The 72089-nt window shown below is 34.7% G+C and overlaps 3 protein-coding genes, 2 long non-coding RNA genes and 1 other non-coding gene across 13 annotated transcripts in view; 3 read left to right on the top strand and 3 right to left on the bottom strand.

The window, feature by feature from the left end:
- Positions 1-3036, bottom strand: part of LOC127250987 (uncharacterized) — a 5372-nt gene extending 2336 nt beyond the window's left edge. For 2 of the 7 annotated variants that reach the window (XR_007838813.1, XR_007838815.1), the window contains exons 1-5: positions 2928-3036; positions 2777-2813; positions 1542-1595; positions 542-979; positions 352-419 (exon numbers count right to left, since the gene is read on the bottom strand). This is a non-coding gene — a long non-coding RNA (uncharacterized LOC127250987). Of the gene's footprint in view, positions 1-351; positions 420-541; positions 980-1541; positions 1596-2776; positions 2814-2922 lie in introns of all 7 variants that reach the window. The other 5 variants (XR_007838818.1, XR_007838819.1, XR_007838814.1 and 2 more) reach the window with 5 other exon arrangements.
- Positions 3037-13904: 10868 nt separating this feature from the next.
- On the bottom strand, positions 13905-14011 carry LOC127251173 (small nucleolar RNA R71). The gene has a single exon (XR_007838846.1). It is a non-coding gene; the product is annotated as a small nucleolar RNA R71 (small nucleolar RNA).
- Positions 14012-21181: 7170 nt separating this feature from the next.
- On the top strand, positions 21182-21926 carry LOC127251045 (uncharacterized). Its single transcript, XR_007838829.1, has 3 exons — positions 21182-21314; positions 21479-21529; positions 21746-21926. It is a non-coding gene; the product is annotated as an uncharacterized LOC127251045 (long non-coding RNA).
- A 5236-nt stretch (positions 21927-27162) lies between these two features.
- Positions 27163-29225, top strand: LOC127250926 (uncharacterized). The gene is made up of 8 exons (XM_051274404.1): positions 27163-27169; positions 27228-27295; positions 27450-27731; positions 27805-27894; positions 27991-28402; positions 28548-28604; positions 28681-28763; positions 29102-29225. Exons 1-5 carry the CDS (start codon positions 27163-27165, stop codon positions 28399-28401), a joined length of 858 nt encoding a protein of 285 aa, XP_051130361.1. The 3' UTR covers position 28402; positions 28548-28604; positions 28681-28763; positions 29102-29225.
- A 25170-nt stretch (positions 29226-54395) lies between these two features.
- LOC127250925 (uncharacterized) lies at positions 54396-54803 on the top strand. The gene has a single exon (XM_051274403.1). It carries the CDS (start codon positions 54396-54398, stop codon positions 54801-54803), a length of 408 nt encoding a protein of 135 aa, XP_051130360.1.
- A 281-nt stretch (positions 54804-55084) lies between these two features.
- On the bottom strand, positions 55085-59502 carry LOC127251112 (1-(5-phosphoribosyl)-5-[(5-phosphoribosylamino)methylideneamino] imidazole-4-carboxamide isomerase, chloroplastic). Of its 2 annotated transcripts, none has more exons than XM_051274696.1 (9): positions 59184-59502; positions 58909-59048; positions 58756-58817; positions 57955-58162; positions 57001-57086; positions 56580-56681; positions 56200-56333; positions 55958-56006; positions 55085-55614 (listed from the first exon to the last, which is right to left on the bottom strand). In XM_051274696.1, exons 1-9 carry the CDS (start codon positions 59207-59209, stop codon positions 55438-55440), a joined length of 984 nt encoding a protein of 327 aa, XP_051130653.1. In that variant the 5' UTR covers positions 59210-59502; the 3' UTR covers positions 55085-55437. The 2 variants fall into 2 exon arrangements, with proteins under 2 accessions (XP_051130653.1, XP_051130654.1); XM_051274697.1 differs by having other exon boundaries at positions 59256-59500.
- Between the last annotated feature and the right edge of the window lie 12587 nt (positions 59503-72089).

The raw sequence follows: 72089 nt of genomic DNA, 5'->3' as shown, positions 1-72089 counted from the left end.
CCCTTTTTCTTCTTCCAATCCTTTATTTTCTCTGAGTTTCTTTCCATTTTCATTTACATCTACATGTTCATCTTATCGTCCTTCCCCACAAACAAACAAGTATGGTACTGTATGTTAATTGATTGAACAATTCTTTGGTTCTAATGTAAATGCATTTATATTAGGAATACTTATTTTCCACTATGACTTTTAAGTTTATCTACTGAGCTTGCTTGCTTGCTTACTAGTTACCTTGCTTTGTCTGTCTGTTAAAGACATATAACATATATTACAACAACAAGAAGAACAAGAAGTATCATAGCAATTAAAACAATCAACCACCAAGCAGGTAGGCAGATAGCATTTCCTCACCTCACCTCACCTTCTCCCTCTTCTCTTCTCTTTCAGATAACTCTGCGGTACCCTCCAAACGCCAAAATCTTCCAATAATAACAAGTAACATAAACATATTATAACCATCTATCTATCTCTCAAATTCCTACTCTTCTCTTCTATTCTCTTATCCTTAATTGTAAAATTCAAGACAAACCAAACAACTAACCTTAAGATTGGTGTCCCAACTTCTTGTGCACAACCCAATCAAGTCAGAAGTTAATCCCACACAACTCATCCGACCATCATGTGAACTTTGAAGAAATCCCAAATTGAAAACTGTGTGTTATTAAAAGTAAACCAAACCCGTCTCATCTCCTAATAATATATTTACATATAAACAAAAAACAAACAAACACACTCAAAGATAATAAAACAGTATGTCAAGAATGCCTATCTGTGTGTACTTGTGCTAACAGAGTGTCTCCATACATAGCAATCCCCATCTTTATATCCAGCAAAAAGAAGCCGGCCCGAGATGGAAAATGCAATTGAAGTTACATGAGACACCTCATCACTACCATTTGGTTGCTCATATACTTGAAGCTAGTTCCAGGTTTTGATATCAAACAGCCGGACACTTCCTTGATCCGAACCTGTCCCAAATCTATGTCCATCCAGAAAAAAACTTCACTGAATTAACATCTCCCCCGTGACCGTATACTGTTCTAAAAGAACCACCACTGGCAAAGTACCCAGTAAATAACAAAACACTCCAAAAAAATTAAAGCCCCACAAGTAGCAACAAGTGAAAACACTACTAGAAATAAAACACCAACAAAAATCCAAAAACTCCTAAAAATAAGGTAACACCTTTGGCTAGGAGATGTTGATGTGAAACCATGAGACTGAATAGGTATTCTCCCAACCTATTGCTTCTTAAACAACAAACTCAAAGCAAAAAACTAAATAACTGAAAACTGAGAATCCACTCATAGAGGAGATCAAAAAATTGATGAAATAAACCAACAAGTAAATCTTGTTTGAAACACGATTTCCTAGCAATAAAAAAGTGTAGAGTTAGTCTTTTCAACAGAAAAGTACCAAATCACCGAAACCGTAGTGAATCGATTCATGAATCATTCTTCACACACAAACTCATAAAGAACAAATCGGGCTTCGAGAACACCCATACCAATTCACATTTGGGAGTTAATCAAAATCATTACCTCATTGCCGGCGCCGGAGTACCGTTACCTCATTGTTGGCAATGTCAAAGTTTCCTAGAAAATGCTCTTAATTGATAAAAGAACAATTATTCATAGTTTGCAGTCTTTCCATACACATAAAATTAGATATAGTTCAGATCAGATGTCTCTTATATATGATCATATTTGTAAAACAAAGCCTACAATTTCGAATGGTTGAATAATAATATCAAGTGTGTACATGTGTTATGTCTAATATATACTCTCTTTTTCTTAAATAAATGTAAAAGAACAAGTAAAAGTTTGAAACAACAAGTCAATGTAATTACTATACACAAAAAATTATGCATCTGAATTGTGTTTCTTTAATTGGTGAAAACACATACGGACAAACAAAACACTCTCTTACATACAAACAAGTAAAGACCAAGCAGGGGTTGTATTGGTACTCTTAATTAATTCCCAAAAAAAAGGTTCAGTTAATTGTTGAAATCCATTGTTTACCCATATTCTTCTTTTTCTTTTTTTTTTAGTACGCTTGTATACACTGCAACTATATCATATTATTATTATTATTATTATTATTATTATTATTATTATTATTATTATTATTATTATTATTATTAATTTTTGTATATCTTGTAAAAATCAAAACCAAAATTATCAAGAAAAGCCAAACATAAATTTCTGAAATTTGATTAAATAAATAAACAAGCAACCAAAATCACTCTCTGTTTTATATTTTCACTTCCAGAGACTTAAATGGTATGACTTTATTATGAATCTTCACATCAATTTAATAGGCTACCTATTTCCCCAATTGAGCATCTCTCAAGTAAAAGCCAATGATCCAACCATTCTCACACTATATGCCATACTTACCCAAATTTAGAATAACCTATGTAAATAGAAATATTGCAAAGATTTTCTTAATCTCATAGTATGGTCTATTGTTCTTGTATAAGACTAATTAATGAAATCGCCAAGAAGAATAATTTTAATAATAGCCTGTAACTAAAGTTTAGAATAAAAAATTATATATAAATTGCAAATCAGGGGGCAGCCCATGTAGATTTCAAATATGAACACTCGTACTAATCAGATATAGTTCAAATCGCCCTAAGCAGTTTTGAAATCTGAGGGTTTCACAAGATATCGTGAAGGTACATTGTTTACCCAATAAGAAATTGTGAAATTTGGCTCAATAGTTTGCCCCACACAAAAACCTTAACAATGAGGAAACAATCGTATCATACCCGAGGCTACTCCCCAAGGTGGATGCTCCGTATCAACCTGAGGAAAAAATTGAATATTAATACTATCCAAATCGATTTTCCCTTTCAAACGAAGAGACAAAAAACTGTGGATCGACACCGAATCATACTAGTAAAAACTTACAAACCTTACCTGGACGCCAGCGCGGTAGATACTTGATCCCACCAGTTTCACGGCGATGGTTGCGTCGGCGCAAGGAGAAAGAGAATACGATTGATCGATTGAGGGGGAATGATGTGCCCTAAATTTCTCTAAGTGTGGGAACTTATACCTGTTGTTAAAAACACACGTCCTCATTTTTTTTAAAGCGTGAAAGCATTTTAACCATTTTTTTCATTTTTTAATTATTCAATTTAAATTCACAAAAAATATTAAATGGCAATAATTACGAAAAGTATCGTAACTAATGTTATTTTGATCAAAGTTTACCATCTTCGTAATTGTTACAAACTATTTTGCGTAATTAGTGAACTTGAAACGTTGACTTGCGGTAAAAATATGTTGTCATGGATTTTAACGTAACTAAAACAACCATTTGTTACGATGCTATTGTTACAAACCCTGTAACCGTGGTGAATAGTCATTTTTTTGGTAGTGATTTCAACTAATAATTACTTAAAGCAATCAAGTAATTAATTACACGTCTGAAGATGAAGATTTGGTTCGGGTGAAGGGAAATCAGATTATCGACAAAGGATCGAGTCAAAAACATGATTAAGATTTTGCAAATAGAAGAATTGCAACAACAAAATTTTCCCAAGAACAAGAAAACATAATATGACCCCAAGTAAACGCCAATTAATCCAAGAAAACATCTAAAAATTCAACAAGCCTCTTATACTAATTTTGGAAATTTAAATATAAAGTAGAAACGTACATGAAGATGAAATCATATGCGAATCTTAGAAGATTAAAGGGATTGGTCTTCCAAGATCAGAGCGTCGGGCTCTTTTCTATCCTCAACGGGTGCGGAGTAGAAACTATAGAGAGAGTCAAATCTCTATACAGCGCTCTATCCCGGGAACCTAACTCTAGCCTATTTATAATATGGTAAACATAATTTTAATTACAATTATGCTCTTAATTAATATTATTAATTTGGCCTGTCTCAAAAATAATAATATTATATGTGGATAGCTACACTTTCATTCCATAACAATATAGTCCATCAATCAATAATTAATTATATTAATTAGATCGTTTAAATAATATGAATGAATAAAATATTGACTTTAACAATATATTCGATAAACATATTTGAATCCAAATTCAACAATTGGGTGATAGACAAGCCCAATATTCCTCGTACGCTTTCTAGGTGGCAACACCTCTTAAGAGTAACAGTGGATGGGTAAACAAGGTTTGCAGATAGGTAAGTATTTGTTGGGTTTGGCCCGTGATATGTTATGAGGCATTTGTATTATTTCCAAATCCAATTTCTCATTGTCTGGATCATGGCCCGGCCCATGAAGTCCACTACTTACGAAGATGAAATCTTAGTTTTTCGGGTTAAGGTAGTATAATGAAATCGATCTTGATGTTGGGGTCCTTTATATTTTATCCTTGCCACCTCATTATATATTTTTTCTATCCATTATGTTATTCACTTTGCAAAATTTGTCTCCCTGTACTCCCTACCCTTTTGATATTTTATGTGATTGATTCAGGCATTTATCGGTGAATGTTTGTCGTGTAATTCACAGAAGAGTATGGTTTAGTGATAGGTGTAAGTTTCTTGTGTATTTCATGGTGAGTTTTGAGTAAATTTATGGGTTTTCGATTGTAGTGGCTAGGGTTTCGATTTTACGTGAGCTTTGGATCTTAACTTGGTTGTTCTTGTTTATGTTGGTGCCGAGGTGAACCATCCACCATTCTTTTTTTTTTGTGAGGGTGTGCCACAGCTGGAGCTTCATATGTTTTGATGTTTTTGTGTTGTTTTCATTTTGCTCGATTAGGGTTTAGGGTTTAGAAGAAAAGAGACTAGTTGGACTATAAAATTTATACTTCTATGTGCATATATATATGTATATTGAACTAATACAACACATAACTAATTGATATAATATAGTATCAAAGTCGTTAAATATATCTTTTTATGTGGGAAAATTCTAAAAAATATCCTCTACATATATTCAATTACCATTTTTGTCCATTTTTTATCTTGTTGGAAAAATATATCCTAAACGTTTGCAAAAGTTGTCATTTTTATCCTCCGGCTGTGTCTGGAACAACTGTTGTGTGATCATGATGCGTGGCCGGATGACAGGAATGGGGAATTTTCAAACATGTTACATGTAGGGTATATTTTGTCAGTGAAATAAATAAATGACAAAATTTATAATTGGGTATAGGTGGAGAATATTTGTTGCAATTTTCTCTCTCTTATATTAAATTTGTATTATAATATATTTTGTCACGACATATATACATATTTGATAGTATTATGCATCTATTTATCTTTATATTTTTAATTATTACATATATATAATTAAGTATTCAAGAGTGGAACCATAGATGTTGTGTGAGGATACCGTGCGGACATAAATCAAGCCTAGAATTCCTATAATGCTTCCTACGTGGCGATGCCTCTTAAGAATAACAACTTAATAAGAAACAAAGTTTGCAGATGTGTAATTATTTGTTGGGCTCTGCCTGTGATTTGTTTTGAGGCATTTCTATTTTTTCCAAGCCAACTTACTCACCTTTGGGCAGATTATGGCCTAGCCTGTGTAGTCCATTACTTACCAAGGTTAAATCTTAGCAGTTCAAATTAAGTTTTTATTTTGAGCCATTGATCTTGATGTTAGGGGGCGTTATTGCCGCCACATTATGTATCTGTCAGTCCATTATGTTCTTCACTTTTTGAAACTCCTCTCCCTGTACTCCTTGTGCTTTTGATATTTTGCGCGAGTGATTCAGGCATTTCTCAGCGAGTGTTGGCCGTCGATTTCATAGGACAATAGTTTTTAGTAATAAGTGTGAGTTTCTTGTGTGTTTCATGATGAGTTTTGAGCTAATATGCGAGTTTGCGACTTAAGTGGCTAGCTTCAAGATTTCAGGAGATCTTAGGGGCTTTAATGTCTTGTCCTTATCCATGCTAGCTCCGATGTGAACTGATAGCTTGAAATCGCATGCGTTAAATGTTCATATTATATGCGATATTTGATTGATTTTGATTGGATTCTACCTAATTTATGTACGTATTGTTTATTTCTGACATGCAGGAGAGAAAAAGCAAATTTGGCCTAATTGAAAGAAAAAAGTAAAGAAAAATTTAGATTTGCACCCCCGAGTTAGTCATGTTCATGGGTTTGACTAACTCCTCTCTGGCAGGCATTTTTCACACGCTGCAAAATTTAAATAAAATAAACCTACTTCTGCAATAAAAATAACGTAGTATAGATGAAGTAGGGTCGTCTCCTCAAGGAATTAAAAAAGTTTTATTTTTTATTGTTTGATTTATAAATATAATAAAATGATGGATTTTGGAAGTAGGAGATAAAAATAAAATAACAAACTAAAAACACTACTACTAAAAGATAAATTCAATAAAAACAAGTTTCCAGTCTAGGAATAAAATTGACAATTTGGGTAGTGGATTTGTTCATCGATAAATATTCAATTATATTGGTTTCTAAATAAATTGGTTATAGTTATCGACACAAGCCTAATAACCAACTCTTTTTTAATTTCTTGACAGTCTAGGTATGCCCGTCATCTGCTTCCCTAGTTAGACTAGAACCCTAGTGACACCACAAAGAATTTACTAGCCTAACCGACTTGCAAACTAGAAGAGCCTAATTCAATTTAACAATTAACTATGTGAAATTGTTTAAAATTGATTCCGTGATTTCCTAATGGTGTCTGCCACTAGTTGCTACTTGAACCAAATTAAAACGGAATTACGGATGCCTAATTTAGTATAGCAATTAATCCTTAATCCAATTGAAATACCTAGCCACAATACCCAACCAAATAAAAGATTATAACTCAAAGAAATCAGAAACCACATAAATACTTAGGAACCAAAGAAATCTCATAAATCAAAATAAGTCTAATCTCCCAAATCCATACCAAGTTGTTTTCCACTCCTAGACTAGAAAAGTAAACTACTCTCTAACCATAGGAGGAAGAACAAAGAAAAAGGAAGCAAAGAGAAACATCGCCTGAGAATGATGTTGGTAGGGGAAGAACCTGAAATCTTCTTGGCAGAATCTTTCTCCTTCTCACCCTTGCACGGTTTCTCTCTGGGACTCTTCTACACGGTGCTCTCCTCGGCAAGTGGCATAAAGTGGCACCTCTCCCTTCTTTCTTTCCTTTATATTTGCCCTAATTTTGTAACAATTGAACCTTGGACCTTTTTGTTTTCTTTTCCCCCTAATTATATCAATTTTATTATTTTTCTCCTGCAAATTATAAATAAAAAATATATGCCCAAATCAAGTAGAATCTAATCAAAATCAACCAAATATCGCAAATAATATAAATATTTAACGCATCCGACTTATGGCTATCAAATCTCCTCACACCTAGATCATGCTTTCTCTCAAGCATAAATTCGAAACAAGCCAAAAGAAATCGTGAGCGACTCAACATGACAAGAAAATCTAACTCAACCAAATCAATCGGAAATTCAACATATCAAGCCAAGTCAACCTCACAGGATAAAGTATATGTGCACATGCTCTCTGAAAGAAATAAGTGTATATAATCAGCTAACACTCAAGTAGTGGGACAAAAGATTATCCCATAGGCTTGAATGAGAATCAAATCTTCCTTGCTTAAGATACTCGAATCTAACATCAAGAATCAAAGGGACCTTTTTATAAAGGTTGTAACGGGGCTGATGGTTAGGGGTAGGAAAAAGGATATGCGAAGGCTAAAATATGTTAAAAAAAAATACAATAAGAACACGATGCTAGCATGTGAAAAATAGTTCGCACAAACAAGGAAACCCTTACTTTATTCACTACCCAAACCTTAATAACATAATTATATGAATAATACTTTATCAAGATTTATTTTATTTTTATTTTTTTGGGGCCTTTTTTGTTTTTTTTTTGGCCTTTTTTTTTTTAAAAAAAATATATATACGTCTTTCACTACCCGTTCTCATTGAAGCAAACACTATGGATGCATTATTTATTTATATTCAAACTTCTTTTCTAACTGTTGCCGAACAAACAAGGTGCATCACAATGTGAACTTAAGGTAATTCTTTCTAACATAGGGTTCAAATTGGAGAAGACTTAATATCAAAAGAAGGGTATGCGGCTAAAAAACGGTTTAATATAGAAGAAAAATAGGCTAAAAAGTCTCAAATGGGCTAACTAGGGGAAATATATTGTGCTGGGGGATAAAGAAAGACTCAATGGGTTACTTAATGCCCTTATCATTTTCAAAATGCAAGACTCGATTGTTGCAAGTTCAACATACATAATCACTCAAGTTCTAGGCATCAAAAGTAGCACAAAATGAAAAATTTGTCCAAAAAATTTGCATTATTCTCTCCCCACACCTAAAGCAAACATTGTCCTCAATGTAAAACAAGTAAAATAAGAGAGGAACTTCGCTGGAGTCCGTAGAATTGGTGCGACTGCATGTTTTTGCTTTGGATTGCAAACTTCTTCAAGTTGATTGTGTGTCTCTTTTAGCCAACACCAAAATTGATAGCTCAATGAGGAAGAAGAAGAAAGACGACTATTTTTTTTGTTTTCAAAATTCTCCAAAAAGTTCCCTACAAAAAAAAAAAAAGAATCCAACTCAAGTAGGATATGTTTTAAAAAAATAAAACAAAAACTAAAGAAAATAAAAGAAATAAAGCTAAAAAACTTGGGTTGCCTCCCAAGAAGCGCCTCTCTTTAACGTCTTTGGCTAGACGCAGTTACCATATTAGCCATTAGGTGACACTCCCTCGGATCGTCTTACCCACTTCAGTTTTGTCTTTTATCTCCATGTTTAAAATGATGATTACTCAAAAAAAAAAAATTTATACAAGATTCACATCATCATTATTTAAGTGAGCAGGCTCCAACTCCAATTGATTCGAAGGGGGCTTCGATTTTATATCCAAAATAGATTTATCATGCAATCCCAAGACTTTCTGCATACCTTTGTCAATAACATTCACATTGCACAACACATTAGATTTTTCAAGGTATTTTATAGTATTCGGAAATATTAAATTGCACTTTCTCACCATCAAATTCAATTCCATAGAAAGTGTACCTTGTTCACATCACTTTTAGTTTGTGCAGTGCACATAAATGATCTACCTAGTAAAATCGGTGCAGGATTTGAAGAATAATCATCATGCATATCAAGTACATAAATCAACCGAAAATATTAATTTGTTAACTTGCACTGGGACAACTTCAATCATTTCTTCAGGGTAAGCATTTGTCCTATCGGCTAATTGTATAATAATTTCAGTTTCTTTTAAAGGCCCAATGTTCAAAGACTTATAAATAGACTTAGGCATCACATTAATTGCAGCTCCTAAATCTAACATTGTTCGTTTAATCTCCAACTTACCTATCTTACAAGGAACCGAGAACATACCTGGATCTCCACATTTAGGAGAAAGCTTACGTTGGAAAGTGGCAGATACGCTCTCGCCAGCAATAATGCATTCGTCTCCATGTAGTCTTTTCTTGTTTGCACAAAGATCCTTTAGAAATTTTGCATACTTCGGAACTTGCTTGATTGCATCCAATAAGGGTATGTTCAAGTCCACCTTTCGAAACATCTCCATCATCTCCTTATTTTTGTCATACTTCTTTGGTTTCGCCAACCTGCAAGGAAACGATGCAACATTAGTTTTAGTATTAGTAGGTATATCGAAAGTTACCTTGTTCGATGTTTCAGTGGCAGCTTGCTATATTTCTTTCTCAATGGTATCCTCATTCTTGTCCTTTAGAACTTCAGTTTTTGTACTTCTAAATCTTTGCCATTTTTTATAACAATCGAGCTCAGATTCCTCGGATAGGCGTCGGGTTGTGAAGGCAATCTGCCTTTTTTTCTTGACTTCATCTCGCACATCTCATTCGCTATTTGGCTCACTTGTTCTTCCAAGTTCCTTATGCTATTCCGAGTTTCCTGTTGAATTTGCAACATGCTAGACACCATAGTTTTCATAATATCCTCTAAGGAATTACTTGGAACCATTTGAGCAGGTTGTGGAGCGTGCTTAGGTGTTGGGAATCCTCTCGAATAATCTCCAAAGTTAGCTTGTTGATTCCTATACTTCAAATTGGGGTGATCCCTCTATCCTGGATTATAGGTGTTTGAGAAGGGGTTGTATGCTCTGGGGTGAATCCCGCAGCATTGACATCCACTCCATGAGTCATCATGGGACAGGCATCAAAAGGGTGTTCCGTGCTAGTGCATATTCCACATGCCTTAACTTGTGCATTCCCTATAGCCATCTGTCGAACAATTGAAGTTAGTTCGCTTAATTGTTGTTGTAGAGTACTTCCTCACTTGCCACTTTCACTGTCACTACGTCTCTTAGGCCGAACTGCTGCGAGTTCATAGCCATGTCATTCAGTAGATCCAACGCATCTCTAAGGGTCTTGTTCATCAAAGCTCCTCCACTTTCTGCATCTATGATCCTCCTATCGATGAAAGTAAAACCTTCATAGAAATATTTAATTACTGTTCAGGGATTTGATGTTGAGAACATTGCATAATTAAAAGATTAAATCGGTCCTAATACTCAAATAAAGACTCCTCTGTTCGTTGTTTGATCCCACATATTTCTTTCCTTATGTTCGCAGCTCGTGATGCAGGAAAGTACTTCTCAAGAAACTTCCTCTTCATGTCAATTCATGTGTTGACGTTTCCAACAGGTTGATTGAATAGTCAATCTTTTGGAGCATCTTTCAGTGAGAAGGGAAAAGCACGAAGCTTGATTTGATCTTCTGTTACTCCTTGTGGCTTCATACTTGTGCAAACGACATCAAATTCTTGAAGATGCTTATGCGGCTCTTCTCCTGGCAACCCATGAAAAGAAGGCAACAAATGTATTAGTTCTGATTTTAATTCAAAAGTACTGTTACCGTCTACCGTCGGGTATGCTATGCAGAGATGCTGCTGAGTCAAGTTAGGAGCTGCCAGCTCCCTTAGTGTCCTTTGATCCAACTTTAGCTCGATCTCATCAGAACTAAAACCGCTAGATGATTCTGAAGCTAAATCTTTTTGGCAACGCTCCTTAGTTTCTCTTCTCAATCGACGCGCAGTCTTCTCAATCTCGGGATCGGAACTCAAGATTCCTGTGCGATCAGATCTCGACATAAACCAGAAAAAATCAGTTTTTTTAGAAATAATATAAAATAAAAATATATAAATTGAACCAATTAGAATTCCCCAGCAACGGCCCCAAAATTTGACAGGCGTTTGTCACACGCTGCAAAATTTAAATAAAATAAACCTACTTCTGCAATAAAAATAATGTAGTATAGATGAAGTAGGGTCGTCTCCTCAGAGAATTAAAAAGGTTTTATTTTTTATTGTTTGATTTATAAATATAATAAAAGGAGGGATTTTGGAAGTAGGAAATAAAAATAAAATAACAAACTAAAAACTCTACGACTAAATGATAAATTCAATAAAAACAAGTTTTCAGTCTAGGAATAAAATTGACAACTTGGGTAGTGGATTTGATCATCGATAAATATTTAATTTTATTGGTTTCTGAATAAATTAGTTATAATTACTGACACGCGACCTAACCGCCTTGCGAACTAGAAGAGCCTAATTAAATTTAACAATTAACTATGCGAAATTTTTTAAAATTGATTCCGTGATTTCCTAATGGTGTCTGCCACTAGCTGCTATTTGAACCAAATTAAAACGCAATTACGGACCTAATTTAGTTTAGCAATTAATCCTTAATCCAATTGAAATACCTGGCCACAATACCCAACCAAATAAAAGATTATAACTCAAAGAAATCAGAAACCACATAAATACTTAGGAACAAAAGAAATCTCATAAGTCAAAACAAGTCTAATATCCCAAATCCATACCAAGTTGTTTTCCACTCCTAGACTAGAAAAGTAAACTACTCGCTAATCATAAGAGGAAGAACAAAGAAAAAGGAAGCAAAGAGAAACATCGCCTTAGAATGATGTTGGTAGGGGTAGAACTCGAAATCTTCTTGGCAGAATCTTTCTCCTTCTTGCCCTTGCACGATTTCTCTTTGGGACTCTTCTGCACGGTGCTCTCCTCGGCAAGTGGCATAAAGTGGCGCCTCTCCCTTCTTTCTTTCCTTTATATTTGCCCTAATTTTGTAACAATTGGGCCTTGGACCTTTTTGTTCTCTTTTCGCACTAATTATATCAATTTTATTATTGTTCTCCTGCAAATTATAAATAAATAATATATGCCCAAATTAGGTAGAATCTAATCAAAATCAACCAAATATCGCAAATAATATAAATATTTAACGCATGCGACTTATGGTTGTCACTCTCTATTGACATGAGAATTTAATTAAAGGCCCCAAAGTCCAGCTACAAAATAATTAGGGAAAAAATTAAATAAAAGTAGGGGTGGAGTCACATTCAAAGGAGAGGAGAATGGCCAGAAGCAGATACGTACAAAAGTAAGAGACTGTCAGATTCATAGATCACGCATGAGCAAATCGACAGAGAAGATTTCCTTTAGACTATGACTTTATATTTCTTCTTTTTTCTTTGCTATTTGATTATGGAGTAGATATTTTTCTGGTTTAAGGGATGATAATGTTTTGGTTCTGGTATTTTAGAGATTATAGACTTTCAAGTTCTTCCTGATTATCAATATTTTTCTAATCCTAAGAATAATTTTTGTGATTATTAGATTGATTGGATATTTCGGTACCGATATCTAAATTGGTCTGACAATCTAAAGTCAATTTAGGTAGGATATCCGTAATTATATTCGCACTTGAATGGGTGACAACCGGGTTGAATAGTTCCTTCTCGGGGGTTAGACAATCAAATCTAATTGCTCATCTTAGGTAGTACTTGTTTGAATTGGGTTTTTCTAGATTAGAATGAGATTAGGCAATATTTCCTATGGGCATACCTAGGTTTATTAGTTTAGTTAGAGATAGCTAACAGTCTTACCTTAATTACCTAAACTGTAACGAAAAATTTATTGTCAGAGCTTGTTGATAACTATAACCAATTTGTTTATAGTCTAATAACAATTAAATTTATTGAGTTGATGATAAAACACAAGTACTATAACTGCATCATCCCTTGAGTCAGGCATCCCCTTAATAGCTAGTTCTCCGTTAAATTCATTGCTTTGTTATTTTATCTTCATTAGCTAATAAAAGAAAATTTCCTCATTTATTTACAACATTAGAACACGAAAGAGTGAATCACACAATCTCTGTGGAGATGATCCCTTCCCCTTTATTACATTAGATTGTGATTACGGAGTAGGTGAAATATTCGATTGACCGTGCGACCGGTCAATTTTTGGCGCCAATGCCGGGGATTGGCGCTTTGTTTTACTCTTTTATGTTATTTATTTATTTTATTTTCATGTATCCTCATGTTTATGTCATGTTCTTCTCATATAGTTGAACTGATATTTAATCTTGAGATCGAGAAGGTTGAGCGAAAGCTGCAAAAGGAAGGCAAACAACGAAAAGCTACTAAAGTTGCAGAGCTGGACAATTCTTTAAACTACCTTAGAATCTCTAACTCTGGCGACTCTGAAAGTGACCAAGAACTTGTCATGGCTAAGGATACCCACACTCTAAGGGAGTTGGCTGCTCCCAACTTGATGCAGCAGCTCTTATGCATTAACTTTCCAACTTTTAATAACACTATTGTTTTTTAAATCAAATCTAACTCAATTCATTTACTCCCTTCTTTTTATGGACTTGCAAGCGAAGAACCTCACAAACACTTGGAATAGTTCAACGTAGTGTGCTCGAGCATGAAACCACCAAGTGTTACTGATGAACAGATCAAACTTAGAGCCTTCCCATTCTCACTCAAAGATGCTGCAAAGGATTGGCTTTACTATCTTCAACCTGGAAGCATCGACACATGGAATGACATAAAGAAGAAATTTTTGAAAACGTACTTTCTGGCTTCCAAAGCTGCTATTCTGAGGAATGACATATGTGGCATCAAGCAACAATCAGGTAAAACGCTCTATGAATATTGGGAGAGATTTAATAAGCTTATCATTAAATGTCCACAATATCAAATTCCTCAACAATTTATAATTTAATATTTCTATGATGGTTTGTGACTGATGGACAGGAACATCATCGACACTGTTAGTGGTGGAGCTCTAGTGAATAAGACACAAGCACAAGCCTAGGATCCTATTGCTTGGATGGCTGAGAACACGCAGCAATTTAGCTCGAGGGATGTTGGACAGACGAGCAGAAACAATAACGACCATTCTATCCAATTGATGCAGCAACAACTTTCTGAGTTGACTAGCTTTGTTCACAAGATGGTCGTGGAAAAATCTAACTCGAGTGTCCAGGTCAAGGTGTGTGGAATATGCACACATGCAGTCCATTCTATGGATGCATGCCCGACCCTCCAAGAAAGTTATGCAATGGATGTAAATGCTGTAAACTATGGTGTGAATGGACCTCCAGTGTACAACCCATATTCCAAAACCTACAATCCAGGCTGGTGAGATCATCCGAACCTACGGTATAGAAACGCACAGCAGAGTAATGCTCCTCAACCATTTGGAGCTATGCAGAAGATGCAACAACTTTGTTTCTATGAGAAACAACCGCTCCAAGCACCCACAAGAAACTCCAGTCCGTCTTTGGAAGACTTGGTGAAGTCTATGGCTACCACTAACTTGCAGCTTCAACTAGAGAAAAAAAAATCCAACAAGAGATGAGATCGACCATTGACAAATTACAAGGTCAAGTCAATCAAGTGTCAAAGGAGATAAGACAGCTACGTGAAAGAGGAAAGTGGCCCGCTCAACCTGAGCCAAATCTAGTAAATGTTAGTTTCATCACTATTCTCAGTGACACGATGATTGAATTTTCTTCCCGACTTAATCCAAAGAATACGAATGCTATAACACTCCGTAGTGGGAAGCAAGTGAATGGTCCAACTCCTATCTCAAAGGAGCACAGCGAATGGAAAATTGAAAATGAGATTGGAAAGGAAGTTGAGATCCACAAAAAGGTACATCCTAATTTGCTTTCTTCCTACTTAAAATAAATCGGCTCATTTCCCTGACAGGTTGAAAAAACCACAAAAAGCAAATAAACGAAAAGAGATGATGAAGATATTCAAGAAGGTGGAATTTAATATCCCACTCCTGGACGCTATCAACCAAATCCCCAAGTATGCAAAATTTTTGAAAGAACTGTGCACCAACAAGAGAAAATTACAAGGGGATGAGTACATTATAGAGGGTGAGAACGTTTCTGCTGTTTTCAAAAGAAATGTACCACCTAAAACAGGTGATTCAGGTATATTTTATATCCCTTGTAAGATTGAAAAAACTGAGATAACTAAGGCTATGCTAGATCTAGGAGCTGCTATTAATGTCATGCCCCGATGAATTTACGACTCTTTAAATCTAGGGCCTCTAAAAGAAACAGGAATTATTATTCAAATTGCTGATCGAACCAATGCTTATCCTGATGGTATGATAGAAGATGTACTAGTTCAAGTGAATGACTTAATATTTCCTATTGATTTTTATATTCTGGATATGCATGATGCACACTGCTTTAATCCACCGCCTCTTTTGTTAGCAGGACCTTTTTATGTGCACTGAAGGAGCAAGGATAGATGTTAAAAAAGGCACACTCAACTTGGAGTTTAATGAAGAAGAATATCATTTCAATATTTTTAATCCCATCAAATGTCCTGTTGAATCTGAATCGCTATATGTAATTAATGTTATTAATTATGTGGTGCAGGAAAGATATGAATTTGGTTATGATAATAAATGAAAAGTTGTGTTGACAAAGAAGTTAGAGAGAAGACCAACTGAAGAGATGACAATGAGTAAGAGAAAAAAAAATTCAAAAATTGGAGATGGATTCCCAATGGATCACCATTGCTGTCTACACAAAAGTGTCATAAGGAGAATCAAAATTTTAAGGCGAAGAGAAAGTATGTGGCCAATGGACATCGCTTCAAATTATACCGCGAGGGACCATCACTTGATCCTAGAAAGTCGGCACCTTTGGCCGATTTTTATGTTCAAAATAAAGTCGGCACCTTTGGCCGAAGTCTAGCTCAAAGAATATAAAGAAAAGCGTTTTCTGGGAGATAACCCAAACAATTTAATTACTTTATTTAATTTTAAACGTTTGTTTTTTTTTATTTTATTGTTTTAATGTTAATAATACTTTTGATGGTTTTGTTTGGTTTGGTGCAGGTCTTTTGGAAAATAATTACTGACTCTTGGCAAAGGCGCAATCGATTTTCTTAACCCAAAAAAAAAAAATATATCAGGCCAATAGGTGGCTTTTAGTCATGGTCATGACTAATTAGCACATCTCATTCTGTTTTTATTTTACCCAACCTTCACATTGCCTGCCTCCCCCCTTCCCCTATCTAATTTTAACCCTAAATCCCAAAAATAAATTTAAAACCTTATCTCTCTCCCTCTCTCTTTCTCTTTTCTTCTCCTCCCCGTCGCGACGTTCCTCCCCCCTTCTTCTTCTTTCCCAACTCATCGATTCTTCCTCCTTCTCCTTCCTTTCCCTCTTCTCCTTCCTTTCCCTCTTCTTCCTCTTCCATTCTTCCTCTGCCCAGACGAACCAGACCGCCTCTCCTCCTTCTCTTTTCGGCCCTGTGCCCAGCCGCAACAGACGCCAACCAGCACATCCTCTCTTACTCCTTCTTCTTCTTCTCCTCCGTGCAACCGTCCACCCACGCTGCTGCTCCGCCAAGTCCAACTCCAGACGAGCCGCCGCCAGGCCGAATCCGTTCTCCGATCTGCCTCAGCCTGCCATCTCTCGACCGCGCCGCTGCACAGCAGCCAAGAGATAATTGCAAAAAATATCCCACCCTTATACCCTACTATCACTTTTGTCCTGTATTTATCTCGCTGGCAAAATATATCGTACATGTTTACAAAAGTCGCTACTTATGTCCTTTGCCCGAGTGTGCGCGCCCTTACGTGTAATCACGCGTGGCGACGCACGGCCAAAGGATAGAAATAGCGACTTTTGCAAGGATTTTTTAAATAAATGTCCTAAGTCAAGACTTTTTTTAAAGAAGTAGCCTTAAAGTAGTTCTGAAAACTACTTAATTTTGACAAATTGAAGAGTTCCCAGAACTTCTTGATTGTAGATCTAAGGAGTTCTATCTAAGGAGTTCTGAGAACTCCTTTTTGTAGTACATTATTTAATATTTTCTAACAATATTTTAAGGAGTTCTCAGAACTCTTTAAATCTACAACGAAGGAGTTTTGAGAATTTTTTTTTAACTACGGGTGTGTTCGTTTGAGATTTTGAATTCTGAGTTGAGATTTGAATAGTAAAAAATTTGAATTGGAATAATTGTATGATGTGATATAAATATATATTGATATGATATCTTAAATGTAAATTTAATTTGTAGTATAATATAAAAAAATGTGTTTATTTGCTAGTTTTAGAGAAAAAAAATTGAATAAATAGTAGATTTGGAGTGTAATCTCATAACTGAACACACCATATACATATTAATTTATTTATTTTTTCGTACTTTTTAATAAAAATTTTCTTTTGTTCCCCATCTTTTTACCGGTGTAATTTAAGATAATTTTTTTTTTCTTTTTTTCTTAATCTAAAATATAATTATATTTGTTGCATATTTTATTGTTAGTTTTATAAAATATTGAAAAAATGTAATTATTTGGTTTATATATATAGTTTTTATTTTTAATACTATTTTCATCCACTTAATAAGTTGACATTTTTTTTTTGTATGTTTATATTTATATATTAATTATTATATTCAAAAGTAGTACAAATCAAGATAAAAAATAAAATAAAATATTTATTTTATAAAACAAATATAAATTTGTATAATACATTATACAAATATAAAAATATTTTCAATATTACGCACAATGACATAAAAAATAAATATAAATTTATTAAAGAGACGAATGGAGTAATTTTTATTTAAGTCATAATAAAAATTATTAGTAAAATTTTTATCTTACATTATTTCTACTTTCTAGTAATAGAAAAAATATGAAAGAGCTATAATTATATCTACACATATCATATTAGTATATATATGTAAAAGATATATGATCTGCAATATTATTACTATTATATTTTTATTTTATGTTCTTAAACTTTTGAATTTTTTCTAATTAGTTTAAAATTCTTTATATGTATGATATATTTATATTTATATTTTTTATGGTTAAAAATAATATGAGATAAAATATAATTTTGTAAAATTTTTTATTATAATTTACTTTTATAAAACTTATTAAAAAAGAGAAATAAAAATCAAATAATTATTAATATTATATTCATTAAAGAACACACAAAAAAATTTAAAACCAAAAAATTTATAAAATCTACATTAAAACTATCAATATTATCCAAAAATTTTTTAAAAAATCAAAATTGTTATAAATGTGTATGAAATATTTTTAATATTTTATAAATCTATCAATAAAATATCAACAAATATAAAATTATGTTTTAGATTAAAAAATAAAAATAAGAAAAGAAAAGAAATGTATCTTATATTACATTAGGAAGAAGATAATGCACAAAAGAAAAATTATACTAATTTCATCATGCTCTAAGGGTCCTATTTACTTTTTCGTGTATATTTGAATATTAATTATTATATCAAAACGTAGTACAAATTAAGAAAAAATTGTAAAAATACTTTAATTAATGTCTTCTAATACTAATAAAAAGACAATTGTACAGAAAAATTATACAAATATAAGGATATTTTTAATGTTAACTACAATAACGCAAAAAGTAAATATGACCTTAGAGGCAGACGAAGGAATTATTAAAAAATAAGAAAAAAAAATTAATATATATATATATAGAAGAAGTTCTCAGAACTCTTTCGTTGTAAATTTAAGGAGTTCTCAAAACTCCTTAGAATGTTTATATAAATTATTAAATGATTTGTTACAAAAAATGAGTTCTCATAACTCCTTAAATCTACAACCAAAGAGTTCTGAAAGCTCCTCAATTTGTCAAAATTAAGTAGTTTTGAGAACTACTTTAAGGTCTACTTTTTGAAAAAAACTCTTGACTTAGGACATTTATTTAAAAAACCCTTTTTGCAAGCATGTGGGATATATTTTGCCAGCGAGATAAATACATGACAAAAGTGATAATTGGGTATACATGTGGGATATTTTTTGCAATTTTCTCCAGCAGCCAGCCAGTCCGACGCCCAGCTCCCCCCTGCGACTCCAGGCCGCCGCAGATTCCACCTGACTGCCGCCGTGCGCGCTCGAGTCCAGCCAACGTCTCCCTCTTTCCCGATCGACCTGACCACCGTGAACCACCGCCCACTGCGCGACCAGCCCAGAGGCGAACTGGACCACCAGCCGCTTCCCAAGTGCCACTCCTCGACGCCAATTGCAGCCACAACAGCTTGAGATCGCCGCTGCGTAGTATCGCTAGTATCTCTTTGTCCCACTCTTTCTAACACTTTCTATTTTCAATTTTTGGGATAATATGTTGTGATGTGGGATCGCTTTTTTGGAATTGCCAATTTGTGAACTCTATGAACTTGCCTTGAATTTGATGTCGAGTTTTCTTTGCAGTGATAGTGACAATGGCATGTTAGTTCTGATTTGTTCGACAGTAGTTCAATTTTGGGATATGTTGCACTGGATTTGGGGTATTGACATTTTGGAATAGTAATTTAATATCAGTTATAAGTGCATTTTGTGAGAGGTGATTCAATGGTTTGCTAGTTGTTTGATTTGTTCCATTTTGGAATACTCTGCATTGGCTTAGTAGATGGGAATAAAATTGAACCAACTTTGTTGAGACCTAAGAATGAATCTCAATGACTTTGTGCCACACAAATTGCTTACTTGCTGATTATTTGTTTTATCGTAGTTTAATTGGAATCCAAGAAGGCTCCTTGATACTCACTGGTTGTGGATATAGGAAGTTGATTTGATTTGTTTTGTCAAGGTTAGGTAGGAATCCAAGCACTTCCTTTTTTTGGAGAATTTCTTTTTTTGGTTTGGTAGGATTGGCATGGTAGAATTACAAACTTGACATTCTTTGCTCCTTTTTGGGATACTTCATTGTGTTTGGTGAGTTTGTTTTTGCAGGATTCGTGAGAATTTCCAAGCCCTCTAAAGGTGATTAATGCACCACCAACTCACAAGGCATTGGCAAGGCAAGCAAAGAACACATGTTTGCAATCCCCTATGGACTTCAGGGAAGTTCATCTCTTATCTTACTTCACTTTATATTGAGGACAATACATACTTTAGGTGTGGGGAGAGTTATGCAAATTTTTGGGCAAAATTCTCATTTCGTGCTACTTTTTATGCCTAATTTGCTGCACTTTTGCATGTTTTTGCAATTAGTCTAAAGTGAATCAAATGTGATTTGTGTGATAGGTTTGTCTAGCATGACTAGTGACATTTTATTGGTGATATGTTGAGTCAAGTCGACATTTGAACCATGTGAGATTTGAGCCTATGTTCTAAAAGTTACATTAGAAAATAACTTGCATATATTCAAGCTTTTGAAAATTGTTTGTTGTGTGATTTGTAGTGCTCAATTAGATGACCTAGAACTTGAGTGATTATGCATATTGAACTTGCAATTATCGAGTCTTACGTTTTGAAAATGATAAGGGCGCTAGGTAATCTCATCAAGCCTTTCTTTATCACCCAACACAATGTATTCTCACTACAAAAATAAAGTAATTTAGCTACGGATATTAGCATGGGATCTCACATCCCTTGCCAATAGTGACGGTTTGCAATGAATTGTTGCGAGGGAATAATCTCTGGCAAACTTTCATCATGTTAGATATTGAAATGAAGTTGGTTAGCTAATTAGCACCTTAAAATCCTTTACTAATTTAATGATGATTATTGTAAAATATATATATATATTAGTAGGGAATTAAATCCCTAGCCAACTATTATTTTAAAAAAATAATAATAAATTTATTTAACTTAATAATTTTATTATTTAAACATATAAAAAAATTAATTTATAAAATATAATGCATAGTGTTATTTTTCTATATATATCAATTTTTATTTTTATTCATATTAATATTATATTTTTTTCATAAAATTATAATAATATAATATTGTCAATTAAAATTAATTTATTAGAAATAGTAATTTTCTTTTACCCTACCCAGCGCGGCCTCCATTTCTTCCTCTTTTCGTCCTCCGATCCTTCCCCGCTTCCAATTTTTCCTCTTCTCCTCCTCCTTCACTAGCGCCAACACAAGTTTTGCTTACCGACGTGTTTGTTGTGGCGAAATTATTCCAGCAGAGGAGATGTGCAGAAAGTGTTTCACATTTCTACCCATTGGAGTTTGCTTGGTAAGTTTTTCATCGCTCAAAATACTATTCACTGGACGTGGTCTTCTTCATCCTTTCTTCTCCTTGTCAATTGGCCTCTCTGCTACTTTTTCTCTTTAATAATGGATTGTATGATGTGGTTCTAATGGATTGTATGATGTGGTTCTGATGGTTGATGCTGTTAGGTGGTAGAGCTGACCTACCAAACGGCACAAATTGGTAGCTCTCTTTGTTAGGTATTGTACAATTTACTTTTCACTTAAGATTAATGTTCAATGGGTGTTTTGTGTGTAGACCTCCATCTTTCAATGCTTTCATTATAATATTGAGTGTTTGTGGGGAAGCTCACAAAAAATCCCATCTAAAAAACTACTTGCATTAGTTTAATGGATAGTGGAAGGTTGAGAAATGATTGAGGAGTCAAGGGGATAATACATATACCTTTGCTGCAGGTGTAGAAATTGAAGCGCTGGTGTGCTGCTGAATGCTAGTCTGATGCTCTTTTAGGGTTTGATCTATTGATTTTTGTGAAATTCAAAATTAATCTATGTAATTGATATTGCTGAATTTGGTGTTTCTCTGTACTCTCGGTTGGGAGTTGTACAATAAAAAGACAGACAGTTTCTAACATATTCTTGCTGCTTGGAAACTATGTAGTTGAATTTTAAATTTTCATTCTATTGACTTTGGTTTGTTAAACTAAGCTAACAAAATTTCTACTCATAATGGGCAATCATTGTGTGCATCATCATCAATCATTTTTATGCATTTTCATTCATTCATTCATTCATTCCCTTTCGCACTTGATTCCGTCTCGTTTTTCTATAGGATAATTTTTACGTTTCAATTCTTCTTACAGAGTAATAATTGGATGGTGATCTATACTTGAGTGTTTGCTGTAGGTTATAAAGGATGGAGAATATAGAAAGGGTATAGATAGAATTGCTGATCGGACTGCTGCATTGCCATTAGAGGTTGAGGCAGCTAAAGAAAGAGAAGATAAAGTTGTCATAAAGGAGATAATAAACAATCCAAAAGAGGAGCAAACTGTTACAAAGAGGACCGCCTTGAGAATAGGATCGGAAGGAAGCGAAGTAAATGCAATGCAGGTAGCCCTGTTTCCAATCAACAATTTTCGTTTAAGAACACATACTAGTTTTCTATTTATCATATCAATGTTCTCATTATTGTATCAATGAATTGGTCTAGGAAAGAATATGTCAATTAGTATAACATTTGCTCATTATTACTAGTCTTACATGTGTCTCTTTTCACGTGTTCTTTTTCTTTCTTGGCAACTCAATGTTCATTTGCTTGTTTTCATATAATTTGAACTTTGTATGTGTTGGGTTGTGAGTGCCTCCTTTATGAATGCAAGGAGACTTTTACCAAATTTTTATGATTTCCATTTTTTATGTATTTAATATTTTCCGGTATCCAATGTAATGGCAGATCTATTATATATTGGATTAACTTGTGATTTCCGATGAACTTCAAGAATCCAGAAAGGAAACTGTTGGACGCCTAATAGTTGCACAGGTATGATTTGCTCTAATAAAATCCATCTTGTGATTGATTAATAACCATTAAGAACAGAGAGTATGCTATCATTACTTTTTGGAAAATTTCATAGATATATGAAAGAAAGTATATACAAGAAATTATTGTTTTGAAAAAAAGCTTTATGTATTGTTTCTCAATGAAGTGATATGTAACTCAGAAGATAAAAAACATGTAAAATAAAGCAATTAATTTTTTGATATATATAATTAATTTATGCAGGTCTTATGTTAGAATATTGTTACCTTGAGTAGTACCGGAAGATCTTGGATGTACAACAGAATGCGTAATGGCATTCTGAATAGGGATTTTATGGCCGGGGTAAATGATTTTCTCAATTGCTGTGTTACTAGCCCAAAGGTATATAAGATTAACGGGAAGATAAAGTGTCCATGTAAGTGTTGTGCCAATGCCCCATTTCTTTCGGTGGAGGAGATTAAGCATCACCTATACACTAAGGGTTTCGTAAGATTGTACGAGCGATGGACATGTCATGGTGAAACACATGATGGGAGTGGTACCTCCCATGCATCGGAGGTCCGAGAAATTGAAGCACATATTGATCCTAGAATAGGTGATTACACACGAATGGTGATGGATGCTATAGGACCAGAGTTTGAGGTGCGTAGGGAGGAGGAGGTTCCTAACCCTGAAGATAAGAAACTATATGATCTCTTGAGCACAGCAGATAAGCAATTGTGGGAAGGTTGTACCAAAGCAACTTTACTATCAACAGTGGCTAGAATGCTTACTATTAAGGCGGATTTTAATCTACCTGAGAAATGGTTTGATGTGCAGTGTCAGTTGATGCATGACATCATGCCAAAGGATAATTGTTTCGTCAAGAACTTTTATGAAACCAAGAAATTGATTGAGGGTTTGGGTCTTCCAGTAGAAAAGATAGACTGTTGTCAGTTGGGCTGTATGTTGTATTGGAGAGAAGACGCCGAACTAAACAGTTGCAGGTTTTGCAATAAAGCTCGATACAAGGAAAAATATGGAAAAAGGTACCTGTTCGATATATGCTCTACTTTCCGCTCACACCAAGGTTAAAACACTTATATGTGTCCTCTCAGACAGCTTCATTCATGCGATGGCATGCGGACCATCGACATACCAATGAGGGTGATATGTGTCATCTGTGTGACTCAAAGGCATGGAAACATTTGGATGCAAGATATCCATCATTTGCATCGGAGGTTAGAAATGTGAGATTGGGTCTTTGCACTGATGGATTTCAGCCATTTGGACAATATGGAAAACAATACTCTTGTTGGCCAGTAGTTGTGACACCATACAATCTTCCGCCTAATATATGTTTAAAGGACGAGTATCTATTTTTATCGCTTATTGTACCGGGCGGTGCAAATCCAAAACAAAAAATTGATGTATACTTGCAACCTTTGATAGAAGAGTTGAAAATTTTGTGGAGCGTTAGGGTTGAAACATTTGATGCTTCCCATAAGGAGAATTTTATTATGAGAGCAGTCTTATTGTGGATTGTAGGTGATCTCCCCGCTTATTTGATGTTGTCTGGTTGGAGTACATCAGGAAAGACAGCATGCCCTATATGTCAGAATCAAACCGTGTCTTTTCATCTCCCTAGTGGCTGTAAGCAATCGTGGTTTGATACACATCGTAGATTTATACCGGCCAGTCATCCATATCTATCTGACAAGAAGAAATTTAAAAAGGGGATAATTGATTCACGACCTCCACCATGTAATAAATCTGGGGATGATCAAGTTCGGGAACTCGATCGATATGGCTTTTTAAAAGTAACAGAGATGAATGCTAATGAGACTAATAAAAGGCTATGCAAATTATGTGGGTGGCGTAAAAGAAGCATATTCTGGGACTTGCCATATTGGAAAGACTTGTTGATTTGACATAATCTAGATGTTATGCACATTGAGAAGAATGTGTTTGAAAATATATTCAATATTGTAATTGATGTGAAGGGTAAAACAAAAGACAATGCTAAAGCACGGGCAGACATGACAATTTTTTGTGATCGGAAGGAGCTTGAATTTGAGGCGGCCCGAAATTGCTATCCTCCTGTGGCATAAACCATAGACAAAGCGGGACAAAAATAATTATTACATTGGGTTGAAAAGTTAACAATGCCTGACGGATATATGTCTAATTTGCGCCGGTGTGTCAATACGACGAAGCACAAGATGTTCGGAATGAAAAGCCACGATTGCCATGTTTTTATGCAACGTCTCATTCCGATTGGGTTTCGTGAGTTGTTGCCAAAGAAGATTTGGGAGCCATTGACAGAACTGAGCAATTATTTCCATCGTTTGACGTCCAAAACTATCACAGTGAGTGATATGGAATTACTAGAGAAAGAGATCCCAGTGATTTTATGTAAATTGGAGACAATATTCATCCCTGCATTCTTTGATAGCATGGAGCATCTCCCCGTACACCTACCATACGAAGCAAGAATTGACGGTCCTGTTCAATTTCGTTGGATGTATCCATTTGAAAGGTATTGATGCTTTTATTTGTTTTAATACCCTAGTATCTACTTGTAAATACTCACCGATGTGTTTTTCACGGATTTTTGAATCGTCTGAAAAAAATGGTAAAAAATAAAGCACATGTCGAGGGATCAATTGTTAATGCATTTCTCGTAAGAGAAGCTGGATTCTTTTGTTCACATTATTTTGAACAACATGTGCACACGCGTACAATAAATGTGTCGAGACAAGATGATGGTGGCCCCTGTTTGCAACGATGTGCAACTATTACAGCTTTCAATCATCCTGCACGCTTGCAAGGAAAAGGAAAAAAGCGATTTCTTACGCCTGTAGAAAGAAAGTCGATCCATACATACTTCTTGCTCAATTGTCCTGAAGTTGAACCATTTATTTTCTAAGTATATCATTTAAAATCAAATTTGATTTCAATAATATTTTGAATAAGTATCTTAACTATAATATTCTCTATAGGCTATTTGAAGAAACATTAAGGCAGGCAAATCCCTCAATATCTGATGTTGAACTTGCCTCCGAACTTCATGCTCATTTTTCTAGTTGGTTTGCTCAATATGTAAGTAAACCACACCTTTAATTGAATGAATATTCTTTCAACAAGTTAACTTCCTAAACATTACATGGAATAATAATTATTTGTAATGTAGGTTTCAAATCACGTCAATATCGATCAAACTTTCAAAGATATTGCACATGGTCCATTGGTGGAGGTAATCACATATTCCATATGTTTTATCAATGGATACTGATTCCACACAGAAAAGCATGGTTCTACCAAGGAGACGTACAATTGTGGTGTTTGCATAGATGGGGGAGGCTTAGTATATTATGGGAAACTCCAAGAAATTATGGAGGTTGAATTTCCAGCCCTTCCTATGTGTGGTCTTCAATTGTCAATGGTTCAATCCGACGAGTGGCTTGGGCACTAAAAAAAATAAGAAATACAATCTAATAGAGGTAAATAAACGAAAAAATCTTCGGAGTTACGAACCTTTTATATTGGGCATGCAAGCATCTCAAGTATCTTATATACCATTCCCAAGTCTAAAAAAAGACAAGGAAGACTGGTTGGCTGTATGTCGAGTCAAGCCTCGTGGTTGGATTGAAGTAAAGAAGGGTGATACATATATTGTGCCCGTACATGAAACATACCAAGATGCAATTGTTGAGCCGTGTGCCATTGAAGGGGTTACTACTGGATATAATTTGAATTTAGTGTCTCTTGAAGGTGTTGGGGGAATACCATTGGAGGATTCAGATCTATTTGACACCGATGAAGAGGTTTATCTTGAAACATCTGACTTTGAGACTAACTACATGGAGGAGACTAGCGATGAAGATGATTTTTCATATGAATAGGTCAATACAGTGCAGATTTTTATAATTTTATTGTATTTAATAAAGTTATAATTTTTATTATAAGGTATAATAAAAATTAGATGAGGAGATTGACCGACAGATATCAGAGGTTGTCCGAGCTTATGTTGAGGGGAGACAAGAGAGAGGACGAGGGCAACAAATAGAAAATACGGATGAGGTGCACCCGACCAATCATGGCGGTAATTTGGCAAGAACTTGTCTTTATTCATATTAATATAAAATAAAGAATTATCATACTACTTACAATTCGTACACGTGCATCGTCTTCTACGAATTCATATGGATCCATTGTAGCTTCAGTTTAGTATATAAATAATATTTATTTTCTATTTGTTTATTTTGTAATAATTTGATACCAATTGTAGGATCAACTCCAACGATAGCGCCTATCACTGATAACTGCATTAAGATCAATGTAGAGCCAAATGGAAGGTATATATGTCAAATTCATATGTTTAAGTGTAAAACATTTAACATTCAATTATTGCAGTGTCCTGTGGCCTCAAGAAGCCTCAAAGGAGTTCCGGGATATCTTTCGTTCATCCATCCATCATCAAGGTACTACTTGGATGAAAGTTCCGCCAAACATCAAATAGTGGTCTCAAGAGGAAATGAAGGTAAAATATTTGGTTGAATAATAAATATTACATATATATTTAATTTATATTTACTAATTCGTTATATTATGTTGTTGCAGAAGCATGTTATGTAGGACTCCACTAATGAGAAGAAAGTCCTATGTGTGTACAAAAAAAAGGCCCAAAATGCATACAACCAGTGGTTGCATGGCATCCGGCATGAAAAAGACAAAAAGGTCGAGGAAGTTCTCAACCCGGAGGTCTTTGCTGAATGGAGAAGGGTTTGGAGCTCTAATGATGCCAAAAAGAAATTGGAGATTGCAAAGAAAAATAGGCGGCGGGGTCTTCCAGATATTACACCTGAGGCTACGCATACAGGAGGGTCTCGGTCGTTTTATGAGATGGCCAAGAAGATGGTATGTAATTCTATAACATTAAAATAAATATTGATTCATAAACAATCATTTTATATTCTCAATTCTAATGCAGGGATTGAATATAACTGAAATGTATGCTTGGGCCCATACGAAGAAACACAACCGGATTGAATATGTAAATCCGAAAGCATCTAAGATTGCTGTATGTTATCTATAAACTAAATATATCACAATATAATATAAATAACACATTTTATTTTCAGTTAATGTTTATTACATTAGTTGTTGATAATTCCAGGAGGATTTGGATGCCATTGTGGGGGTCCTGACACAGCAAGGCACTACCAGGGTTGATATCTGCAGGGTGTTTCTAAAATTGGTTCCATGGGATAAAAAAAATCGGATATTCAGGCTCGGGTCTTTAGCGAGTACAGTGCCCTTTAATCGATCGTCTTTCATGAGCTATGCTTATTCTTCGGCCACTGTAGACATTGATCAGCGCCTCCAACAAATGGAAACTAAATTCAATGATCGACTTCAGAATATTGATGATTATGTTCACCATATGGATGATCGGGTGGAGAGTATTGAACAAATCCACCAAACCATCGTCAATCAAAACCTCAGCATTATGGAGGAGCTCCGTAGGTTACGAGCAGACTTCAACCGCCGTGGCCCTAACGGTGATGCAGGTGCTCCTATCGCATGATGTATGTATTTGGTATATTGATATTGGTATTTTGCTTTGGTACATATATTAAATACTATTATGATTTGATTCTTGATAGATTGACCGATGATTGCACATATAGCTTATACATTTGAACTTTACTTCTCTTTTAAATTCCATCTTAGGATGTTGTGGCTGCTTGTGAGATTCTCAACTGTAATGTTGTGGAGGTGCAGTGCCAGGTAAGTAAGGATAACTTAAAGGATTGACTTTATATATCTTGAATTTGTTCAATCCAACATCCTAACTTTTTTTCAGGGGTTGGTTCCCTCGATTTCAGTGGACAACACCTCAGGTTGCCAGATGTACTGGTACCTGCATCAGAATCAGATGGCAAATAGGTATATATGTTTTCATTTATTATATATATGTGTACTAAATTAGAGGAGCATCATACAACCACATATCAAGATTACTTGAACAAGTTTGGCATTTTATCATCCCTTATTAGAAGTAGTGTTATTTGCTACATTGGATCATGCTGCGTATAAAGAAAATTGTAGTAAACCTCGGCTAGATGCATCTATGTTTGATTCTTGATGCAGGTGCTTTTTCTATCATAGGATGTATGTATTTTGTATATTGATGCTTATATTTTTTATTTTGGTACACATATTAATACTATTATAATTAGTTTATTGAAACAATCATTGATTACATTGTTTGATTCTTGATGCAGGCGTTGCTCTTATCGGTGATGGATGCATTAGGTATATTGATGTTTATATTTTGTTTTGGGTGACATTAAATACTCTTATTGGTTATGGATGCATTAGATATATTGAATTTTATATTTTTTTGGGAGACATTAAATATTTTTATCGGTTATGGATGCATTAGGTATATTGATGCTTATATTTTGTTTTGGAAGACATATCAAATACTCTTATCGGTTATGGATGCATTAGGTATATTGATGTTTATATTTTGTTTTAAGAGACATAATAAATACTCTTATCGGTTATGGATGCATTAGGTATATTGATGTTTATATTTTGCTTTGGTAGACACATTAAATACTGTTATTTTTAGTTTATTGAAACAATAATTGATTACATTGTTGAATCTTTATTCTTGTGGAACATGATTGTCTATATGATTGTTAATAGTTTAGTTTTTAGAATTAAATTTAATTTGCTTGGAATTGGTTGATATTGCTTGAATATAATTTCTTTGGAATTGGTTGAAATAGATTAAATATAATTTGTTTGAAATTGGCTTTATTTAATTATATTTTGTTTTAAATTGGTTGATATGGTTAAATATAATTTGTTTGTAATTGATTGATATTAGTTGAATGTGATTTGTTTGGAATAAGTTGAAATTCTTGAATATAATTTGCTTGAAATTTGTTGAAATATATTGATTTAATGTTTTTTGTTTGGAATATGTTGAAATTGACATGTATTTTGATTGAAATTGGTTTAATTTGATTTTTAAATTTTGAATTTGTTGAAATAGGTTTAATTTAATTTGTTTTTGTAATTTATTTGAAATAGCTGAAATTGATTTTAAAATAATATATTTTAAATAATTAGCTGAAATAGATTAAAGGTAATTTATTTGGAATCAAATTAATTTATTTTTTTTTATCGAAATTATTTTACTGTAATTTGATTGTAATTGGTAGAATGAATTAATGAGGAATTTTGCAAGGGATTTAAAAAGGGAATTGGTAACAGATTTAACGAGAGAACTAGCAGGGGATTCTAGCAAGGATTTACAGAGGGAATTAGGAAAGGAATTGGCGAGGGATTTATTGAGGAAATTATCAACGAAATTAGTGAGGGATTTAGTCAGGGAATTAGCAAGGAAATTAGTGAATGATTTAATGTGGGAATTAGAAAGAGAATTAGTGAAGGATTTTAGCGAGAAAATTAGCAAAGAATTTAATCCTCTATAACCACTAAATAAATTGTAATTAATCCCTAGAAAAATTCCTCACTAAAATCCCTCGCTATAATTTTGCGATAGACAGAAAAACATCGCAAAGTGTTGCAACAAAAGGATTTGCAAAGGCTTGTTTTGCCTTAGAAATTCCTTCACAAATCAAGTTTTGTAGGGGATTTTATCTTTTAGTGAGGGAATAATTCCCTCACTAAACTCCAAGTTTTTTGTAGTGTCCCCTAGTTAGCCCATTTGAGCCTTCTTAGCCTATTTTTTCTTTATATCGCATATAATATGAACATTTAACGCATGCAATTTCGAGCTATCAATTCTCCCCACATGTAGATCATGCTTGCTCTCAAGCATGGATTCGAAATAAGTCAAAGAAATCGCAAGCGACTCAATATGACAAGAGAATCCAACACAACCAATCCAATCCGAAATTCAACATATAAAGCCAAGTTAACCTCACAAGATAAAGTGTATACACACATGTTCTCCGAAGAAATAATTGTATAAATGGCTCAACACTCAGGCAGTGCAACAAAAGATTATCCTATAGACTTGAGTAAATATCAAATCTCCCTTACTTAAAGATATTCGAGTATAATATAAAGAATCAAAGGAACTTTTAATAAGGGTTATAGCGGGGCTTATGGTCAAGGGTAGGAAAACAAGGATAAACAACGGCTAAGTATGTCAGAAAAGAACACAATAAGAATACGATGCTAGCACATGAAAAATAAATCGGCATAAATAATGAAACATTTACTTTATTCACTACCCAAACTTCAATAATATAATTGTATAATAATACTTCATCAAGGTAAATCTTTTTTTTTTTGGAATTTTTTTTTTCTTTTTTTAATATTTGTTTTGATTTTTTTTTATTTTTTTTATTTTTTTTATTTTGTTATTTTTGCCTTTATATATATATATATATACACTACAAGAAAACATCATTTTTGTAACAAAATATTTGTCTCTAAATCTACTTTTTCCGTTACTAATAACATTAGAGACGGAATTAGGAATGGAATTGCGTTAGCTACATGAACTTTAGGGACGGAATTCCGTTACAAATATAACTTTTTTTGTAGTGATACCTTCACTACCCATGGTCATTCCTGCATGCTATGACTTATTCGTACCCAAATTTTATTTCTAACTAACGCCGAAGAAATAAAGTGCATCACAACATGAACTTAAAGTAATTCTTTCTAACATAGGGTTCAAATTGGAGAAGGCTTAATCGAAAGAAGGGTGTGAGGCTAAAAAACGGTTTATTATAAAATAAAAAATAGGCTAAGAAGGCTCAAATCGGCTAACTAGGGGAATACATTGTGTTGGGTGATAAAGAAAGGCTTAATGAGGTTACCTAGTGCCTTTATCATTTTTAAAATGTAAGACTCGATAATTGCAAGTTTAATTTTTTTACTCAAGTTCTAGGTCATCTAATTGAGCACTACAAAACACACAAGAAACGCCCCCACAATCCTTTTTATTTAAAAGGGTATGTCGTGCTTTAACATTTTTTTGTTCTTTTTTTTTTTTAAGACTCAATCAAGTGTTTTATGTTAAATCTTTTTCGCTTCTTAAATATTTTGAGTTTTACAACTTATACACACAACAATATCCATTTCATTAATTTCCACTCGATAATTGTTTAAGAATACTTTTAAATAATTGATATTTATATAATATTATATTTTACCAACAAGCAAGCAAATTTAATCCATTGTTGAACTTGAAATGTATCCATCTCTTCTTTATATCTGATTTCACTCTCTACAAAGGTATCTTCTCATAAACCCGGAGTATGTAGTTGTGCCAGCCCCTTCCGCCCCGCCTCATCAGTTAAATAGAGTGACATATGTTCTTTATTTTAACTAAAATTATAATATTTTATTTTATAAATATTTTAATGATTCTTTACTCATTAATCACGAGCGTGACAAACATGGAAAATTTGACTTGGTATAAAATATGTAATCATGGGTGTGATCAATGAGTGATTTTCGCAATATACTATATCTCCAAATTCCCATATATTAGTGATTACTATCGATTTGATTTACCTTTCTTTTTAGGAGTTCAAAATGTAGCCTTTGGGTAAATATTGATGTAGGGGACATTTTTGGCTGAGTGAGAGTGAGAATCATTAAGGATTCTAACTATTCGATTCATCTAGTGGATTCCTTATCGCCCGTTATTTTTTCTCATTTTGGATTTTCAACGTAAATCTTGTGTTCTTTTCATATTTCTATAATTTAATAATTACTTGTGCTTCAATTGTGTTTCAATCTGCTTCTGCAATTTCAATACTCCTTTTTACGCACATAAATCCATAACAGAGAATAAGATGTACATATATACATAAACTATTCTGTAAACAAGAAAGAATGAAGAGAAGAGACTACTTTCGATGAAATAATGTATAAAGTAAAATATTGTAATATAAATAAACATAAATAACATTTGTCATCATTTAAACTATACAATTTAAAGTACAAATGGTTTATTTTTTTAGACCATAGAACCCTGTTCAATAAGTGGAACACATTAGTTGTCCATTCTCAGGTTGGGCGGTAAGGGTCGAAAAAGGGCAATCACTCATTCTTAAAGCCAACCTTGTCAGTAGCTAGATATGGATAAGGGGGCATGGAATACATATGATGAGCTACAAAAATGGTTAGAGAGCCTAACATTGCTAGATTAAGAGATAATTGAGCATGCCATGATGTTGTTAGGATCTCATATAGGCCTTTATGGCCTTGGCCTGTAAATGAACCTTTATGGGCTTCTAAAATGTCTTTTAGGTCATGACCTATGTCATGTAATATACAATAACTTAATATTTCTAATAATGTTTGTGTCTATTCTCATACTCCCCGCTGTCCAGGAACTTGCTAGGCCAAGATGAACATTCAGTATATGTGCAAGGGGTGCCCACAACATAAGTGGAGATTTAGATGGAGGCGGAGCTGGATGCGGAGGCTTTCTAACATATTCCAGTAGCTGTGGTCATAGGACTTAGAAGGAAATTTTTCCTTATTAACACCGATAAACAAGGCTGAGGACTTGATCCTAGATTAATATATATATGTATATATAGTACTTTATATTGACATCAAAACACCTCAAAACTAATAGATATATTCTTTTAATAAAGTTTTTTAATTGATATTTTTACTACTAGAATATTTGATAGGAGAATATTGGAATTAGTATCTGGTACCTATGGTCAATTATCACTCGTGTCTTTTAATTGTCACCTTAGAAAAATATATAATACATGGGGAAAATTGCAAAAAATATCCCTTACGTATACACTATTATCATTTTTTGTCCTGTATTTATCTTATTGACAAAATATATTCCACATATATGTAAAAGTCGTTATTTCTATCGTATGGCGGCATGTGGCTGCGCGTGACAGCGTGTGATGTCGACATCACGCGCGGCCAAATGACATAAATATGACTTTTGCAAACATGTGAGATATATTTTTATAGGTGTGTTGTACATTAATATATAATATGTTGTCTCATATATATTACTTTGCTATCAGCACAGTGTTGATTATATTTAATCAACACCTTAACCGTCGCTTAGAGGTAAATATGATAGAAGTATATTAGGGGATAACTCAATTGAAACACATATGTTTGTTCTATATTAATAAGAATAACAACCTTGTGGCTATCCATATTTTCTAGCATTTTAGGAATTAAAATTGCATCTAATTTTTGTTAGCTTTAAATATTCTTTAAGCTTTGCTTTTAAAAAAAAATTATACATAAATTTTTCCTCCAAGCGTCCTCATATCTCAATATATATATATATATGCATTTCTATTGATTTAGGTGTTATTCTCCAACTTCTCAATATATATGCATTTATATGCATTTACAATCTTATTATTTTCTTCTAAAATTTCTAACTGAAATAAACGTCGTTCTTCTTCAAGAATTGGAGCATGGATATTAATAATTCTAACTTGCCCAATAACTCATCAGATTAGTCACGACCCAAAGCTCTGGTAAAGAAATTGGCTAGCTGCCGGTGAAATGGATAGAGCTCATACCCATGAATTTCAATTTCACCATGATATAGCATACAATAATAGTGGATCGAAAATTATGTTGTTTGTTTATGGAAGATCGAATTTGTTGCAAGGTGAATAATGACATTAATGCCACATAACAAAGGGATAAATGTTTCACTTGACACAAGAAGTTCTTTTACTAAATGAGTAATGGCCTGTTTGGATTGACTTAAAAAAATAAACAGAAGCAAGAGCAGAAGTTAAAAGCAAAAACAGTTTGATTTTGTGTTTCGATGAATCTATATAAAAACAGCTTTTACAAAAAAATTGTTTGGATATTATAGAATTGAAAGTGCTTTTGTTAAAATTACTCAAAAGGATACAAATAGTATTTTTCTATAAAACTTTTATAATTTATTTTTAAATTTTATTAATTATATTTACAGATTCTAAATTATACTCCCTCTGTCCCACTTCTCATGTCCATGTTGTCGTTTCTATCCGTTCCACATCTCATGTCACTTTTTTTTTTTGGAAAATAATTACCCATGTTAATCTCATTTTAAATTTTCTAATTTAATTTTTTTTAATTTTAATTAAACCAATTAATTATCTTAATCTTAATCTATAATGATTTATATTATAGGTTAATTATTTTCACTAATACATTCTTAATTATCTACTAATTATACTTATCATAAATTTCCGTGTCTACAGTGACCAAGACACCCAACGGAGGGAGTAGTATAAATAATATATTTTTAAAATTTAGTTATTCATATTTTAAAATTTTTAATTTAAGGATAATATATAAATTAAAAATAAAATTTACAATCCAATATTAAATTATTTCTATTTTAAAATTTTATAAATTATATTAATAATTTTAGTATAATTACAAAAATTTATATACTCCTATTTAAATTTGGTATTTTAATTATAATTTTAAATTTTAATTAAAGTATAACGTATAAATTGGAAATAATAATTTAATTTTTATTCAAATATAATAATATATATATAAATTAATTATTTTTATATTATTTTATTGCATTTATTATTATTAAAGATAAAGCAATAATTTTAACAAAAAAGGGTTTCTCCTTATTTCATAAGCAATCCTCAATGTGCCTTTGAAAAAAAAGGCACTTTCCACCCTCAAAATCTGCTTCTTTTTTTACACGCAAGTCAATGCAAACAGATAAAAAATATTTTTTTTAGAATCAGAATCTAAAAGCTTCTGTCAAAAATCAATCCAAATGGAGCCTAAAACAAACAAATCCAATGGGGGCTTGTAGTCATGGCACAGTACTCAAATTTTGCAGACGCAAAAGAAATAATTGATTGTTTTTTTTCCAACATCAAAGACTAAGAGAAGTATCAAAGAAAATTATAAAACCAAAGGATTCATGCAGAAAAGTAATTGGCCTAAAAATATCATTTTCAATGTTGATTTCCAATGCAAAATATTACATCCAACTATTTTCACATCAAGAATATCGAAATAAAAAATGAAAATACAAGTAAATAATTGTGAGACATATAAAATTATCATTTGTATTTAACTGAAGTAAAATGAAGACAATGGAGAAATTACCATAAAAAAAACATATCAGTTATATTTATATGATAATCTAGTGCCACCAATTTATAATTCAAATCAAAAATTAAAATTCACTCTATTTTGTGATGATAATAAATTTAAAGTCTGTTTATATGCTAAACTCTCATCATACATCTATCCTTAAATTGTCACATATTGGTTGTGTATCTGAAAAACTAAGAGACAATCAAGCTTTAAAAGTAGCAGTATTTTACATATTTTGCATGAAACGTACACCAAGCTGCTTTAGTATTTCCATTATTTCGACTTATGTTTCTACCTATTGATTTAAATTATCGAAAATAAAGCTTTTAACATCTTTTCATGTACGCACAGAATTTTGACCGTATATAAAATCACATATGCTCTACCTTGTAATATATATATATATATATATATATATATTATCCCATTTATAACAATGTACAATTCATATTCAAAATCTGGTGTATGTAAGAACGATTTTTAAATTAAAATTTAATAACATTCAAGTATTGGATTTGATGTACAATATACTTCAAAATGAAATTATTATATATGTATTTCCAAATCAAAATTTAAAATTTAATTTTGTCAATTTAATGAAAACTACTTTAAAACTATACATTAAAAATAAGTGGTGCATAAGAATAAATTAATGTAAGGGCTTTATCATAAAATACTTGCAACCCACATAATTAGATTTAAACAGTCATAAACGTATTTCATATTAATCAAATTGTATCATTTTTACAATTTTACCCTCAAATTTTATTAGGCTTCGAAAGGTGAAATAGTCATTTTATGAGATTTATTACGGTCTTCGAAGTTGTTGTCAGGTATTCCATGTATGTTCAAACCTGACAAGGAGATAATAATGTTGTGTGTGATTTTATTCGTTCGGATCAAGCGTTGGAGCTGGTTACGAGTTGCCGATCGATTTTGGATCCATCGGTGGTTGTGGACATGGATCCATCTGCATCATTTTTTCGTGTAATTTTTTTTTTTTTTTTTTTTTTTTGCATGTGGAACTCATTTATATTATCCTTTTTAAAGATGTTTTTGTGGTTTTTGATGTGGTTTGGTGGACATTTTTTTCTTGTCAGGTTTTTTTTTTTTTTTTTTTTTTCTTTAACGGGGGAGATGGAAGCTAGGGGGAGGAACTTGTTTTTTCACAATTCAACTAGCTGGTGGAAGCGGTCGCATTCCCCACTAATGATGATAAATTTGTGATTCGTTCCCTTAAGTACAATATTTTCCCAAGGGATGGAGTCTGCGAACTTTTATAAGTGATGAAGGCACCTATTTCATAAACAAGCCATTGTAGGATTGCCTGACTCGGTATGGTGTTTATCAACATCTGACTACCCCATATCATCCACAAGTAAGTGTTCAAGTGGCGGTCTTATATAGAGAGGTCAAGCATATTCTCCATACCACAGTCAACAAAAGTCTTAAGAATTAGGCTGACAAGCTAGATGATGTTTTCTAAGCATACAGAATAGCCTTCAAGACATTGATGGAATGTTCCTGTACATATTAGTTTATGAAATATCTTGTCATCTACTGGTGGAACTTGAACATCGCACTTACTGGGCCATTAAGTATCAGAATTTCTATCTACACCAAACTCAAGAAAAATAACCTACTCAGGTCCGTTAATTAGCATATGAGAATACCATTGTATATAAGGGAATGATGAAGTTCTTTCGTGATAGGAATATCAAGCATAAAGAATTCACTTAGGCATCCAAAGTACTTCTATATTATTCTAGACTCCACTTATTCCTAAGAAAATTGAAGTCAATACTTAAAGAAGTACTACTAAGTGGAGCCATAAGAATCAACTATGTGAATTCCTGGTATGATGATGATACTTTTCTTGTCAATGGAGCAAGAGCAAGGCTCAAGCCTTATATTGAAGGATATGTATATAAACAAAATGAAAAAATAAATTTGACATGCATTCCACCCCTTGCTTCCAATTCAAAGTAGTATCCTTTGTTCCAAGACTTAGAATTGCCTTTCACTTGCTCGCTCTACTGAGTATACTATTTTCTTTGTCCCACATAAAATGTCAATTTTTTTTATTTCGGTTTTTTCGACATAATTTGTCATTTTATTTTTGAAAATATAATTATACACTTTAATCGCATTTTAAATTTTATAATTTATAATTTTTTAATATTAATTAAACTATTCAGCTATCTTAATTTTAATTTATAATTTTTTTTATTATACAATAATTATTTTATTTATACAATCTTATTTACTTACTAATTATACTTTATTTAAAATTTTGTATCTACAATACATGGACAAAAAAAAAATTGGGACGGAATGATGAAGTGTATATTGTCATATATTTTTGTAGATAAACTATAAATTATATTTAATATATTGGATAGATTTCTACTAATTTTGATATAATCTTGATTGGTGGCAAGTGGGAGCAATTTAAGATAATCGTACTCATTTAACGGGTCAAACAAGAGAAAATCATGGAACTGATTAGGGAAGCCATGAATTGTGGCATGAGAAATTACATTGATTGTGGGAGCAATTAACGTATTGATGCAGGTTTGATCATTTATAAAAGGGGAGAGATATTAGAGTAAAGCATCAAAACTTACACTCACATTTCATATCTTAAGTTGAAGGATTGGACGAGGCAATTTCAGACAAAAAGCCACCAGAAGATCATTAATATCGTTTTGTTTAGTTTCAAGCATAAGTATCTAGATCATTTATTCTAGTTCGAGCTTTGATGTAGATTCCGGATTTGGATTTGTGAGATAATAATTTTATTTGAATCAAATCTTGTTTATTAAATTGGTATTTATATAATCTTGTGATTCATGCCTACAATTGTTTATATTGATCTTTTATCACTGTCGGATTTTAGATTGGTTTATCAATTGTGTGTCAATCGAATATTTGCATCTGTAATTATACACTTGTTTGATAAAGTGGTAAATGGGTTGACGAGCTTAGCTTAGGAATTGCATAATCAAATAATTTAATTTTTTTTATAATTGATTAAATATTTGAATTGGATTTTTCTAATGTTATTTTAGATTGGATAAATTAATCTATGGTTGTACCTAAATTACTTTTTTGACTAGGGATGCGGCCAATTGGTCGTACCATTTCTGTCAATAATGTAAGGGAAAAATTGGGCGTTATGATTGTATCTAATATCTATAACCAATTTATCAATTGAAATTCAATCTGGTTTCTAATTTCCTATAGATTATTTTAGTTGGATTTTAATCTCTTCGCCCCAATAATTGAATTTTTGACAATATAGGAATTAAACTACAGTCCATGTGGATCGATCTCAGCACCGCTTGCTACGCGAAAATTGTGGTGTTAGAGAATTTTCAGTGGAAACTTCGAAAGCTACCAATTTTGGTGTTGTTGCTGGGGGCTGGCGTTTGATTTATTTTATGTTTTTGTCCCTTAATTTTATTTTATTACTTTATATCATATATATGTGCTGCTCTTCTCAAACAGGAAATTTGGTATAGGAAAATGAAATCGAGAGGTTAGCAAGCAAATTGCTAAAAGAAGCAAAAAGAAGGCTTAGATTTGAGAAGGTTTTGAATTCGTTACTGAGCGAACCAATCAAGCAAGAACCAATATGGCAGACGAAGATACCTGCACGCTCAGAGAGTTAGCCGCACCCAATTTAAATTTGCAGCCGTTATGTATTACTTTGCTGAAGATTGAAGGTAACGCTAGTTTTGAATTACGATATGGACTAATTCACTTTTTGCCTTTGTTTTATGGCCTAGGAGTTATCTACAGAATGCTCTCCTACGGTTTGTCGAAACATATATACACATATAAACTAAGGTAAAGTACACACAAATTTAGAATTTTCATGAGTTCACTTGACATGTTACGAGTCATGTGTCCCTCCATTCAGGAGTACATTGAAAGCAAGTCTAAATTTTATTGAAGCAGCAAAACTTCATACTCGTATAGGTAACTCCTTTCATCTTCCTCCTTTATTAGCAATTTTCAAACGAGTTGTTAAGAGAACGAGTCTAATCATACTTTCTTGCAGGTCTAAACACATACCTGGAGATACGTTATTCGCTCCAACCTACTCAATGTGAGCTTTCTAAATTGAATTCAATTTTAGAAATAAAACAATATTATATTGCAAGAATGTAATTATCGAAATAAATTTAATATCACAATAATTTTATCGAAATAAGTTCGATAATCAATTTATCATAATAAATTCAATAATCACATTAATTTATCAAAATAAATTTGATAATCACGTCGAGTCGAGGTATAACCTCTCTCTGTAAAAATGAATAAGTCGCAGTAGTGCCTTCTATTCGTGGAATGTTCCCAAAGATAAAACGGTGTTCGTCTCCGAATTAGGTAGCACCCCAATATTTCGGAGTTCCGACAAACTAACATAAGATAAACTATGAGCTATTAAAACAGAGGGAGAGTTACCGAAGTATAACTGAAAAACTCATCGGAAACTCGGACCGTCGGCGGAAGATTGGAAAATGAAGAATGTTTAAGAGAGGAGATGAAGAATGTTAAAATATATTTAGAAAATATATTATATTTATGGTAGTTATCTTATTTAAAATATTTGTAGGATTTTTACATTATTTAGATGATTTGTATGTCATTATAAATATGTACGAATTCTTATGATTGAAATAGAGAATTTCAATTTCATATTTTAACATGGTATTAGAGCCAAATTATCTCCGGGTACATCCATAACCTGTTATATCTCGTATATATTATTATATTTTATTGATGTATTTTCTTATATCCACGATCATGTTGTCATTTCTATGTTTTCTTTGTCTCTACTACTTCGATCTCCACTGACAGAGTTCTACTTTCAAGTCAACGCCATTGAGAGTCATGTTTTCGACTTTAACTCTATTAAGAGTAAGTGAGCTTTGTTTCCGACTCTAGTTCTGTTGTGAACGAGCGAGTCCTATTTTCAACTCTAACGGTGTTGAGTTCTGATTCCGACTCTGATCCAGTGGACGACTACACCACTTTTGGTCAATCTTGGCAAATTCAAGTTCGTTCGTGGAAGACCTCCGCTATATTTTTTTCGGCAACTTCTGACAAACTCAAGTTTATTCAATCGTATCTTGAGTTTGAGGAGGTGTGTTAAAATATATTTAGAAAATATATATTATATTTATGGTAGTTATCTTATTTAAGAGATTTGTAGGATTCTTACATTATTTAGATGATTTGTACGTCATTAAAAAACTAAAATTCTCTATTTCAATCATAAGAATTCGTACATATTTATAATGTTGTACAAATCATCTAAACAATGCACGAATCCTACAAATCTCTTAAATAAGATAACTACCGTAAATAAAATTATATTTTTTAAATATATTTTAACAAAGAAGCTTGTTGTGTGTGTTTAACAAATGAAAGAACAGCCCTAGGCATTTCACGGATGAAATCGGTCTGAATATAATTACATGTCATCAATTGAAAAATTGAAACCGATGCACGTTTGTTTGAATTCAAATATTGGAAATAATTGTGCATCAAATGCAAACATTTGAATTTGAATTACAGCACTTATCATGCAAAATTTTCCTTGCATGAAAAATTATTTATGTTATGCATACATCCATGCATGTGCATGCGTGCATATAATTATCAAACCAACTAATTGCATTGTGTTGCAACATGCATGCAATGAAATTTGAAATGGATTGAACATCCATGCATACATGCATGTATTAAATTTTTGGGCGGCTATTTCTTGGTCCAACAATATTTTTTTTAATTCCTTGGGCTTTGGGTTCAACAAAATAATTTTTCATTTCGATTAAATTTCGGAGCAAAATGGACTAAATTTATCAATTCTTTTTATCAATCCCAAGCCTCAATCCACGATCACATCATTTGAGACGGGTGATCGGCGCCGCCAGCGGCTTTTCGGAAATCATTTACCTAAACCACTTTGTTAATAACCATTATATAGCTCACGTGCATTTTAACTCACCGAATAATCAGTTTCAAAACTTATGAATTTAATTTATAAAAATTTCCTCGATTAAATAAATAACCGATTAATCGATCATTCAACGTTCAACTCATAACATAGTATTAGGATGAAATTGGATGTCTCACCCTTAGCAAGTTTAGATGGGCTTTAAGTTCATCCAAATAGACGACTTGTACAATAAGTCCATTCAGCTTCATTGCTAGCCGCGCCTAATGCTATAAAATTCATATTCCATAGTCGAATGGGTAATACAGGTTTGCTTTTTGGAAGCCCAACAAATGACATCTTCCCCAAACAAGAATACTCATATTGATGTGGATCGGTGATGTTCGGTGTGATTTATCCAACTAGCATCCAAATATCCATCTATGACAGATGTAAATCCGTAATATGGTAAACCATAACCTCCGTTGAGTTTTAAAATACTTGAATACTCTCCATGTACTCAAATTTTCAACAAAATCAGTTATTTTCTTTCTTATTGTAATTTTAAAAACATAAAACTTTACATTTTTATCATGGTTGATTTGAAAGTTTTCTCCTTCATTTGTTCATCAACCAGATTTACAGAAAGTCTAACAAATAACATTGTCTTACCATCTTTTTGTGCCATTAGAGAATTTTCCATGCAGAAATATTTTTCAACTATAATATATATTACATTACAATACAAAAATAATTATTGAAATAAAGTCCCCGAAATTCATTGCTTGATGCATCGTCCACCAAGTTTCCCAAGAAAATATTTTATTCAATTTCCGCCATGATCGTAATGAAAAAAATCGCATTCAAGTTTGTAAAGGGTTCCCTTGTGTGCAAAAGCTTCACACTTGGATCCAATGTAATGCTTTCCATCCTTGACATATGTGGAGCTTTTGAACCCATTGAGCAATAATTTTGTGAAAATTCCAAATATTTCAAAATATTTTTCAATGTATTGATTTCATAAATTTGTAACATAATTCAAAATTTTCAGTCATAAATCCTTCAAACATTTTAACATAATGTAAGTAAAATAACTAACATTAACATGTTTGAAATTACATCCCCGTTTTCGACATTCTAGTCAAATATCGATCATATATTATTTATTTCGACATTCTAGTCAAATATCGATCATATATTATTTATGTACAACTATATCTTATCCCTTTTAAGACATTAATTCTACTTACATGCATAATTTGTGTACATATGTCTAAATAATCAAGACATAAACCACTTAATTTTTTATAATAATTAAATTTTTCACAACTCATCATCTACCGAAAGTATATCATTTCTGCAGATTTTCCTTGCCCCCTCCCCCATCTCCTTGGTAGGAAATTCATTGTCGTCAACGGGAGTTGTCTCAAGGATTCCTTCACCAACGTCCTTTAACTGTGCTTATTTTCTAGTGACAAACTTCGTCTTCATCCTTGAAGTCATCTTTCATCGTTGAACCTTCCTTTGAATGGCCAATACCTTGTTGTACAACCAGTAATAATCTTGTCACGAACCATTGCACCCTACTCAAAATATATTATTGAAATTTTTGCATATTATGTTATATGTGTATGTGTTTTTAATTTGACAGGTCTAATATGAAATGAAAATAGGACGTAATGGATATGGGGAGGAATTAAGTATCTCATTGCTAAAATGACATAGGTTCAAATCCTCACCCAATCCTCCATAAGCGCTTGCCTTCTGCAGGAATATATACGACACTCTCACTGATTAGCAATGAGTCAAATGTCCAATGTGGGACTGTAAATTCAAGCATGTTATTATTTTACTTACATTATATTCAAATGTTTTATGAATTTATGGCTGAAATTGATGAATTATGTTACAAATCTATGAAATTAATACATTGAAAATATATTTGAAACATTTGGAATATATTTGCACAAAATTAATGCTCAATGGGGTCAAACATTTTGACATTTGTCAAGGATTGAAAGCATTTCGTGGGGATCCATGTGAAGCTTGTGCGCACTGGGAAACCCTTTATCAACTTGAGTGTGATATTTTTGGTACGATCATGGAAGTCAAATAAAATATTTTCTTGGCAAACTTTGTGGATGATGCATCGAGCAAGGATTTTTCAAGTACTTAATTTCAATAATTATTTGTCTATTATAATTTAATATATATTATAGTATATATTTAGTTTACTTGGTAAATATTTGCGCATAGGAATTGTATATTTACTTATATATATTATACATATATGGTTTGCCTATATATATATATATGACTGTTGGGGATAATGTAGATGGTAACTATAATAATGGTTGGACAACTTCTTGTATCGTGTCCTCTCGTACGAAAAAAAAAAAGAAAATAAATTTTAATCTATAGGGAAAGGATTTTAACCTAGTTTACTTGGAAATGAAACACTTAATTATTCCCTATATCCATTACATTTCATTTTCATTTCACACTACATCTGTCTAATTAAAAACACATATACACACATAATAGAATATGCTAAAATTCCTAAAATAATTACGAAAAACCATAATTCATAGTCGGTTTTAAGTATTTGAATTCTCTACTAAGTTCTTGTCAATAATGAACACTTTGTCTGCTGGTGAATCGACTTAACCTTCCAACAGCATACGCAATATCCGGCCTTATGCTAGTTATAGCATACATTAAACTACCTATTGCCCTTGAGTATTTAACCACCCTAAACCTTATTGTTGATGCCAATCTATGAGGAGGACCAATACGCGCAGGTCGTCAATTTATGTTGCGGATGAGTTGAGTGACTTGTCCAGTGACGGCATTAGGAGCTCGGAGGATGATGAAAATGATGAAGAATTCACTCTAAGGAAGAGAAGGAAATCAAAGAATGGAAAAAGAAGTGATACTAAAGATGACAGTGGGCTCACGGGGGGGGGGGGGGGGGGGGGGGGCCGCGTCAGGGCAGTGCAGCATCAAAACTCCGAAATGAATGGCTGTAGCGAACTCTCCTTAGAGGAAAACGAAGAAGATGAGGCTATTAGACAATGCAGCAGCGCATCTCGCCTCAGTCTCCAAAGCTCCACAGACTAGCAGAAACAGTGGTGATGGAGAAGAAATGCTCTATTAGCTTAAGAAGATGATATAATTTATGATAGGGACCAAAGTGAAGAACCTCAAGCCAAAAAAAAGTTCAACATCTCCAAAAAAATTATCGGTTCACCTATTTACTCCCTCTTCATTTGATTTGGGACACGGTATTTAAGGTAAATGGGTTTTATTAATTAATATTATTGAGTTATGATATTATTTTATTATATTTTTAGATAAGTAATATTATTGGTAGTTTGAATATATATGATTAAAATAAATTTAGAATATATGTTTAAATATTTTAAATATTATATCTCAATAAAATATATGCATGGATATGCTTTTGTAGAAAATAAAATTTTAAATAATACAAATAAATATAAAAATATATTTATTTCTTTATAATTAAGATAAAACTAATTTTATAAAAAATAAAGTTTTAAATGAAGATAAAAATATTTATTTATTGAGGAGAGAGATATAAATAAAGGGGTTTTGAGTGGGTCCTACATGATGTATTAGGCTATATGTTATTAGATTAATTAAATCGATTTATATTTGTTAAGAGTGAGTATATTTAGTAAATTTTATTAAAAATAGAAACTTGTCAATTGAAGTGGGACGGAAAAAAAAAATGAGACAATTGAAATGGAATAGAGTGAGTATATCATATCAAAATTTTATTTCAATTCAAAATTTTGACAACAGTTACCGTACTGATTAGAACTAATCAACACGGTGCTAATTAGTCCTAATCCGTATGATTAACTTTTAATCAAACCGTGGACATTGAAGATGAAGACAAAATGGTAATATAATTAGTTATTATCATCTCTTATTCTAAGTGATCTCAGCCCAATTCTTCCCCCTTTCTACTACAATTTAATTATCAAAAATCCTTGTAAATCAAAGAAAAAAAATAAAAAATAAAAAAATCGATCAAAAAGGTAGACGGCGATATTGAAAGGTAATCAAGGTATTGGTGATTTTATTCATCTACATAACACATACATTTATAGGGAGGATGGTCAACACTACGTTAGTTACATAGCTAAGATTAAGCTAATTACATAGCTAAGATTAAGCTACTCTACATTATGAATTATGCTACTACACCATAAATACATATAAAAACTAATGTGGGAAGTAAAAGAAAGTTTGGCTAGATTGGTGCACAATTAATTCATTTCTTTTGTATACACCCCCGCAAAATGATGTTGTTTCTGTTGACACCAATTTTGTGCCTTAGAAACTCAAATCGCAGCCTAGACAAAGGTTTGGTGAGACTATCAGCTAGCTGGTCCTTAGTTGGGATATACTGAACCTTTAGTTCCCCACTTTGGACTCATTGTTGGAAAAAGTGATAATTAAGGGCCAAGTGCTTCATGCGAGAGTGAAACACTGGATTAGCACTCAAGTATGTAGCGCCTAAGTTGTCACAAAACAACTTTGGTGGAGAGTTGGTGTGCACAGAAAGCTCACGAAGCAAGTTTTGAAGCCAGATTACTTCGGCAGAAGCATTCGCCAAGGCTCGGTATTCTGCTTCAGTCGATGACCGGGAAACAGTCCGTTGTTTTGAACTTTTCTAAGGGATGGGATTATTGCCAACATAAATGACATATCCTGTAGTTGATGTTCTATCAACATAGTTACCTCCCCAATCAGAATCACTGTAGGCCACTATCGCAAAGTCGGATGACCTGTTGACGTGCAAACCATAATTGCTAGTCCCTTTAAGATATCGAAGGATTCTTTTCAAGCTGACCAATGATTGGTTGTTGGCATGTGCATCACTTAAGAAAGCCGGTTGACAGCAAAGGCTATATCGGGCAGTGTCATCTTAAGATACTGAAGGGACCAAGAGCTTGACGGTACCATGTCAAGTTTGTCTCTTTAGAACTATCATCAAGTTTTAACACCGTGGAACTTGTCATTGGAGTTAGTGAAGGTTTTTCTTGCAACATATCAAATTTCTCCAAGATGTCTAATGCATATTGTTGTTTATTCAAGTATATACCTGGCATCATTGTTGTAACCTCCACTCCCAAAAAGTAATGAAGTTCGCCCAAATCTTTAAGGGAGAACCTTCGCGATATTTTTCGAAGAAATTTGTCAAGGAATTCATCATTGTTTCCAGTTAGAATAAGATCATCAACATATGTAAGGAAGTATAAGATGATCTCATCCTTGTGGTAAACAAAGAGGGAAGCATCAGTAGTTCAATTGACAAAGCCAAATCAAGAATAAACTTACTCAACTAGGTATACCAAGCCCGAGGTGCTTGCTTGAGCCCATATATGGCTTTGTTGAGTTTGCATATGTAATGAAAGTGTGTCATATCACAAAATCCCGATGGCTGATCCTATACACCATATCATCAAGAGTGCCTTGCAAAAAGGCATTGTTCACATCCAATTGCCTAAATTTTAATCCTTTGGAGACACCAATGGTAAGCACCATTCGAACTGTTGTCGGCTTAGCAACTGGGCTGTAAATTTCAAGATAATCAAGCCCAGGCCTTTGATGAAACCCTTTCGCCACCAACCGCGCCTTGAGCCATGCAATGAAACCATCAATGTTGCATTTGATGCGAAACACCCATTTATTTCCTACAATATTGCTTGAAGCATCTTTTGGTACTAGTGTCCATGTGTCATTTCTGACAAAAGCATCAAATTCCTCCTGCATAGCACTTTTCCAATTTGGATCTTGGAGTGCCTATCTCACATTCCTTGGTTCAAGATTTTTGGAGCAAGGAAATTTGGGAAGGATGTTAGCCTGGTATTTGGGGTTTGGTTTGGTTATACCGAGTTTGGATCTAGTTACCATAGGGTGTGTATTAGAGAGAGGAGTTGATTCAGATGAAGGGTTGTTTGAATAGTTTGGTGCATGTTCTATATCATGGTCAAGTGTAGGTGGTGATGTGGTGAAGGGCAGTGGCATGGCTAGAGCGATTGATTCAGCACATGACTCGGATGGGTTTACATTACACGGTTCGGTTGGGGCGACAGTGGATGAGTCCGTGGGAGTGTGGTGTGCTTTGTTGTTTGTAGAAAGAATAGGATAAGAAATGATACTTGTGTCGAGGCCGAGTAGTGAGGCGTCACTATTGTTAGAGACAACCTTGTACTCTTTACTTGCACTTCGATCAATGTCTCTGTCCAAATTATTTGCACAAAGAAATGTATTTTCAAAAAATTTGACATGTCTTCAGTAAAAGACCTTTCTAGTGGCAATTTCCTCACAAATAAATGCACTTTGACTATCACCATAGCCTAAAAATATGCAAGGGGCAGACTTGGATTGTAACTTTCCTGGATTGTATGGTTTTAACCATGGGTAACATAATTATCCAAACACCCTGAGTTTGTGATAATTCGGTTTCTATTTGAAGAGGAGTTCATAGAGGGATTTTTGTCCTAAACTTGTTGAAATCATTCGGTTTATGAGGTACACTCTTGTTTTAAAGGCATAAGTCCAATAGCTACTAGGTAAATTAGCATGTTTTAACAATGTAAGACATGTTTCAACGATGTGCTGATGCTTCCTTTCAGGGACACCATTGTACTCGAGAGTATGCGGTAGTGTTTTTGTGTGGAAGATACCATTTTGAGCAAAAAATGCCTCCAAGGATTGATACTCACCCCCATTTTTCATAAAAAAGTTGAATAACCTTTTCACCCAGCAACTTTTCCATAGTGTTCTTAAATCTAATGAAAATTTCTTTGACATCAGGTTTAAAACGCATGGGATATATCCAAGAGAACCGACTAAAGTAATCAACAAATGTGACATAATAGCGACAATTATCTATAGACTTAATATTAGGGCTTCCCCAAACATCACTAAACACATTTTCGAGGGTTTTTGAGCTTTTGAAAGATGAAACACTAAAGGGCAATTTATGACTCTTTGAACATCGACAAGCATTACATTCTTGGTTGGAGTTATGAATTTTATTACTTAAACCAAGTGACTTTAACATAGAATTCAAAGTCTTAGTGGCGGGATGGCCTAGGCGTCTATGCCACAACTTATTTTCTACCAAGCAATTTGAAATAACTAACTTAGGGCACCAATTTGAACATTGATTTTGTCTTAGAACTTCGTAAAGATCACTTTCGTGTGTCCCTGCATTAGTAGCACCCCCATGCTCAGGTCCTTCACAAGAAAATGTTCAGGTAAGAATTCAACGGACACGTTATTTTCCTTGGTAAACTAAGAAACTGATATTAGGTTATTTTGGATTTTAGGGACATGCAGGACATATTTAAGTACCAACGGTCTAGAACTAGTGCGTAAAAGTTTTTTACCAAGTTTTGTGATAGGAAAACTTAACCATTTCTCAAAGTGAGCTCCTCAGGGACCCCAAAATTTGTAAACTCTGTCACTGTATTGGCGTCTCCTGTTACATGGGCAGATGCTCCACTGTCCATTATCCAAGCTTGTGAAGATGGAGTTATACCAAACTATGTTACATTTGCCACTGGATTATTTCTAAAATTGCCCCAACATTCTTAAGCTGTGTGTCCGGGCTTATCGCAGAGTTGAAAAACTGCCCTGTTTCTATTTTTCAAACCACCACCACGATTGTTGCCATGTCTACCGCCATGATAACCTCTTCTACCTATGTTGTTTCCACCGCGGTAAGAATTTCTCTGAGGCTGATTTTCAATAAGATAATGTTGATGCCCCTGCCTTCCATTTGCTCGAACCAAATTTGCAAGGTACGCCTTGTGCTGCTACTGTCGAATGGTGTTTTCATGATCGAAAAGCTTTTAAAAAAGTTCTATGTATGACACTTCAGTTTCTCTTGCCTTTAGGGTTGTTGCAATAGTGTCAAATTATGAATTTAAATGATAGCGACTACGAGTTCGCCTTCAGTGATCGGGTTTTGAGCAAGAGCAAGATCATCCATGATAGATTTCATCAAATGAAGATGTGCACTTACCTTCATATTATCCTACGATGTTGTTGCTAGCTTTCTTCTTAGCGCCGCAACTCTCGACCTTGTTTGACTTGAGAAAACTTTAGTGAGTGTTTCCATAGCCGTAAAGGTTGTTTGTACCCTCACAATTAAGGGTACAAGAGATGTACTTAGGGATGATAATATTGCATGGATAATTAGTTTATCCTGCCTTGCCCATGTTGAGTATTCTGGATTTGGAACTTCCTTGCCATCCTTTTCGTTGGTCAAAATCATCTTTGGAGGGGGCTGAATTGTGCCATCGATATGAACAAGGAGATCAAGTCCAAATAAGAGGGTCTGAATTTGTAATAGCCAAGAGGGAAATTTTGTCTCATCGAGTTTGAGCGGAAGCTACTGGGCAATGTTGATTTGGATGACAGTAAAATTTGATAATGGGGCCACGGATTCAATGTTGGTATCGCTTGTAGGCTTTGTGTGGCTTTGATACCATGTAAGGTAATCAAGGTATTGGTAATTTTATTCATTTACATAACACATACATTTATAAGGAGGATGGTCAACACTACATTAATTACATAGCTAAGATTAAGCTAATTACATAACTAAGATTAAGCTACTCTACATCACGATCAATTATGGTACTACACCATAAATACATATAAGAAATAATATGGAAAGTAAAAGAAAGTTTGGCTAGATTGGTGCACAATTAATTCATTCCTTTTCTATAGATATTTATGTAGATATGGGGATGCTGGTGAGAATCCTACCTAGCAAATTATAGATCGAATACTAGTATTTTATATTGGTTGTATGAAATTTAAGTCAGTGATCTAAGTAATTGATTAATATGATTAAATCTCCATCAACTCTCTCAATTTTTTCACAAGAATTCATCTTAATTCAAAACTTCAAAAACTCATGGAGAGGAATGATCCATATTATCAAAGAAACCATCAAAAAATAAACACTAATGAAAGCATAAAATATAATAATATAAAACATAACGAGTAAACAAAGAAAGCACGTGTGTTCTTTCACAATTCCCCAAAAATAATTTTTTTAAAAAAAAAACTAATATATTACACACTTATTATTTTTCCTTCATACCTCACGTAAAAAAATATATCTTCAAACAATTTACTAAGGGTGTGTTTGTTTGAGGGATTGGATTTTGAGTTGGGATTTTAATAGTAAAAATTTTGAATTATAATAGTTGTATGATGTGATATAAATAAGTATTGATGTAATATTTGAATGTAAAATTAATTTTTAATATAATATAAAAATAAAAAATAAGTGTTTGATTTGATATTTTTTTGGGGAAAAAAATTGGATAAATAGTAAAATTTGGGACAAATCCTTTAAACGACCACACCCTTAATTTTCAGGGCAACTTCCAATAAAATTCATATTTCTTATTACAAATTCTTATTTACTCTCTAAATATAAATATCTTCTTTTTACTCCCTATTTATATAATTTTATTTTTTTCACTCTCTACCTATTTAAAAAGACCATAATACCCTTAGTTATTTCCATTCACTTTTTTCATTATTCTTCCAAATTACATAAAATTAACCTCTAATTTTATTTTAAATTTTTATGGTAAAAAAAATAAAAACAATTAACAATAAAATCAACCACCATAAACAAAATACCACTGTTGACGGAAACAATAACCAGAACAGCCACAGTATCTCACAATGAAAATTTTCATAAACTTAGAATATGTAATCTCTAAATTATAAAAATATGTTTATTTATAAATTCTATAGTGTTAGATTTTTTTAACTTAATTGTTAGATTTTATTTTGTTTTTTGGTTATGCAGCAAATAGCTAAATTTTATAACAATATAACTATTGTCCTTTTAATTTATTGAGAATGTTGTATTTTATTTCTTAACCGTATTTGTGATATTTAATTCATTATGTTTCAATCCGAAAAGTACAATTTTTTTTGGAATAAAAATTAAAAAGAAAAATCTGTTTTTCTTTTATGAAAAATACAAACGATATCATAACTTCATTTCAATGAAATGAAATTCACCATTGAGGTTTATTGTACAATAGTAGAATATAAGAATCAAGTAAACACTAATATCTTTGAAATAAAAAATGTGTGGTATTCAATCTTGAAAGTATCGTCCAACTATAATATACTTGATTTGATACACTAATAAGTAGAATTCTTTAAAAAAATAATGACAATACTTAATCGCAATAGAAAATATTTTTGAAGAATACTGGTCTCGACTAACTAAAATTTATGTAAGAGGAAAAATATTTATTTCAAACACTTTATAAAAGTACTGATTCCTCAACAATAAAGTATTAAAAATAATTTGAAAAGTACATAACTTTATTTTAAAAAATATATCTTTTCTCGTACGAAAAATACAAACGCCACCAAAATGTTTTTTCAAGACGATGTATTTTACCATTGCTATAGTATGTCTTTCAACATAACTCTTGTAGTGTTATTTGCGTTTATTTTCAATATAAACTTATAAATTTTAATTCATTTGTTAGAGTTTATGGCACACAAAATATAATCAAGTTAACACTAATATTTTTCAAGTAAAAAATATGTAGTGCTCAAACTTGAAAGTATCACATGACAATAATGATAATAATTTTTAAAAAAATAATGACAATGCTTAAATTACAATGCAAAATACTTATATAAAATATTGGTCACAACTGACTAAACTTCGTGTGAGGCAAAAAATAAGTATTTCAAACACCGTGTAGAAATATTGACTACTACTCAACAATAAAATATAAAAAGTAAATTTGAAAAGTACAAAACTTTATATTAAAAAGTATATTTTTCTCATATTAAAGTACAAACGACACCAAAATTTCCTTTCAACTCGATGCAATTCACCGTTACGATGATATATATTTCCGACATAATATATGTAAATTTATTTGTGTTTATTGTCGATATAAATTTCAAATTGTAATTCATCCATACGGACTTATGGCACAACAGTAGTAGAAGATAAGAATAAAGTGAAAACTAATATTTTAAAGTGTAAAACATGTGGTGATAATTTTAATATTATCGTTCGACAATAAATCATTCGATTCAATACAATGCTGATAAAAATTCTTAAAACCGACTTTTTTTTATCGAAAAAAAAAACTTGTAAATCATAATGTAATATATTTATTAAAAATATTTGTTTCGACCTACTAAAGTTTGTATAGGACAAAAAATGGGTGTCTCAAACGATTTCAAAAAGTCTATAACTTTATTTTAAAAAGTATATTTTTCTCATATGAAAAGTACAACATCATAACCTCATTTTGATTTGATGCAATTTACCGTTGCGATTATATACTTTTTTCAGACGTTAAACTTGTGATTTTCATTTGTCGTCCGTAAAAATTAAAAAATCAATTTTTATTTGATTATAAAAAAAATTGAATTAGGCAAAAGAATTATTGAACAAATAAGCTAATTTTAGTGGTTGATATGAGTGTGGTAATAAAGTAAATAAAAATATATAATAATGACATAATAGGAATTTTAATGTTAAATTAACAAATACATGAAGTAATTAGGAATGAGCAAGTAGTTAAGAATAAAATTGTATAGAGGAATTGAATGAAAAAAGTATATAGAGATACAGGAATTTTAGAAGAATTAACCATATTTTTTATAAGATAAAGGTGTGTTTGTTTGGGGGTTTGGATTTTGAGTTGAGATTTGAATAGTAAAATTTTTGAATTTGAATAGTTGTATGATGTGATATAAATAGGTGTTGATGTGATGTTTTGAATGTAAAATTGATTTTTAGTATAATATAAAAAATAAAAAATAGGGGTTTGATTTGATGTTTTTGGGGGGAAAATTTTGGATGAATAGTAGAATTTGGATGAAATCCTACAAACGAACACACCCTTATTTTTATAAATAACTTTCAAAATTTTATCTATTTTACAAACTTGTTTAATAATAATAGCTTTACCAGAGTGTCTGTACAATTCCAAGTAGATTGGAGATGATCTTACAAAACTAATCCTATCTCAACTAAAATGACCCTTCAAAATGAATTCATGAGATTACGATCTATATAAGCATAGCATTGGGGGGTATAAAAGATATTTGAAAACCATTTTTAAAACGAGGAAAATAAGGTGAACTAAGCAAGCAAATAACCAGTAATGGTAGAAGGCAGGAAAGAGCAGCAGACAAACCACTAAGCAAAGATTTCATTGGCCCCACGGGATCTTCTATAGTGACAAAACTCCCAAATTTAAAAGCAATGTTAGGTGATGCTCCACCTCTTATGGACCCTACCCACAAAACTGACATGCCTCTGAAGATATAAACTAGTATAAAACAAACTCGGCATTAGAATTGCTTGTACAGTGTACTTACAGAGTTCAAAACACACGAAGCCTCCAAGCAAATTTATTTATTTATTTTGTCTGGGTATGGGAAACTGCATTGTGATCCATGAGAAGCCTGTCAGAGTGATGAGAACAGATGGAAAGATCATTGAATACAAAGCCCCAATTAGAGTCGAAGAAGTTCTATCAGAGTATTATCACCATGTAATATCGGATGGCATTCCGGTGCTGCAACACATGCATCCTCTTGCTGAAATGCGTCGCGGCCATCTCTACTATCTTCTTCCTCTACCGGCAGCAAAGAAAACAATAAAGAAGAAGAAGGCGGTTCGGTTCTCAGATGATGTTATAGCGTTGGAAGAAGCCAAACAAACTGCTGGAGTAGTGAGAGTTAAAGTAGTGATCAGCAAGCGGGAACTGTTGGAAATGCTTGGAAAGGAGAGAGACTCAGCTGAGGATACGGTTTCTCAGATGCAGAAAGAAACATCATAAACAAGATGGAAAGTACTTACAGAAATGAAGCCACGGTAGCAATCTCAGAAGCTAGCTAGTTCTTGTTGCTGTAGCTCAGAGCATCAATATATATATATATATATATGTAATATGTGTATATATTATAGAGAGAGAGTACTTAGCCGCAACAGTGTTAAGTGAAGATTGTTTCGAATATTTCTTCTTTGTCACAAGCTTAAAAGATATTTCTCATTCATAGTTTAACATAGAATCTCAACTAAAGCAATTCAAATGAGTCAACGGGCATCGTTTTTATACCAAAGTTACTTCAATTTAGAACCTTCCAAGCTAACCTTCGCTGCAAATGAATAAGCATACATCACAAATAACGCAATCTATAAACCACATTTCCTTAAGAATTAAAATTTATAAATCGATCTGCTGAACTCTGCTTTAGTTTGCAATCACACAAGCCAACATGATCTGCGATTCATTATGAAGTGCAAAGATAAAGAACAAAACCTTAACTGTCGGAAATGCAGCTGGTCGTATAACCTTAAAACTTACGGTACTGTTTTTCCGCAATAAGTTATGCATAAATCATACATGGCCAAATTATGTGGAGCAAGGGCGGCAGAAAAAATGATGAAAATTTGGTCAAACCAAGATAATGTCATACTGCCGAAGCCTCTTGCTGGGAATGCCAAGTAACCACATCCTTATAAGGCAATTTACCACCAAATATATCCAAAGCACTACCGACAGTGACATCTACACGTCCCATTCCTGCAATTCTAATCCTCTCTAAATCATCCATAACAGTGACTCCACCAGCATATGTGACCGGAATCTAGCAAATACATCAAAACCATTCATAGCATCTAAGACAAAAGATTAACAGGAAGAAAAGCATGAAAAATGATAATGATAGTACACTAATGTCTAACAATCAAGCTCCGGCTTCCACCATAAATATGGAAGAGCAGTTTTGTGACATATATATTGTCTTCGAATGGGCAGCAGCCAAAAAAAAGGTGGTACTGATAATGTAACCGAAAAATAGAAGTTCAAGAAAAATGCAATTGCAATTGATTTAATTCAGTTTAAGAGAAACAAGAAGAATGTAATCATGAATGGGGAACGAAACATTCAAGCAATGATTCATAGGGGCAAAATATAATAAAAAAACTCACAGGTGAGTGCTTGCCAAGTAAAGCCACAAGCTCTTCGTCAATCCCCAACCTGCCACAACAAAAGCAAGCAACAAAAATCAGACATAAGTACGTCAGTTTAAAGGTCATGCCTCCATAAATATCTCTAATTAAAAAGAGTGCAGCATTCCAGATTTTGCAGATATAAATATTCATGTTCAGACCATAGACTAAATATGGTGTTGCAAGAAAATGTAATGGCTTATGTCAGCTATAAGACGCACTTTTTGCCTTCGACATCAACTCCATGGACCAGAAATTCATCAGCATATTTTGCAAGAAACTCCAAAATTTCTTGATCAAGATACACATCACTGAATTTCTGCCATCTATCTGTGACAACTGCATACTTATCATCCTGCCCAAAAACATTTTCAAGGTATAAAAAATAACACAATGACAATAATATAATTCAATTGACCAAACCATCTTCAAACACATGTAATTTATTTATTAAATGGATGTTTCTGATATATTCAGGGCCAAGCTGGGAAGTTGGACTTCAATAACTCAGGGATTCATTAGTTGTATTAAACAGAGTAAATAAGATATTGACTAAATGTTTGTATAACAAGTGATAGAATGTCCTCAGAAAGATAGATACCTTCTTTCTGCAACTAAGATCCAAAACAAGTCTCTGTTTCCCCACAACATGAGCAAGTTCCTTTAGCCTTTCAAAATCGACTTGTCCGTCATTGAACACATACTACCATGACAAGTACTAAGTGGATTAGATTCAAATAAATAATAATAATAATAATAATAAAAGCACAAAAAAATGTTGGTAATCATGCTTTACACACAATTATCCAATGTAATGAAACTATATATGTAAAACATGTTCCAGTTGTCCAACAATGAAACCTAATGAGTGCTCGCACTAAGGTTAGACATAGTCAGTGATTTCATAAAGAGGAAAATATGTTGCTCTTGACCATGCAGGAAGCAATGCAAATACGAAAAAGCAAAAATAATAATAAAATAAAATAAAATAATCTATGTAGATAAAGAAATAAAAAACTTACAGAAGTTACAATGACATGGCTTGCTCCCTCATCTACGTAACTGATGGCATTACTTGAATTAATACCACCTCCTATTTGCAAACCACCTAGATGTTTCCAGCAGTGAGTATAGCAGTAATAAGAAAACATAGTTCCAATACTTTAAAAATATAGAAGATACTCAAATGCAACATCCTATATGATGTCTTTGCATCATTTGAAAGCAAGTACTTCAGCAACATATAACAGTTTTTATAGAAACCTACTAGGAATGTCTTCACAATTGGCGGTGGTGTACTAACAATATTTACACTAGTTAGCTTCAGCCGAAAACCAGAAATTGATTTTGGGTATAAAGCAGAAGTCCACAAGAGCTGAGATTTGACTACTGCATTCCTAACAGATAAAAGTAAAGGAAACGACATATAATTGAATAACCGTATTTTAAACTTGCAGTAATAATACCAACACAGTATATGCATGATTATCGAGTCATGCCAAGAGAAGATAGAGGGGGAGGGTGTGAACTATCACTCCAAACGATGAAAAGGGAGCTTATGTTCCTCAAAAATCAGCAGCAGAGTTTACTTTGTAAGAAAATAATAAATAATATTATTTCACATCCCAAAGCTGTAGCGAGTTCATGATAAGAAAATCTAAGAATAATATCTAGATATGAAATTGATGCATCTGAATAAATGAGCACTTAAGTGATACAAAGTCAAAGTTGGAAACATTATATAAAGCATTCATCAAGTACTCAACAGTTAGAAACCCACAGCCTCACAATAACAAAATTTTTGTATAAAGAAAATGTATGGTTAGTCCATTACTAATCAAGATATAATCCGATTAACAGCAGAAATAATCTGTAACCAAATTCAGTTTGTTATTAAGTGGCCTTTGTAATAAGGATGCCATAGCACTCAGAGATATGAAAGAACATATTTTTGGAACAAGTAACACCATGCCGACCTGGATATGCATGTAATGCTTCTATTGCTGCTAATTGGCTTAAAGGATCAGCTCCAAGCATGATCACATGGCCACCAGTTAAACCATTATCCTTGTACATTTTAGCATATTCTGCAGCAGATTTATCCGATTCATAATTAGTTATAAGACTTGAATCTCCTTCTTTAGAATCTTTAAGAGTGGAACCGACAATCTGTTTCACTTTCCCCTGTAAAATTATATACATATTTTTGTTAGCTAGTCCATGACATATATGCGGAAATTTGGCACAATACAAAAGCCATTAACTTCAAAGGTGCAGTATATCATGTAAAAGCTAGAGAAACAAAAGCCAGATTCATTTAATGGCTTGATCCTCATTCAATCGGCACCTTACAAGCTAATATAACCAAAAAAAAAAAAAAAAAAATTAAAAAAAATTCAACATAGAATGTATAATTAAATCCAATTAGAAGAAACAATTCAAGCACTCTGCTTTCTCCAGCACGAAAAAGTTACTGAAAGTGGTAAGGATAGAGTAATAGATCAATGGATATTACTACAGTTCATTTCATTTAAATTTCAACTACTGGATTGACTAATGCAATGGAGTAGAATTCTAATTCAGATGTTATATCGTTATTTCAATATTTCACAACTTCTGGATAGTTGGTTAATATTTTCCCACAAATCGGCTGGCTTTCGACAGAGGAAAGGGAATTGTGGTTTTTCACATCTTGCCACATATTTAGACTACAAGGAGCATGGCTAGTGCAACTTTGGACTACTCCAAAAACTGAAGAGAACGCCATTGAACCAAACCTTGTGTATGTCAATGCAAGGCCGAAACTGAATGGCACATAGTGTAGACATCCTTCGGGTTCCTGAAAAGAAAAATCTACATTCCAATGACTCCAGACGTCTTTACCAAAAAGAATGTCATCAACTTATCAATGGAGTAAAATTAGGGCATACTGGGGGCCAGCCACTGCGCGGCGTACACCATTTTTGGCTTCAAAGAAGCACAAACCGTGCAGCGCCCATTAAAATCCTTCCAGGCCGAACACGCTTGCATCGTTTGAATGCTCATTATGAAGATAGATTGAAATTTACACCTACACGTCGTAATGAATCACACATGAATAACATCAAATGACTATAAAGAGCGGCGCCAAGCATTACACAGCAGTAATTGGGTAAATCAAGAACTACTATTCAAACAGCAGTAACTATAGAAAAGACTGTATAACCAATTAAACAAACAATTGTGCCCCATGTGTTCTAGCCACCAAACAAGATGGATCGAACTTCCGTATGAGTACCGCAATAATCGGAGAAGAGTAAAGATTCGAATAATTATCGGCGGCGGGGAACGGAGATCGACAAGACTTGACGGATGGCAATGGCTTTAGTCGGGACCCGAGACCCGATTGTTTGAATACCTAATCATCCCAACCGACCCGATAAATGTTTGACCGACTCTATTCGGATCCCACTCGAAAAACCCTGAGGTGAACCCGAGTAGACTTGTCCATCCAGGTTCAAACCGCCGGATCGCCGGTTATTTGAAAAGGGGAGAACGAAGAAAGAATTGGGAAAGAAAAGAAAGAATCGGAGAAGTAGAAATACAAAAATTTTATTAATTCTATGTTTTTCTTCAAAAAAATATCAAATTAAACACCTATTTTTCATTTTTTATATTATATTAAAAATCAATTTTACATTCAAAACATTACATTAACACCTATTTATATCATATCATATAACTATTTAAATTCAAAATTTTTACTACTCAAATCCCAACTTAAAATTCAAACCCCCAAACAAAAACACCCAAGAAGAACCCGGTGCGTTTTGCCGCTACCGTGGCAACTTTGAAGAAGAAGAAAGAAAGGAAAGAATGGTAAAATAAAGATGGGAATAACAGTTGCGGCGACGCAATGACATAAAATCCTTAGTTTCAATTTTTTCTTTTATTCCACGGTTCCAACCAATAAAATGTATACATATGTAATACTAATAAAATAATAAATAAAAGCGATAATAACATAGCATTTATTTGAATTTAAATATTTTTATTAAATTCATTGTGTTGATATATTTTTTCAACAATAAAAAAATATAAAATTTGAAAATAGGAAATTATCTTCGAATTTGATATATTTAGCGTCTGAGATTAGGAATCTCTAAACACTGTACGGTACAGAAAATAAACTGGAAAATAAAAGACTGAAAATTTAAATGATGATCCCCGAATCACTGACTTTGTTGTCAATTGAAGATGATTGAAGATGATCTGTCAGTTGCTGACCTAAATCCTTAAATATTCTTCATAAACGGTACTTGGAACCGTCGTCCGAATGGTTACAATGTGACATAGATTAGGATCATCTCCATGAATCAAACTCGAAGACAAATATCTAATATGTATTCGGGAACTTATAATGCTAAATCGAAATTGAAATAGAAATATGATGAGTAGAATTCCAAAAGCAATCACTCCTCTCGAGCAAGCACTTCGAGAATCCACGGACTGTCCGAGGCTGCAGATCCATCTTCTGTCTCTCACGCATTTGCATCCGAAGCTCAACAATCGAATTGCCCTCTCGGCGGATGGAATCACTCCAACTCTAAGGAATTTCTCCAAAGCTAGGTTAACCCTCTCTCAAAATGTTCTCATCTAAGTTGTGTGTCCATCAAGAAAATAAACAAGGCTATATATACTAAATGACAAATTAATCTAAGCCACACATCTTAAGTGGCAAGCTAATCTAAACCACACATTTTGATTAAGATCAAAGGATCACAACCTCTAAGCACACAAGTAGCTTCGACCGGGTTCGGGTTGCAATCGGTCCGTCTAAGTTCGGGTTCGGGTGATCCGGAGCCATGTCATCCTCTCCCCCTTCAGCTGCCTTGTCCTCAAGGCTAGTAGTAGCATTTTCGGTTGCCTTGTACTCAAGGCAAGTAGCATCTTCAGCATGATCAAAAAGACTCAAATCGGCAACGTTGAAAGTCGCATTCACGCCCAAGTCTTTCGGAAGTGCGATCCGGTATGTGTTATCGCTTATGCGCTCCAACACACGAAATGGACCAGCTCCATGAGGAGAAAGTTTCTCACGCCGCAGCTCCGGAAAGCGTTCTCTACGCAAATGTATCCATACCCAATCTCCGGGTTGAAATATCACGCGTTTTCTTCCGCGATTGGCGTAGCGTGCGTATGTCGCGGCCGCCTTATCAATGTACTCCCGTACTTTGGCATGTAATTCCTTGATTGATGTAGCTCGATCCCTGCCACTAAAATTCAAATGCTCGCTTCTAGGTAGTGGCAACATATCGGTAGGAGTTAAAGGATTAAAACCATAAACAACCTCAAACGGGGACAATTTAGTAGTAGTACTAACATGCCTATTATAAGCAAATTCAACATGTGGTAGGCATTCATCCCATGTTCGACCACAATCATGTACCATGGCACGTAGAAGATTACCTAAGGTACGATTGATCGCCTATGTTTGGCCATCAGTCTGGGGGTGACACGTGGTAGAGAAAAGTAAGCGCGTCCCAATTTCATGCCAAAGACTCTTCCAAAAATAAGATACGAACTTTACATCCCTGTCAGATACAATAGTTTTTGGGACCATATGCAATTTCACAACCTCTCAAAAGAAAAGCTTTGCCACATGACTAGCATCTGTCGTTTTCGCACAAGGTATAAAGTGAGCCATCTTGGAAAATCTATCAACCACAACAAAAATTGAGTCTTTAGCATGCGGTGTCCGAGGTAAACCAAGAACAAAATCCATAGAAATATCTAACCAAGGGCCTTCCGGAGTGGGAAAAGGAGTATACATACCATGGGGCTTCAAAGTACTCTTCGCCACTCTACATGCAAGACACTTATCAACAAAAGAATCAACATGTTTACGCATATGAGGCCAGTAAAAGTGAACGCTAAGAACATCAAATGTAGCATGTCTACCAAAATGTCCAAGCATATGACTACCATGACTCTCCTCAATCAAAACATCTCTAATGCTACATCTAGGAATGCACAATTTATCACCATGAAACAAATAGCCATCATGCTTATAATAATCATCAAAACCATGCTTCTCACACTTCCTAAATATATCACCAAAATCTACATCATGCTCATACAACTCACGAATATGTGCAAATCCAACCAAATGTGTACGAGTATGATTAAGTAAAGCATACCTCCGAGAGAGTGCATCAGCAACTACGTTCTTTTTCCCTTGTTTATACCTAATCACATATGGAAATTGCTCAATAAAGCTTACCCACCGAGCATGCCGCTGATTGAGTTGCTGCTGCCCACGCAAATGCTTGAGGGTCTCATGATCCGTGTGAATCACGAACTCCTTTGGCAGCAAGTAATGTTGCCAAACTCTCAAGGCTTGCACAACCACATATAATTCCTTGTCGTATGTCGAGTAATTAAGGGCTGCTCAATTGAATTTCTCACTATAATAAGCAATTGGTCGTCCTTCTTGTAATAGTACTACACCTATACCAACTCCACTAGCATCACATTGGACTTCAAAAGCTCGTTCAAAATCGGGTAGTGCCAAAACCGGAGCATGTGTCAAACTATCCCGAAGCTTCTCAAAGGATGCTTCGTGACTTGCCTCCCACTTAAATGGAACATTCTTCTTTAAAAGGGAGGTCAATGGGGCTGCTATCACACTAAAATGTGGTACGAATCGCCTAAAGAATCCACACATTCCAAGAAACCTCCGGACATCAGGCACACTTGTCCATTTTTTCCATTCCCGAATTGCAGCAACCTTAGATTCATCAACCTTAAGACCCTCTGCACCTACAACAAAGTCAAGGAAAATAATTTCATCAGTGCAGAAAATGCATTTCTTTAACGTACCATACAATTTAGCATTTCTTAATGCATGAAAAACTTGCCTAACATGTCCTAGATGGTCCTCCAAACAAGTACTATAGACAAATATGTCATCAAAGTATACCACCACAAACTTTTCAATAAATTCTCTCAACACATGGTTCATCAACCGCATGAAAGTGCTGGGCGCGTTTGTCAACCCGAATAGCATGACTAGCCACTCGTACAACCCAAACTTAGTTTCAAAAGCTGTTTTCCACTCATCTCCGGGTTGCATACGAATTTGATGGTACCCATTCTTTAAATCAATTTTTGTAAACAACCGTGCTCCATGCAACTCGTTAAGCATATCATCCAATCGAGGGATTGGATGTCGGTATTTCACAGTAATTGCATTGACGGCCCTGCAATCAACACAGATACGCCATGAGTTATCCTTTTTAGGGACAAGTAAAACAGGTACAACACAAGGAGATAAAGATTCTCGAACCCATCCCTTATCAAGAAGCTCTTGGACTTGTCTCCGAATTTCCTCACTTTCTTTTGGATTACACCTAGAAGCTGGCCTATTGGGGATTGATGAACCCGGTGCAAAATCAACACGATGTTCGATGCCTCACAATGGTGGTAATCCAGGTGGTATATCATCCGGAAAAACATCCTCAAACTCCTTAAGCAAGTCTACAAAAGGAGAAGACGAGTGAGAAAAAGAATTATCGTCAATAACAAGTACTTCTTTGAGTAAGAGAATATAAAAGTAACTTCCCTCATCTTGGTTACTATTTTGGCGAACTTCTTTGTTGAACTCTTTGAGACTAAGCATCAGCTTGCTATCGTCTCCCTCGGAAGGTTTCGCCGAAATGGTAACAACAGCCCTTTTTGATTTTACCACATCTCGCATAGTCCTATGTAAATGTTCTGCATCACGACGGACGGTCTCGAGTGGAAGGGCGGAAATGCTAAGCTTCTTGCGACCTTTAGTGAACGATATTTGATTCTTATATCCATCGTACAAAACACGTCTATCAAATTGCCATGGTCATCCCAAAAGGAGGTGGCATGCAGTCATGGGACACACATCACAAAGGACATCATCGCTGAAACCACAAATCGAAAAGGTAACAATAGCTCGTCTATCGACACGGACAGCTCCTTCATCGCTCATCAATGTAGGTTATATGGTTTCGGGTGTGGGGTGGTATTCAAACTCAGCTTCTCAACCACATAGGAACTAATAACATTGGTGCAACTACCCGAATCCACTATCATGGATATAGTATGTCCCGCTACCTTGCAATGACAATGGAATAGATTTTCTCGCTGTCCCGCATCCTTATCTTCGCGCGCTAAAGATGTTAAGGCACGCACGACTACTAAACTTAATGGATCCTCATCGCACACTTCTTCAACGTCTTCATCACTTCCAGCCTCTGCTTCAGCCTCTACTACCTCATCGCCCTCACCATCATCGACATATCCCCATTCGCCATTCTCTAAAATCATAACGGTTCGTTTATTGGGGCATTGACCTGCATAGAGCCCTTGTCCATGACACTTATAGCACGTTACAATCTTTTCTTTTTGCTGTCCAAAATCCTTTCTTTTGAACTTCGCAGCCTCATCCTTCTTATCAATTATTTTATATTTGCCTTTATCCATATTTTTATCGAAGGGCTTAGCGAAAACAATTCCCTTAGATCCAGTAGAAGATACAACCGGAGCTACAGAACTGGTTGGAAACTTCCTTTGAGATGAGAATCCAGTTGAGGTTGGTCTCTTGAGCTGCTCCTCGCATTTGATAGCTAAATCCACAGCTTCCCGAAGAGAACGAAAACGGTGCAGCTCAACCGTATCAGCTATCTCACGCCTCAAACCCTTAATGAACCGAGCTTCTGTCAATGACTCGCTCTCATCAATATCCAATCGCATCATCAAAATCTCCAATTCCTTAAAATATTCCTACACCGATTTCGAACCTTGCACCAAGGACTGCAACTTGATATTCATATCTCGTTCATAGCTTTGTGGCACAAAACGCCTCCTCATGATTTCCTTCAACCGGGGCCAAGTATCAATCGGATTTCGTTGATTCCGTTCTTTATAACGTCTCTCCTTCTCCCAACAAGTCAATGCATAATCCCTGAATTCACAAATCGCCATTCGGAATTTCTTGCCATCCGAGTAATTATGGCAGTCAAATGCCATATCGCACTTCGTTGTCCAATCCAAAAATTCCTTTGCCCCTCTTAATCCTCCAAAGGTGGGAAGGGTAATCCTAATGGTAGAAAGATCATCATCCACTTCACCACGTCGATGATAAGTTCGGTCTCGTTCATGGAATGAGTGCTCTGAGTTACGACTATTGTGTGCGTCTGACCTCATTGAAGGACTCACATCACGATGACGAGAAGCCTCAGCTGCATCATATCTACCCCGAATATCAGCTACTCCAGAAGGAACCTCAGTCCTTTCTGTCTCCAAAGATGTCAACCTGTGATTGAGGTCCTCCATTTTCTTATTCACGGTGTACTTTACATGATCCCAAGTTGCCCTTTGTTGCATGGATAAAGTTTTTTCCATTTTGGCCTCCAATTGTTGCATACTCGATTCCAACAGCTCCTTCGATTGTTCAAAAGTGGCCATCCTGCATACAAAGACAAACTATATATGTATATCGAAAGTTAAATGCTCTCACTCTCTCTCACAACTCTCAGAAAGGAAAATCAGAAGCAACCACAATCAAAACAGAAGTAGCGTTTTGCAAATACCTCAAACAGTACGTCGGAATTCCTTCAAATGCAATACTCAAGAAGAAGTAATGTCGAACAAAAAACAAGACGCATCAATTAGGAACCAAACTGGAGGATTCGACGCCAAACTATAATCGCAGAATGTAAAGAAAGTTTGACACAAGTTCTTATTTCACAATTAAGCAACAAGCTAGAATCAAAATCCCTAGCACATCATTTTACCATGACAATCTCTCCTAACTCAAAAGAACCCCCACAGAAGGATAGAACTAATTCCTCAAAACTGGTTTAGTGACTCTCAACTATGATTATCCAACTGATCGACAAAGCACTATAAAAAGAAGAGAAAGTGTGCTGCTCAATTTTTTTTTTTGTTTTTTTTTTTTAACTCTAGGCTTTTACTTAATGTTTATAGTGCGCCTTTTTCTAATTTATATTACCAGCTTGGCTCTTTTATTGCACTTTTGCCACACTCCTCAAAAACAGGACACAATGCACTATAACCAAATTCAAATGCTATTTCAGAGAGCTATTCAAAACCAAATCTCACAATTCCAAAAATTACAATCAAATTCAAGGATTTACCTAACAGGAAAGAAAGGAATCACTGAAAAATTCCCAGCCAATTGAGAGCAGTAAATCGAACAATTCGACTGCTCAAAACAGAAAAAAGAATGCTAGACCCAAGATTTTCAGACTGACCAAAATTGTCTTCCAAGTGTTTTTTGACGATTTTGATATCACAGCACGGCAAGGCAGTGCTCACTGTATAGAGGACTCGATGCCGATTCCAAAACCTCATCGCAATAGTAAATCGGAGTTCGTATGCAAAAGTTACGGCCAAAATACAATTTACCGACAAAACTCACAAAAACACACTTCTAAGCCCTCAATTCACTCAATTCCATGATCATTTGATGTGTTTAGGCTCAAAACCAACCATATTACTCAATCAAGGTCTAAGAACACTTAGAAAACTACAAACAAAGCTTGTTAGCGCCGGCCAAAAATCACTACTACTTGTGTTTCTTGAGAGGCAAATTCAACAACACAACTCATGTTTGGCAACTAACAATAGATTGGAACTAGTTATCATTTCCACTAGAGAGGGAATTTTTGTAAAAACGAAATGGCTATTTCTAGAAACTATGAACTATCTCCAAATAACATGAACTAAACCAATGTTCCAACACAAATTTGATCAAACAGGGTATAGAGACATATTATCGAACATGTTGTGAACAAGATTGCTACGAAATCTTATGATCAAATAAACAACCGCTCTGATACCAATTTATGACATGGATTAGGATCATCTCCATGAATCAAACTCGAAGACAAGTATCTAATATGTATTCGGGAACTTACAATGCTGAATCGAAATCGAAATAGAAATAGGATAAGTAGAATTCCAAAAGCAATCACTCCTCTCGAGCAAGCACTTTCGAGAATCCACGGACTGTCCGAGGCTGCCGATGCATCTTCCGTCTCTCACATAATTGCATCCGAAGCTCAACAATCGAATTGCCCTCTCGGCGGATGGAAATCACTCCAACTATAAGGAATCTCTCCAAAGCTAGGTTAACCCTCTCTCAAAATGTTCTCATCTAAGTTGTGTGTCCATTAAGAAAATAAACAAGGCTATATATACTAAATGACAAATTAATCTAAGCCACACATCTTAAGTGGCAAGCTAATCAAAACCACACATTTTGATTAAGATCAAACGATCACAACCTCCAAGCACTCAAGTAGCTTCGACCGGGTTCGGGTTGCAATCGGTCCGTCTAAGTTCGGGTTCGGGTGATCCGGAGCCGTGTCACAACGTCTCCTCTCAACTGTCTGCTAACTCCTCTTTCTGCTGACACGTGTTCTCAACTGACCAAGCTATTATTCTCACTTGCTCTCTACAGCATCCGGCCTCCACAACAACCAACAATTCACTCATCCAACTGTGGATCAACCGACCTGCCTATCCGACCACAAACTAACCGAGTTGCTGGTCCGACCACAGACCTTCCGACTTGTTGGTCCAGCCGTAAACCTCCCGACTTGTAGACCATCTGACTTGTTGGTCCAGCCGCAAACATTCCGACCTACGGACTTTCCGACCCGCTGACCAACCGACTTGCGGACCGTCCGACCTGTAGACTATCCGACCTGCGGACTGTCCGACCTGTAGACTGTCTGACTCGCAGACTATCCAACCTGCGGACTTTCTGACATACGGACCTTCCGACCTACAGACCATCCGACCTGCGGACCTTCCGACCTGCCTATTTCCTTAGAAATACGTCTAGTTCACTCGATTATCTCGAAACACTCCTTGATCAATCTAACAGACTCAATTATAGGCCCATCTCTTCTTCTAACTTGGGCTTTTTAACCTAATTATAAATTTCATACGTAACAACTTGCCCGCCGCCATCGAACTTTCAAACGTCATTCCTCAATCGCCGTTTGGAAGTTCGTAATCTATATATAACAATACCCCTTCTGTGGAACTGCTTCTGCAACTGCGGCCAGTTACTGTAACACATTGTGTGCCACAAAACTCTCCATCTTCACTATTGGCTTTCGCTGTTTCTCAATCTTTGCAACTCCAAAATCATGGCGAATCAATACATATCTGCACTTCCCTTCGACGGATCAATTCTTGAAACAGCTTTTGTGGCGACGAAAATGCTCATTTCAACCATTCATCCATACTGCACTACTCCTGAAGACTCCAATCGTATGAGAGAGGTCTTGGAGACAGGAAATCCACTAGCCGTCAACAATCCCAACTACAACGCTATCCGCCTCCTTGATAGCATCAAAACCCATCTGACGGATCCCAAATATCCCTACCGCACTTGGTACAAAAGGGGAGCGGAACACTTTCAAGATCAATGGAAAAGCCAACAAATCGACCAGGCCATACTTCTGTCTACTCTCCCATGTCATTTACATGAGAAAGTCATTTTAGCAATGTCGGCGTTCTGACACCCTGAGATTTGTGCCTTCCTTCTTCCTACAGCCCCCATCGGCCCCATAGTCATGAATGTGGCCATGATTGCACATCTACCAATTGTGGGAGAAGACCCTGTAATGGATGCCCTAGATGGGCAAGAGCCCAATGCAGACCATTTGGGTTGGTCTCTGGCTGGCGTTAAGGAATGGGGCTGGACCAAATTTTTAAACGATCAGCAAGGACCAGACGGGACCCCTGTGACCGACCGTGAGCATACTGCCTTCCTGCTCTTTTGGCTCTGTAGGTATGTCATCATTTCTCCTTCGGAATGCGTCTTTCCCTCTCATCTTGACTTGGTCATACATATAGCCTCTGGCCGTTTCTTTTCCCTGGGTACTCTTTTCCTTGCCAATCTTTTTGAAGGGCAATCCAGGGTTAGCACCCGCCTTACGGATAAGGATGGCAAAAAATTAGATACCGCCGCATCGGGCCCTTTTTGGTTCTTGGAATTGTGGTTCCGTCTCTATTTTCTCGAAGCGTTCCAACTTGGCAAACCCCCTGTTGCTCCAACACCTGATAAATCTCTGGGAATAGTCCTCAACTGACTCTGCTTAGGTCGTAATAACCTCCAAGCATCTGACCCTATCATCACTGCTATTCTAGCCGACGACCATAGTAATTCCCGATTTTACATGTACCAAAACTACATCAGCTACGCGTCCTGCCTTTTTTGGCCATTCCCTGTATCTTCACCTTTGTCCGAACTAGACCCACTTCCTCATCCAACTTACTCTTTCTCCTGGGATGCTGCTCTTAAACCCAGGTCTTTATTTATTAGTAAGAAAATTGATAAGAAAGGCCCCAAAGCATTTTATACCTTCAGCTATCAGCCTCAGTTTTTGGCAAGCCAATTCGGATGCCAACAAGGCTTACCTGGACCCATCGGATGTCCATATTTAATAATTCAAAGTCCAGATGGGAGAGTCCTTCCTGAATTGATCGCTCCTTATGTATCCCAACTTACCAATTACATAACTTCCAACTCCTACATTCTTTTCCGAACTTCTCCAAGTTTAATTGAATCCTTTCGCGAATGATGGTCGGTTACTTGGGCCTTAATTGCTCCTGACAAGGATCGCCTACTGGGCATTCTTCTACCCCAGCCTGCATTGATATTAGGGGCGACCCCATTGACCAACACCCGAATGAAATTAGTTGCCCACGGCACTGGATCGGGCGCTCCACAAAGGAAAAGAAGAGCTTCTCAAGCTATCCCCTTCTCTGGAGACAATTAACAGACTTTGAGAGACCGCTCATCAGGTCGGGCACCCGTAAAAACCCGACCTCTTCCAGGTATGTTCCAATAATCCTGATTTAATCTGACTTTTTCCTTACCATTTCATTAATCACCATTCTTATATTCATGTCCGACTTCGGCCAGGGCGACCGTCCAAACTGCTGCAAACCCAAACACATCACCAGAGTCACCAACCGACCAACTTCCGAACCTGAACCCCCGACCAAACGACGGACCTCAAAGAGAGCGCCTTCACCAGCCGAACTGGCAACAACAGAGACTTCATCCAACAGTGAGGCGACTGCTTCAGAGATGGGTAGGTTGCCTTATGTCATTTCAGACCCATCTCTCCCTAACATGGCACCAATGGCCACGCCTGCATCCGCCTCTGTTGCAGTCGCCTCTGGTGACAGAAATGTCTCTGATGCGGCCATCCATGTCGCTCCCGACGAACCGGCTGCAGCAGCCCCAGACGCATCAGACCAAAGTGCAGCCGACTTGAGGGCAGCTGACCTGAGGGCAGCCGACCTAGGTGTAGCAAACCCTCCTCCAGAAGTAGACAGACGGGCAGAAGAACCCGCAGCTGCTCAACCTAGGGGTCTTTTACAAGAGTTACGATAAATCCCCTCCTCTGATTCTGAGACCTCTGTTAACCTGGTAAACGCTTGAAACTCTCTTTTCCAAATTACAAGCTAGTGTTTACATGATATTAAATACACTATATTCCCATCATTCAGGGACCCAGATCCAAACCACAACGTCCTTTTGAAGCAGCCGATGAGTCGGCCATTGAAATACCAGTCGCCCATCCTTGCAGACCTATGGCAATCCTGGCACCTTCAGCGACCACGATCCATCCAGAGGTAAGTACAACCTTCACAACTAATTCTCGATATTTGTGCTTCCTGTAATCTGAAATAAACATCCATTCTCCCAAAGATGTCCTGATTTAGACCCTTTGTCAGCTATTCCAATTTCGACGGATGTCCGAACTAGAATTGCACAAGCTGTTGATCGATCTTTTCCCGACCTAGGATCAGACTTGCTTGACAGTCTTCTTCAAGCCATTGGTGGCTTTCTATTTCAAATTTCTCCAGAATCGGCTGCTACCCCCATTCTTCATCCGATAGAGCGACTATCTGAACTTCGAAATGACATCTTATTCGCTCAAATCCTGTCACTCGAGTCACCCTTACCTGACTTGGAGCAAATAAGCCTGGAGGCTTCTTTGACTAAAACCAAGGAATCAATTCAACAGGCGACTGGAAGACTGGAAGGCCTCTCTAACGCCAAAACACAAATGGAAGAATCAATTCAACAGAAGGAGGCAGAATTGAGAGCACTTCATCAAGAAAAATTTATCCTGGAAGGCCACATAAGCGACGAACAACGCCTGATTGAGCGGTACAAGAAAAATGAAGCCGACTTGGACCAAGAATTAAAGATTCATGTCCGATCCTAACTTATAAGGCGATACCAGTCGACTACTAACAACAGTCGACTCTCCAGGATAGAAGATAAATGGTCCCAGATTAAAATTGCTTAAGGATCTCTTTTGTAAAATTTTGGAAACCTTGACTTAGTAAATAAATTTTTCTCCTATTGTTAAGGATCACTTTCCAAAATTCCGACCCTCCAGGGAACAAATCCAACTCATCTCCTTTTTAAACGCTTGTAGTCCCTTGCAAATCAACAAACAAATGCTTAACCACAAACTGAAATTTGAGCACGCCTGCAAATATTTATCAAAATGCCACACGATCGTCCTCATGTTCTTGTAAACAACTAGCAAGGCGTTATTCTTCGTGGGTAACCATCTAGTTGGAGGCCATGCCGAAGACTTGCTATGCATACTTAAGCAATTAGATTTCAAATTCAGATTTTCCCAATGAGGCAGAAAAACCATTCATCGTGTTATTCGTCTGATGGAAAATGTACTGGAAGGATATGAGACTCTTCGGGATATAAAGAATCGTCTTCCTGACATTGATCATCATATGGATCTGATTGAACACCATGTGATAACCATACTCCTAGACCTGGGCTGGGATCATACATTCTCCAATCAGCGCATAGTCTTTTCAAGATTACGCACTCTTGTTGATCGTGAGCGTCAAGCCGTGACAGACATGAAAGCTCGCACCGACTATGATTTAGAGAAGATGCAAGATCAATGGGAAAAGTACCGACCCAATTTAGAAGACCTTATTGATGAAGAACCGGAACTAATCCCTAATCACTGGAATGAAGTTTCTGACTCAGAAGAAAGTAATCCTC

This window comes from Andrographis paniculata, unplaced genomic scaffold, assembly GCF_009805555.1.
Source record: "Andrographis paniculata isolate CXL003 unplaced genomic scaffold, ASM980555v1 Contig38END, whole genome shotgun sequence".
NCBI lineage: Eukaryota > Viridiplantae > Streptophyta > Magnoliopsida > Lamiales > Acanthaceae > Andrographis > Andrographis paniculata.
The sequence above is the reverse complement of the archived record's forward strand: the minus strand, read 5'-3'. Positions and strand labels throughout refer to the sequence as shown.

Excerpts from the sequence above, each read along its gene's own strand:
- LOC127250926 (XM_051274404.1), top strand. Across the intron at positions 27,296-27,449 it reads TTCATCCATCCATCATCAAG|GACTCCACTAATGAGAAGAA; the intron begins GTACTACTTGGA and ends CATGTTATGTAG. Across the intron at positions 27,895-27,990 it reads CGAAAGCATCTAAGATTGCT|GAGGATTTGGATGCCATTGT; the intron begins GTATGTTATCTA and ends TGATAATTCCAG.
- LOC127250925 (XM_051274403.1), top strand. The coding sequence starts at position 54,396 with ATGGGAAACTGCATTGTGATCCATGAGAAGCCTGTCAGAGTGATGAGA.
- LOC127251112 (XM_051274696.1), bottom strand. The coding sequence starts at position 59,209 with ATGGGGCACAATTGTTTGTTTAATTG. Across the intron at positions 58,818-58,908 it reads CGCGCAGTGGCTGGCCCCCA|GAACCCGAAGGATGTCTACA; the intron begins GTATGCCCTAAT and ends TTTTCTTTTCAG. Across the intron at positions 58,163-58,755 it reads CTTGCATTGACATACACAAG|GGGAAAGTGAAACAGATTGT; the intron begins GTTTGGTTCAAT and ends ATAATTTTACAG.